This window comes from Phyllobates terribilis, unplaced genomic scaffold (genome assembly GCF_046119375.1).
Source record: "Phyllobates terribilis strain yellow unplaced genomic scaffold, ASM4611937v1 Scaffold_13__5_contigs__length_258822181, whole genome shotgun sequence".
In the NCBI taxonomy this organism is placed as follows: Eukaryota; Metazoa; Chordata; class Amphibia; order Anura; family Dendrobatidae; genus Phyllobates; species Phyllobates terribilis.
Window position 1 is genome coordinate 92,781,059 of NW_027362773.1, and position 71,929 is coordinate 92,852,987.

Consider the following 71,929-nt stretch of genomic DNA (forward strand, 5'->3'; position numbering starts at 1 on the left):
GAACTTAAAGGCTGTGTCCAAGTTTGTAAATATTTTTTAAGTGATCTAATTTAAAAAAATTAAAAATTAAGTAACCTTCCAAATAGTCTTAAAAATTCTGTGGTTTTGTGTGTTCAGCCACTGTGTAGATCTATGGCCTTGATTCATCAGTGAGTTACGCCAGAATTCTGAAGTAAAAACACTTTTGAAAAGTGGCAAAAATTTTGCACAACGCAAAAATATTGCGACTTTTGGCCAGCTCTGCCAAAGTGGGCAGAGTTGGGGAGTAATTGGGAGGGAGGTGGCAATGCCCACCCAACAAATTCATTAAATTTGGCAGCGTACCTTAATCCAAAAATGTTACCCCAGTCTCCAATATTTCTAGCAAATTGCATGGAGACGCACTGCAAACCACTGATATGATGCAACGATTTCATTAAGTGTCGTGAACCTCTTAATGAATTCAGCACATGCTATTCCTGCATGTGTCTGCATGGTAAAAGACAACATTTGTTTAGTCTGCAGTCAAACTCATTTCTGCTCCTACTTTTTCAAAATTTTATTTGGTATATCAGAAAGAAAAAAATGACAAAAGTGACTATGACTGCAGGACCAGACTGCACGGGGTTTGTTTGTAGCCAGGTAGATTTTTTATGAAATCTTTCTCTATTTTTTCATTTTACATACATTTGAGCAAAATGTGATTAAGATAAAGAAAGATACTTATAAAGTTATTCATAACCTTACATATAACCGGTAGATTTAAGTGGCCGAGACACTAAGGAGGTCTGGTCTTGGGAAAATGGCACAATTGACAGTGAGTGTGCAGGAGGTGCACAACTAAGCTGTGAACCACGGTAATCAAGGAGTCTAATCAAAGATACTTTATGTGAGCTGCAGCAGCCACCTTTGGGCTTCTAGTACTGACCTTACTATATATAGCATGCAACTAAAATAGTATAGCAAAAAACATAACTCCACAGATTCATAGTGACTATATTACAGTACCTGGAAATTTTCTGTGCTATGAGACAGCATTACAATAGTGGTAATGCGCTGCTCCCAAATCATGTACCAGAAGTCATCGATGGTCCCGGGCAATGGGTGCTGAGCAGCAATAAATAATGTCTCAGATCTGTGCCCCTAAAGAAGGAACAAAGTAAAAAAGTGTTAAAGGGTTCTTCTCATAAAAGCAAGTGATCACCTTACTGATAGACTCCGGCAATCCCACAGACAAAGAAGGAAGGGGTGGTGTGATGGTGCAACCATCGCTCCATTCAGTTTGGGCACTGCAGAGCTGCCTTCAGAATCTCAGCGACAACTTGCTTTAGTTTTGAAAATGCCATCAAACATGGAGATTATATAAAATGTTATAATTTGCTCTTTGAAATGTTATTTTTGCTCTACACAGTTGCCTATGTATGTATCTATTGGAGGTACAGAGGAAACTGTTATATTGGAGCCCTGATGCCTTAGGGAATCAATGATCCCTCTGACACATCAAAGATACCAGTATTATACTTGACACATTATGCATTAGTGATCAAAAACCTTAAAGTCACTTTGTGACTGCAGGCTTGGGAATCCTCACATCACATACATTGCACGCTGTGAGGATTCTCCGGTGTCGGTGGCGAGACCATGCGGTCATGTGACCGCAAGTATGCAATATACATACTCCCAGCCACATTCCGACTAGACAAATTGAGCGTGACCACACACACACGTCTAGTCAAAATGTGGCTGGGAATATGCACATCGCATACTTGCGGTCACATGACTGCTCAGTCTCACCGCCGGCACCGGAGAATCCTCATAGCTCACAATGTGCACGGTGTAAGGATTCACAAGTCTGCAGTCACATAGAGTGACTGCAGACTTATGTGACAAGCCTGGACATCCCCTTTAAATGAACTTTGCGATCATTATTTGCCATCACAGCCTCCTGCATTACTCGCTATATAACATGTTAATATATAAAGAAAACTAGGCTATTATCTATTAAATTGCTAAATATTAAAAGCGTCTCTATCATCCATTCTCAGAAATGATATGGAAATTACTCACAGGAATATAACTGGCATTAATATAACCATCAGAGGAGTTTTCAACAGTCGAGAACTTTACTCGTGATTTATCATCTGCAATAAATATATTAAAAAATAAAAAGACTGAATAATATATAATATAATAAAGTACCAATATTAAAATATTTAATCAATATGAATACCATTAAAATAATAATAGCTATAACAAATTATAATATTAAAACACAAAAAGACACAGTAAAACAAACGTATAAAAACACTCTGTTGTAAAAAAGTAACAGTAAACAGCAAGTGCTAGTAAAAAGGTGATAAAAAACAGGGTATTTAGTTGACACAGAAAAATCTTTAAATGAGAAGGTGTGTCCAAACTTTTGGTCTGTACTTTATATGTATATATATATATATATATATATATATATATATATAATGTGTGTATATACTGTATATACATATATATATGTATATATATATATATATATACACACAGTATATATATATAGAAAATGTATTACTATTGTTGTTATTATTTATTGTATATACAGTACAGACCAAAAGTTTGGACACACCTTCTCATTTAAAGATTTTTCAGTATTTTCATGACTATGAAAATTGTACATTCACACTGAAGGCATCAAACTATGAATTAACACATGTGGAATTATATACTTAACAAAAAAGTGTGAAACAACTGAAAATATGTCTTATATTCTAGGTTCTTCAAAGTAGCCACCTTTTGCTTTGATGACTGCTTTGCACACTCTTGGCATTCTCTTGATGAGTTTCAAGAGGTAGTCACCGGAAATGGTTTTCACTTCACAGGTGTGTCCTGTCAGGTTTAGTAAGAGGGATTTCTTGCCTTATAAATGGGGTTGGGACCATCAGTTGTGTTGTGCAGAAGTCAGGTGGATACACAGCTGATAGTCCTATTGAATAGACTGCTAGAATTTGTATTGTGGCAAGAAAAAAGCAGCTAAGTAAAGAAAAATGAGTGGCCATCATTACTTTAAGAAATGAAGGTCAGTCAGTCCGAAAAATTGGGCAAACTTTGAAAGTGTCCCCAAGTGCAGTTGCAAAAACCATCAAGCGCTACAAAGAAACTGGCTCACATGAGGACCGCCCCAGGAAAGGAAGACCAAGAGTCACCTCTGCTTCTGAGGATAAGTTTATCCGATTCACCAGCCTCAGAAATCGCAGGTTAACAGCAGCTCAGATTAGAGACCAGGTCAATGCCACACAGAGTTCTAGCAGCAGACACATCTCTACAACGACTGTTAAGAGGAGACTTTGTGTAGCAGGCGTTCATGGTAAAATAGCTGCTAGGAAACCCCTGCTAAGGACATGCAACAAGCAGAAGAGACTTGTTTGGGCTAAAGAACACAAGGAATGGACATTAGACCAATGGAAATCTGTGCTTTGGTCTGATGAGTCCAAATTTGAGATCTTTGGTTCCAACCACCGTGTCTTTGTGCAATGCAGAAAAGGTGAATGGATGGACTCTACATGCTTGGTTCCCACCGTGAAGCATGGAGGAGGAGGTGTGATGGTGTGGGGGAGCTTAGCTGGTGACACTGTTGGGGATTTATTCAAAATTGAAGGCATACTGAACCAGCATGGCTACCACAGCATCTTGCAGCAGCATGCTATTCCATCCGGTTTGCGTTTAGTTGGACCATCATTATTTTTCAACAGGACAATGACCCCAAACACACCTCCAGGCTGTGTAAGGGCTATTTGACCAAGAAGGAGAGTGATGGGGTGCTACGCCAGATGACCTGGCCTCCACAGTCACCAGACCTGAACCCAATCGAGATGGTTTGGGGTGAGCTGGACCGCAGAGTGAAGGCAAAAGGGCCAACAAGTGCTAAGCATCTCTGGGAACTCCTTCAAGATTGTTGGAAGACCATTTCCAGTGACTACCTCTTGAAGCTCATCAAGAGAATGCCAAGAGTGTGCAAAGCAGTCATCAAAGCAAAAGGTGGCTACTTTGAAGAACCTAGAATATAAGACATATTTTCAGTAGTTTCACACTTTTTTGTTAAGTATATAATTCCACATGTGTTAATTCATAGTTTTGATGCCTTCAGTGTGAATGTACAATTTTCATAGTCAAGAAAATACAGAAAAATCTTTAAATGAGAAGGTGTGTCCAAACTTTTGGTCTGTACTGTATATATATATATATATATATATATATATATATATATATATATATATATATATATAAATAATTTATTTATTTATTTTTTTAGGCCTAAGGTTATCTGGATTATCTGGTCAGCACTTCTGATTGTCTTACAGCGCCAATTCATGTTATCATAGTTCCTATGGGTTTGAAAACTAATTCCAGAAGGGGAACCAGTAAGGCAATTTAACCATATATTTGTAAATATGATAATGGTGATAACTCACATGGGTAGGTTGCATCTTGACGGTTCTTCTCTGCATTACTGGGATGAAGAGCCACAGACCTTGGTTGTGAGAGACCCACAGACTGCAGTCTCTAAAGAATAAGAACATAGCAAGCCACAAATTGTATATTAAAAAAAAAATCTAAATTAGCAAAAATTTACAGCAGCAAAAGGATTAGTTCTAGCAAATGCCTGTCCAGTAGCCCATAAAGATACGTAGATGTCACAGAAGTAGGTTGCCAGTTTAGACATCACCTTTATGAGCCAGAATGTTGATTTTAAGATGTTTATGCATTACTGAGATGGATGTCGGCTGACAGACCCTCATAAGACAGGCGCAGGACTGCACAGGTTTTAGGTAATGAGGAGGATAAGGTTATCTGTGAGTGGTAATATTCACACCATCATATAGACAGCTTGGGAGAGCAGTGTTGGGTTAGCAGTTGTTTACATATCTATGATAAAATATTGCAGAGTCAGAGTAGAAAAAACGTGTAACTGTAACCTCAGCTTAAAGGGAATCTGTCAACAGCTTTTTACTACTTCATCTGAGAGCAGTATAATGTAGGCAAAGAAAAGCTGAATCCAATGATGTATCACTTAATTTACTGGGTGCAGTAGTTCTGACACATTCAGAGCTTTTAGATTTAGAATGAAGCAGAGCTGAGAAAGCTGCCCCCGCCCACACCACATCTAACCCCGCCCACACCAGGCTCCCTGTGTACAAAGTCCTTAGACAGTGAGGTGCTTAGTTGCTGGACTAGTCCAGCAATGTTAATCTCTTAGTTATAAATCCTTCACAGTTAGTAAATAACAGCACACACTTTGACAAGTGACACATCCCTTAATTCTGTGTTTCAGCCTCTATCCTGCTAACAGATTCCCTTTAATATATATGTAGAGAGCCTTCTTTAATTACGTACATCAAACTCCACAATGAAGCCTTTGTTGTTATTTGCTTGCAGTTTTTCAAACAAAGATTCATAGCTTTCATTCTTAGTAGAATGTTTTCTAAAAAAAAAAAACAATAAAGAATATAAATTATTTCTCAAATAAGTCAGTTTTTCAATTACAAACAACTTAAAGGGGTTGTAAAGTGAAAACAAGGATATGTGATAATTTACTGATCATAAGGTCCGCTCTGCCCTACGCCGAACGGCAGAATGGAGGAATTTCATCCCCTTTCCCAAATGGAGGGGTAGGTTGGATGCCCGACTGTAGCTCCATTTATTCTCTCTGTGACTGCCAGAATAAGCTGAGCACAGTGCTTGGCGGCCCCATAGGGAAAGAATGAAGCAGCAGTCGAGCGTACACCGTATTATACATCTCCATTCTAACAAGGATAAAAATTCCCCATTCTGCTGATCGGTGCAGGTCCCAGCGGTTGAGCTCCTACCGATCAATAAGTTATTGCCTATTCCATAAATAACTTGTTTTCACCGGACAATGCCTTTAATGTTCTCATATTGTATATAGTAGGTTATGTACATACTTTATCGATACACAACCTGCTGTTCGCATGTTTTTTCTACGTCTTGCTACTTCTCTGCTGTCAGGAACCAGATATTTTGCTCTTATGGTTCTGAAAACAGCTGCATCTTTCTAATGGCTAGAATGGAGTGTGGTGATAATAGGGCAAAACTGTTCTTCCGGCAATGATCATAGATATTGGTGTAGGTTTTGAAAGGTTTGTGTGTGCTCCCTCTGGTGACTGCCCACATATATCTTTCATGTCATAGAGAAGCCATGTGCATGGTTTTAAACAGTCACAAATTTGCCAGAGATGTCCTGAATTTTTAGAATTAAGTTTTGCAACTCTGGGCATGTTCAGGCCAGAAAAGTTTTGAGGTTTATATAAACCCTGACCAAAATCTTGTGTTCCTACCTGGTTTTGATAATTACAAAGCAGCATTGGGGCGAACTTTTAATATCCCTATTTACCAACAGAGATGTTAGAAAATATACGGTGTGCAGCACAGAAGCAAGGACAGTTATGTGCTAATATTGCGCTATAATCACTAATAAGGACACTTTGGGGCAGTTATTAATTCAGTCACTAGCTGGCAATAATGGGAGGCATTGTTTGGCTGAAACTGCTTTGGGGGCAGCTGAGGGGCTGAATCTATTTTTTGTAATCTAAAGAAGCAATTTAGGAAAAGCTGCCACTGTGCTATTGTGGCACCCCAGGGGTCTGGTTACCACAGTAATAGCAATATTACGTCTGAGAGCAGGTGGGAGGTCTCCTGGTCAGGAACCCTAAGCATGCAACACTTCCTGCCCAGTCCTGGGAGGGGAAGAACTTCCCCTATATAAACTGGGGCTGAGGCGGGGTTAGAGGAGAAGAAGAGGAGTCCCAGACAGAGACACAGTCTGGTCTGGAGTGGAGCAGATACAGGGAGAGCAAGATCAGGAGCTCTGTGGGAGCAGTGATAAAAGGGGTCAGAGACTGGAAGCTGTAGAGCTCGTCCTGACTGAAGAGATCTCACCGGACACGGAGTCCGAGGCAGTGGGGACTGATCCATACCCAGCAGCAGAAACCGACCGGCAGGGGATTTCAGGTCCTCTGGCCAAGAAACCCGAAGGCACGTTCACACGCAAGGGACCAGCACCGCCGTTGTGGAGCGGAGGCTACCAGAAGGCCCCGAGTCACCGGCCATACGGGTGAGCACCACACGGTACACTCAGGGACGTGGGCTACTTTTACCCGCTTCTAGCAAGGTAGCCAGGGAGAGTACAATAAGTTGGGGAGGCCTACAACTCCGCCTGGCCGGGGGAGATCCTATCTGCTCACAGACTGACCAGGCCCCGATCGCTAGCCAGTACTCCCGGGAGGGTCTACCTTTGCCACCAGTAAAGACCCTGAACTACACCGCACCGTCTCTGAGTGGTTCCTAGTGCCTGCGTGCAATTCTGCTATCCCCATCATCCACGTCTGCTGCCCTGAGGCCATACCCCTCCCGTTGGGGGTTATACTATCCACGCTGCACACCCGTACCACCGGCCTCAGCGGTCTGCCCTGCAGCGGCGGCTTCATAGCCGCAATCAACGGGTGGCGTAGTCGAACAATATAACATCTTATTCTAAGTTCTGCCACTTGGTTTGACACCCTGGGCACGGACCGGGTCACCGCCACGAGGACTACTACCCCTATCAGATCCGGCTCCGGGTATTCCCCCTGCACAGCAGCAGCAGCACAGGCCCAGGGGGCGCGTCAACTTTGGCGTAGTCGGCAGGATTCCGTGCCCGCAACCACCGGGTACTGCGTGCCTGAAAAAAAAAAAAAAAAAAAAAGAGACTGTTAAACTTACCTGTGGTGAGGATTCCCGCCATCCGACGCCATCTTCTGCCTTCTTCCCGCCATCCGTGGAGTTTTCCCGCCATCCGACGCCATCTTCTGCCTTCTTCCCGCCATCCGTGGAGTTTTCCCGCCATTGGACGCCATCTTGAGGACGCCGTGCGGGAAGAAGAGGGGCGTGGACTCCGAAAGCGCGCGAGAACTGAAGCTCCGCCTCACGTCCGGACGTTGCGTAAGGTCCTGGAAGGAGCCCAGCAGACGCCGACGTCACAGGAGCGCGACGGAAGGTCCTCAACCCTGACGATCCACTGCGGAGCCGCGGCCTACGAAAGAGGATCATCGCAAGGTAGGCCACGGTCCACTAGGGGGGAGGAGGATGTCGGATACAGAGGAGAGCTTCACTGCCACAGCCACCGCCAGCGCCATCGCTGCTGCGGTCATGCCTTTCACTATGCCCTATATCCCGGGGGCAGCCTGGCTACCCCAGTACTCAGGGGAGTCACATACCCTAAATGACTTCAGAGAAAGGCTGGATAGCCTCTTCCAGGTGTACCCCCTCACAGAGGAGCAAAAAGTGAGCATCCTGGTGGCTCAATTAACAGGGGCAGCCAAAAGGGAGGTAAAGTCCTGGCCACTCGGGAGGAGGAGGACTGTCGCAGAGATACTAGCCCGGCTGAAGGACACCTTTGATACCCGTACCTCAGCCGAGATCAAGCTTAGATTCTACGGGTGCAAGCAGCGAGCACATGAGAATATAAGGGACTATGCACTAAACCTACAGGAGGCCCTGAGAGCCATTAAGCAGGCCGACCCTGACGGCGTGGGAAACGAAGACAAGCTGTTGACTGAACAATTTATAGAGCGTCTACATTGCAATGCCCACCGAACCCAGTTGCGGGCAATGGCCTTACAGGACCCTCATCTGGACTTTGCACAGTTCAAGGACAGAGCCATCCGGGTGCTCCGAGAACCGGCACCAGGTGGCGCTGTGACCCACAGACGCCCTACTACCACTTACCACCAGGAGACGGCGCCCTTGTCGGCAGGGCCTGTGGGAGCTGATGCGCAGGCTTTAAACAATGACCCGGCTACAGACCTGCACCATCAGGTCCAAGAGCTAACTAAAAGCGTTGCTGCGCTAACCCGAACTGTGCAGTCTTTACAGGTTTCTACTCCAGGGAAGATCCAGCTGGCATCCGGACCGGAGGACATCCCGTGGCGCCGACCAAGGAGGACCCCACCGGCCAGAGGAAAACCCAGCGACCGATACAACGAGGACGGACAACCCATCTGCCGCCGCTGCAATCAACCCGGACATATGGCAAGGTACTGTCCTTTAAACTGGCACAACCTGGGGGAGAGGGCCAACCCCTAGGAATAAGATCACCAGGCCCATCGAACTGGCGTGACAAATACGTGGGAGGACGTCCAGTCTTGCCTGTGGTACTGGATGGCATTCCTATGAGTGCCCTACTGGACACCGGGTCACAGGTCACCACCATCCCGTACGTGCTCTTCAAGCAGTACTGGAATGACTCGGATATAACCCGCTACCCTGACGACGACTTGAGTATCATCGCCAGCAATGGTCAGCCCGTGCCACAGATCGGATTTAAAGAGGTGACCATTAAAATCGGTAAAGTCGAACTGGCAGCACAGGGACTGATCATTGTGGACATTGACAAGCGCGAGAGTCACCCAAAGATAACTCTAGGAACTAATGTAATTGAAAATTGTCTTGCAGAGGTGATTCTCATTTTACAGCAGGTTGCCAAGAACGCCAGTTCCGGCCAGCAGCGAGTGCTGCAAAAAGAGATCCGGGCACTGATGCGACGGCAACAGGTGGAACTCTCCGGTGGTGAGATTGGTAGCGTGAGAATGTGTGACCCTTTCCCTATTGCCATGCCCCCGAAAAGTGAAATGATGATTTGGTGCCGGGCAGCTATTGGTCTGAGAGGTAGAGATTACCAGGCAATGGTGGAACCAGTCTACTCAGACAGTAGGCCCACCATTTTGACAGCACGGGGGGTGGTCGATGTACGCCATGGGAGGGTGCCCGTTCGCATCATAAATATCGGGGAGAGAGAAGTACACCTGCCCCGGTATGCCACGCTAGCCAAATTGTTCACCATAAACCAGAATTCTGTACAGGCCGTGGAACCCTTGCCTCCATCTCAACCAGAGGAAGGTAACGGCTCTAAGCAACAAATGGAGGACTGGTGTCAGCAACTACATTTGGGTACTGATTCCACTCCCTCACACCAGAAACAGGGAGTCTATCGGGTGGTTCAAGAGTACGAGAGAGTGTTTAGTAAACACCCGTTAGACTTCGGGCGAGTAAAGGGGGTAGAACACCACATCCCCACGGGAGACCATCCTCCCATAAAGGAGAGATACCGACCCGTACCCCCTGCACACTACCAACACGCCAAGGGGATGCTTAGAGACATGAAGGAGGCTGGGGTAATCAGGGATAGCTGTAGCCCCTGGGCAGCTCCACTAGTCTTGGTTAAAAAAAAAGACAACACCATGAGAATGTGTGTAGACTACCGGAAAATCAACCGTATCACACACAAAGATGCGTACCCCTTACCAAGGATAGAGGAGTCTTTGGCTGCTTTAAAATCTGCTAACTTCTTCTCCACTTTGGATCTCACTAGCGGGTACTAGCAGGTTCCTGTAGCAGAGGCGGACCGGGAGAAGACCGCATTCACCACCCCGATGGGACTTAGCGAGTTTACCTGCATGCCGTTCGGACTCTGCAACGCACCAGGAACCTTCCAACGATTGATGGAATGCTGTCTGGGACACCGGAACTTTGAGACGGTCCTGCTGTACCTGGACGATGTTATAGTTTATTCCAAAACCTACGAGGACCACCTGAAACACCTGGCGGAAGTGTTTGAAGCCCTGGCAAACTACGGTCTGAAGGTGAAACCGTCGAAGTGTCACCTGCTAAAACCAAAAGTGCAGTACCTGGGACACGTGGTGAGTGCTGACGGAGTGGCTCCCGACCCTGATAAGATCACCGCGATTAAGGAATGGCCAAGACCCTCTAGCGTAAGGGAAGTACGGCAGTTCCTCGGGTTGGTAGGCTACTACCGAAGATTCATTCCCGGTTTCACCAAAAAGGCAGCTCCTATGCAGGACCTCCTGATAGGCCAGTCCAGGAAGGCCAAGAACCAGAAGCCGCCCTTCAGATGGGAGAAGCTGGAAGAAGAGTCCTTCCGCCAGCTGAAGATGGCCCTCACGGGGGATGAAATCCTGGCATACCCTGATTACAGCCAGCCCTTTATCCTCTACACCAACGCAAGTAACATCGGGCTAGGAGCCGTACTGTCCCAGATCCAGCAGGGGAGAGAACGGGTAATTGCTTACGCCAGCCGAAAACTGCGACCCACCGAAAGAAACCCTGAGAATTACAGCTCATTCAAGCTAGAGTTCCTGGCAGTGGTGTGGGCAGTCACCGAACGCTTTAAGCACTACCTCGCCTCTTCCCGGTTCACCGTGTACACGGATAACAACCCGTTGACACACCTGGACACTGCAAGACTCGGTGCCCTGGAGCAGAGATGGATGGCCCGCCTGTCCAACTATGAATTCACGATCAAATACCGGGCAGGACGCTCCAATACCAACGCGGATGCCTTGTCCAGAATGCCAAACCTACCGGACGTAGGGGAAGATCCAGAGGAACTGGAAGAAGTTGAACTCCCCGCGTTCCACCGTCATGGGACTATCCAGTATTCCCACCGTGAAAGGGGTAAGCAATCCGCTACGTTCAACCCCTTACCTCATTACAACTGGGCGGAAACACAAGACAGTGACCCCGCCGTCCGACTGGTGAAGGAGATGCTGACTCAGCCAGATGCTCGCCTTGACCCAGACGCTCCGGAGGAAACCAAGCAACTGTGGGCTGAGAAGAGTCGACTGTTCCTTTACAAGGGGAAGTTGTGCCGTAGAATGGTTAACTCCCGGACGCATGAACTGATCTGGCAAGTAGTGGTGCCAAGAAGAGACGCGGCTATGGTACTGGAGGCATACCACGACGGAGCTGGGCACTTCGGATGGAAGAAGCTGGAGTTCCTGCTGCGCGGGCGGTTCCACTGGGTAGGCATGAGAGGAACCATCGAGAGGTGGTGCAGAGACTGTGGCCCATGCAACCTAAGAAGGAAGGACCGTGCCAGTCAGAAGACTCCCCTGCAGTCCATCGTCACCAGGCAGCCGTTGGAACTGGTAGCCTTGGATCATGTAAAACTGACCCCCAGCAGAAGTGGCTACGTCTATGCGTTAACCATCGTGGATCACTACTCCCGGTTCTTGGTTGTAGTCCCCGTCAAGGACTTAACGGCTCAAACAGCAGCTAGAGCCTTTCAGCAGCACTTCTGCCGTCCACACGGATACCCAGAGCAGGTGCTGACGGACCAGGGACCTGCCTTTGAAGCGGAAGTCTTCCAGGAGTTCTGCACTCTGTATGGCTGCCGGAAGATAAGAACAACACCCTATCATCCGCAAACCAATGGACTCTGCGAGAAGATGAACCAGGTGGTGATAGACCTTCTGAAAACGTTGACCCTGGAAGAACGCAGTCTGTGGCCTGAGAAACTGCCTGATCTGGTGGACCTATACAACCACATCCCTGTAGGTTCTACCAACTGTACCCCGGCTTACCTAATGAGAGCAAGACCTGGTAAGCTGCCTGTTGATCTGGATATGGGAGTCCTGACACCCGAGGACACTTCACCAGAAGCAGACTGGGACACAGAGAGGCAGCAGCAGTACCGGAAAGTACAGGAGAGCGTTGAGCGAAGTCTCTGTCAAGCAAGAGAAAGACAGGAGAAGACTTACAACCAGTATGCTCCCGCTGTTCCCCTGGTACCTGGAGAGCAGGTCTTGAAAAGGAAGAGACGGCTCCACAAGTTGGACGACCAGTGGGAGAAGGACCCGTACACCGTACTGCCATCAAGCCATGAAAACCCAAAAATCTGCACAATCAGTAAGGATGGAGGAGAAACCACAGCCATTGTCTCCCGAGATCACCTGAAGAAGTGTCCCGAGCAGCTACGAAACCCTGAAGAAGATCAAGAAAACCCTCGACCCGCAGAGGAAAGGGAAGAAATGGTCAGTACTGTACTCGGAGACTTCCCTCGGTCTTGGACACAAGTAAATGGCGCTGTTGTGGTACCCGTCCTCACCTTCCTCCAGCCAGCATCCCAAGTGCCTACGGAAAAACAGGTAGAGCTGGAAGAGCAGCCGGTCCAGGAGGCAGAAGACCCCACACAAGCAGACCAGGAGAATCGACCCTCTGCTTATAGTGAGCCTGCCGTGCCCCTAGTGAGCCAAAGAACCCGTAGACAGCTGCCCAGCTTACCTTTGACAGCTCCTACACCCTGTAGCTTAGGACCGGTCAGTAAGCTCCGTAGGTCTACTAGGGCCACTAGAGGCCAGTTGCCAGAACGTTGGAGGATCTAAAGTGTTCAGACTGTTTTATTGGTATTTACCTGTTTACTGTTGCTTGTAAATAATTATGTTTTTCCCAGTTATTTTATAGGTGTCTTTTGTGGATTAACCGGAATTCTTTGTATATATGTTTGGAGCGTAACCCAGGAATGGACTAAGACTGCTAAAGACTCGGGGTAGGACAGACCCCGACCTGGTTACGGCTCCCTGTTCTTTGGTGAAATGGACACCCTTATTGCTTCAAAAACTGCACCCGGTTGCGGACACGCTGTGACCGCCCTAACGTGTTTTCCCTTATTGTATTGTTCCTGTTTATACCCTGTTATGTTTTCAAAAATATGTTTAGTCCCGGAGTACTAAATTTTACTAGGGGGGAATGTGGCACCCCAGGGGTCTGGTTACCACAGTAATAGCAATATTACGTCTGAGAGCAGGTGGGAGGTCTCCTGGTCAGGAACCCTAAGCATGCAACACTTCCTGCCCAGTCCTGGGAGGGGAAGAACTTCCCCTATATAAACTGGGGCTGAGGCGGGGTTAGAGGAGAAGAAGAGGAGTCCCAGACAGAGACACAGTCTGGTCTGGAGTGGAGCAGATACAGGGAGAGCAAGATCAGGAGCTCTGTGGGAGCAGTGATAAAAGGGGTCAGAGACTGGAAGCTGTAGAGCTCGTCCTGACTGAAGAGATCTCACCGGACACGGAGTCCGAGGCAGTGGGGACTGATCCATACCCAGCAGCAGAAACCGACCGGCAGGGGATTTCAGGTCCTCTGGCCAAGAAACCCGAAAGCACGGTCACACGCAAGGGACCAGCACCGCCGTTGTGGAGCGGAGGCTACCAGAAGGCCCCGAGTCACCGGCCATACGGGTGAGCACCACACGGTACACTCAGGGACGTGGGCTACTTTTACCCGCTTCTAGCAAGGTAGCCAGGGAGAGTACAATAAGTTGGGGAGGCCTACAACTCCGCCTGGCCGGGGGAGATCCTATCTGCTCACAGACTGACCAGGCCCCGATCGCTAGCCAGTACTCCCGGGAGGGTCTACCTTTGCCACCAGTAAAGACCCTGAACTACACCGCACCGTCTCTGAGTGGTTCCTAGTGCCTGCGTGCAATTCTGCTATCCCCATCATCCACGTCTGCTGCCCTGAGGCCATACCCCTCCCGTTGGGGGTTATACTATCCACGCTGCACACCCGTACCACCGGCCTCAGCGGTCTGCCCTGCAGCGGCGGCTTCATAGCCGCAATCAACGGGTGGCGTAGTCGAACAATATAACATCTTATTCTAAGTTCTGCCACTTGGTTTGACACCCTGGGCACGGACCGGGTCACCGCCACGAGGACTACTACCCCTATCAGATCCGGCTCCGGGTATTCCCCCTGCACAGCAGCAGCAGCACAGGCCCAGGGGGCGCGTCACTATACCTAGTGAAGCCCATGACTTATGCTCCTTAACGTATTGTGTCAGTTTTACCAAGAGCTCTCCTTTAATGTTTCATTGTGACCCTTTGGCATGGTAAAATCAAATAGTTAGCACCCCTGCTAAACATCTATATATCATTTGTATACATATCTTTAACATTGCAAAATGGCAGCCTTTAACAGAATTGGCAGTCAGACAATTAACTGTTTGACTTGGGACTTACAGCAACCATTATCTGCATCATCAACAGGATGGGATTATAGGGAAAAATACAGTCATATCAGAGAGGTCATGCGGTACAGTCTAGAGAGGACCTACACGCACATTAACAAACTGTAATAGTGAACCCAGAGCCACCTATTGTCTTCTTAAAATAGTCCCTCCAAAGCATAAGCCTGCAGTTGTTGTACACTCCATTACCCCTTCTACACCTAAGATTTAGACCATTAGACTCAGCCTCTTTATCAGTCTAAAAAGTCTCTTTCTGTAATTGATGAATATTCTCTTGAACATAATTTGAGAAACTCCAGCTTTTCTAGAGTATTTTCATCTACGCAATTTTTCAGTATGTAAACAAATTGCATCATTTATCTTGAACCGTTCCTATGCATAATACTCCAGAGCTGCATTCATAATTCTGCTCTTTTGTATTGGAAACATTCAGGAAGCTTGTTATCACCTAGGGAAGCAATTAGCATTTCCTACAGGGATTATTGTACACTACCTGGACCATGGAAAAGTTGTACATTATAAAAAAACTGATTCTGGTTTTACCTTTTTTTCCAAAACCAAAATCCGATACCAGTGAGTGCAGAGAGGCCAACAAGACTTCCTATTATGGCTCCTGCTATAGCGCCTGAAATAAAAAATGTATGAGAAAAAGCTAAAATGAACATGTATTTATACATACTGGCTGTATGGAAATAAGTCATTTAGTAAGGGTAGATTCATGATGTTTCTGTCAAAATTCCTTGTCCTGCTCTGAGATTATGAAAATATTACATTTATATAAAGCTCTGTTTGCACTCATAATTTCTGCTCATGTGGATTACACTCCCCAATAAATCACAAAATGGGTAACAACAGTGCCATATTGGGTGTGTTTAGGATATGGACCTCGTGACTATCAATCCGAGCAGCTCCACCCTGTGACTACTAGTGAGTAACTTGCATATACAGTGAAGGAAATAAGTATTTGATCCCTTGCTGTTTTTGTAAGTTTTCCCACTGTCAAAAGACATGAACAGTCTACAATTTTAAGGGTAGGTTAATTTCAACATTGAAAGATAGAATATCCCCCAAAAATCACATTGTATAAAATTAGATAAATTTATTTGCATTTTGCAGTTAGAAATAAGTATTTGATCTCCTATAAACCATTATGAGTTCTGGCTCCTACAGACCAGTTAGACGCTCCTAATCAACTCGTTACCTGCATTACAGACAGCTGTCTTACATAGTCACCTGTATAAAAGACTCCTGTCCACAGACTTAATTAATCAGTCAGACTCTAACCTCTACAACATGGGCAAGACCAAAGAGCTTTCTAAGGATGTCAGGGACAAGATCATAGACCTGCACAAAGCTGGAATGGGCTACAAAACCATAAATAAGATGCTGGGTGAGAAGGAGACAACTGTTGGTGCAATAGTAAGAAAATGGAAGAAATACAAAATGACTGTCAATCGACATCGATCTGAGCACCATGCAAAATCTCACCTCGTGGGGTATCCTTGATCATGAGGAAGGTGAGAGATCAGGCTAAAACTACACGGGGGGAACTTGTTAATGATCTTAAGGCAGCTGGGACTACAGTCACCAAGAAAACCATTGGTAAGACATTACGCCTTAAAGGTTTAAAATCCTGCAGTGCTCGCAAGGTCCCCCTGCTCAAGAAGGCACATGTGCAGGCCCGTCTGAAGTTTGCCAATGAACACCTGGATGATTCTGTGAGTTATTGGGAGAAGGTGCTCTGGTCAAATGAGACAAAAATTGAGCTCTTTGTCATTAACTCAACTTGCCGTGTTTGGAGGAAGAGAAATGCTGCCTATGACCCAAAGAACACCATCCCCACTGTCAAGCATGGAGGTGGAAACATTATTTCTTGGGGGTGTTTCTCAATCAATGGGAGAATGGATGGAGCCATGTACCGTAAAATCATGAGTGACAACCTCCTTCCCTCTGCCAGGACATTAAAAATGGGTCGTGGCTGGGTCTTCCAGCAAGACAATGACCGAAAACACACAGCCAAGGAAACAAAGGAGTGGCTTAAAAATAAGCACATTAAGGTCATGGAGTGGCCTAGCCAGTCTCCAGACCTTAATCCCATAGAAAACTTATGGAGGGAGTTGAAACTTCGATTTGCCAAGCGACAGCCTCAAAATCAGAATGATTTAAAGATGATCTGCAAAGAGGAGTGGACCAAAATTCCTCCTGACATGTGCGCAACCTTCATCATCAACTACAAAAAATGTCTGACTGCTGTGCTTGCCAACAAGGGTTTTGCCACCAAGTATTAAGTGTTGTTTGCCAGAGGAATCAAATACTTATTTCTCACTGCAAAATGCAAATAAATGTATCTAATTTATACAATGTGATTTCTTGATTTTTTTTGGATGTTCTATCTCTCAATGTGAAAATTAACATACCCTTAAAATTATAAAATGTTCATGTCTTTATCAGTGGGCAAACTTACAAAAACAGCAAGGGATCAAATACTTATTTCCTTCACTGTAGTTCCTGCTCTTATTTTACGTAATAAAGCTAATAAACCAGAAATGGATACATTTAGCATTTTTTTTCTGCAGCAAAACCTGATCTCTTGCCAGGAGGTTTGTTCAGTATTTTGCTGCATTTTTTACTTGGTCATTGCTTGTTTTTTTGCTGCGTTTTTTTCACTGTCCTTTTGTCTCTTTATGCATGTACATAAAGTTCAGTGAAAAAAAAAATCTAAATCTGGTTTTGACACAAAAAACGCTGCAAAACCTGACACCTGAGTTTTTGGTGTGTTTTTTCAGCGTATTTTCAACTACCCATTGCTTTGAATGGATGAAAAATGCTGAAAAAACACTGAAAGAAGTGACATGCTCTATTCTGAAAAAATACACGCAAAGCACAAAATACTGATCAAAAAAAACCCAAGATGTGTGCATGAGATTTCTGGAATCTCATAGACTTTGCTGGTACCGTAAAACGCAGCTCAAAATTTGCCAATAAAAATTCATCAAAAAAGCGCCATGTGTAAACATAGCCTAAATGTCTATTTAATGTCATAATTTATTTTCTGATATACTTTAATTAAAAAGTCCCTATTGTTCCCTCACTACGCTAACTGCATTATATTTTTTTACCGACTTCCTGTTTGATGACGCTTCATTTGAGCGCCCTTAGTGCATGCTGGGATACTCAAGTCGACAAGAGAGCACACTGTCAGTGCTCATTGTAAGGAAAAAACCTGATTAACATAGACCAGCCCCAATGCCGGGCTTTCTCCTTAGGCTATGTGCCCATGATGCAGAAATGAAGCAGAGCATTTCTGCAGCGTTTCTGCATCTCCCTTGCCAGAAAAAACGCACGCGGATTGTGCATGCGTTTTTCCTGCAGAATACATGCGGATCCACATGTGGATTCACATGCGTTAACGCATGCGTTTCCGCATGCGGACTGACAAGCACTTTCCAGGCGATAGCATCACTTGGAAAGTGCTTGACAACTAGGTCACACTATATAAATCCATGCAAACGGCATGGATTTATATAGTGTGACCGTAAGAATAAAAAAATAAAGCTATACTTACCCCCGATCCCCCGCCGCGTGTGCTGTCGCGCTCGTCCTGGCTTCTTCCTGGTTGCCGGGCTATCGCAAGACAGGCTGCGGTCACATGACCGCAACGTCATCTCAGGTCCTGGAAGGAGAAGCGCTGCAGGGGCCGCCGGACAGGTGAAACTTTATTTATTATTTTATTCTTTTTTTTTACAGGTACAATGGTACCCAGGTCTGGATGAGAGTCTCCTCTCCTCCAGAACTGGGTACCATACGCACATTGAAACGCATATAATCCGTGTGTACAAGTGTACTGACACGGATTATATGCGTCTCAATGCAAGTCAATGGCGGCGATTCTGCTGCGCTTCCGCAAAATTAATGAACATGCTGCGGATTATTGAGCGCTGCAGAAACGCTGCTGAAAAATCCGCAGCATGTGCATTGACATTGCGGAATGCCATTGGGGACCATGGGGTGCAGATTACCAAGCGTTTTTGATGCGTTTCCGCTGCGGAAATTCCGCAGCGGAAACGCATGAAAAACGCATCGTGGGCACGCAGCCTTACAATGCGCACAGACAGTGCGCTCTCTTGCTGCCTTGTCACTTCTAAGTAGAGCCGGCCAGGGAGAGCACTGTCACTGTGTACTGTGAAGACTATTGCACCGTTAGAAGGGAGCTTGCACTGAGCATACGTTGGAATTTACAACTGATGTATACTCAGTAGAGTGGGGACTAGCTCAGCCCCTGAAATGAATGTCACTGATGACACTTTGTTTCAGGGTGGGAATAGAGGTTTCAGTAGTGACCGTAACCTCTGCCCCTGTTGACGACTCATCTGAGTATCACAGCATGAACTGGGGGTTCACAAAAAGTCAAACAGAACGTAAGTAAAAAAAAAAATAATAAAGCAGTTAGTGTAGTAAATGATAGGGACTTTTTTAAAAGTATATTAGATTATGACATTAAATAGATAGACATTTAGAATTAAAATAAATGTTGGTTCCGGACCATCTCTTTAATAAATGTATAAAAGGAATAAATATGCGAGGAGGTACCCCCAAAAAATGAGAATTACTTATATAATTTTTTTTATTCAGTATAACATCTTGAAAACATTAATCCCCTTCAAAATGCTGTACAGTAGATGATATGCACTTGTTCCAACAGTTTTTCCACTGTTCAAAACATTTTTTATATTCTTCTGAATTAATGCTAAGTGTCTCCAGCTATTTTTTCTTAACCTCTTCTACATCCTGAAAATGCTTTCCCTTTAGGTTTTTCTTCATTCTTGGGAATAAGAAAAAGTCGCAGGGGGTTTGGTTGGGCAAATAAAATATAGAAAAAATAGAGCAGAAGAATATAAAAAATGTTTTGAACAGTGGAAAAACTGTTGGGACAAGTGCATATTAACTAATGGGCAGTGTTTTGAAGGGGATTAATGTTTTCAAGATGTTATCTTGAATAAAAAAATGTAAAATAAGTAATTTTGGCGGGGTAATATGCATACATTAGTAGATAAGTATATCTGTTATTTACCTGCATTAGACCGTTCCACGGAGCCAAATATTAAGGTTGTATTATTAGAAGTTGTAGTTGTTGTAGTCATTGTGATTGTTAAGGAGATAGAATCAGTGTAACTTGTGAAAGAAACCAGAGATTGTTCTTCTTTGATGGTGTCTGTGTTTGGGTCGTACCTGATCTCAGTAAAGCCAGCGATGCTAACCCTGAAAATCAGGAGATGATTATAGTAATTAGTGTAGTTTGTTAAAGGGGTGACAAAGCAAATAGGCTCACATTCTCGGGAGTAACATGAAGCCTCAATATAACTTTCGCAGTGGGGTCAACCCCAAACATAACGTGTCATATGTTTTTATTCTTTGGGACCCTTTCGGTCACCAGGATGTGGATGAAACTGAAACTTTTGTCCCATACAACTATTTCACTGTCAATATTTAGTTATTTTCTTTAAGAATAATAGATCAGTACTTTATTATAGCCAGGAAACAGAAGATTTAGAATAAAAAGCTCTTAGATGTCGTCCTGAATGCAGGCCCGCATCTGCCGTAAGGAGAGTTGAGCATTTCATGTCAGGTGGTAGCTTACAGCATCTTAGAGAAGCGGCAGGACTCCTGAAAGCTGCTGCCTGAAGATACCTCCCATTAGCTACAGTACCAGTTGTGCTGCTACTGGAGTGCAGAGGGAGATTTGATTTGCATTGAATCTGCCGAGTTGGCGGTTTCAAAAAATAATAAACTTGTATATTCAGCTCCCTTCAGCCCTCCCCCAACTTCTGCCCCAAGTTCCCTTCTGTAAAAGGATCTGGCCCCACTAGGAGTTGCTAACTTGCTGCCTCCGTACTGTATATGTCTTTTCTTTTACACACACACTGCAGGTCTGACTGAGAGTGTCCTTTTTCTCCATCTAAAACTCCACTAACTAAAACCAGAAATTACTCCCTTAGATTTCTTGCAAATCATCCCACCATCTAGGCTGGCCAGGTGTTAACCCCTTAATCTCTAGCTGCCTACTTTTACAGCCCAGATCTGGAAAAATGAACACAAATGCATTGAACATGTAACTAGTGTTGAGCCACCCCCGTAGTGTTCGCGTTCGGTTCGGTTCGTTGAACACCGGCATGTTCGTCGAACGGTTCGTCGAACACCGTTAAAACCAATGGCAGGCAAACAAAAACACATAGAAACACATAGAAAACACCTTCAAAGGTGTCCAAAAGCTGACAAGCTGCTCAGAATAGAATAGAATAGAATAGAATAGAATAGAGCATTAGTGTTTTCATGCACCCGTCTCTTTAAAAAAGCCGGCCGGCAAGTCATCAGCAGCATACATCGGTACCCGACAATTTAGAATAGAAAGAATGGAGCATCACACATAGATTAGATAGATAGAAACATGTCAGTCACATATATAATAAGTACAGTGACAGTGTTGGTTACTGTACTTGTCATTTAGCGTTAAAATAAAGGATTTATTAAAAAAAAAATTGGCAACTGCCCCAATAGCAATACCTGATTATTTTTTTAATCGTTTACAATCTGCTATCAATAGTTTTGTTTGGGGCGCTCGTAGACCCCAAATTAGGCTCTCGGTTTTGACTAGATCCAAGACACAGGGGGGCACAGGTCTCCCTAATTTCAAACGATACTATCAAGCTATTCTCTTGTCTAGATTGGTTGACTGGAGATATAATGACCTGCACAAACAGTGGGTGACTGTAGAAAAACTTCTCTCCCCTGGCTCTCTACATTGGGCACCATGGTGTGGTGCCAATTCTAAGCCCCCGATCTCAGACTTTCCACCACTTACACAGATAGTGCTGAGATTTTGGGATAGAAATCGGGGGAAACTGAAATTTAGTAATACACCGTGCAGATTAAGCCCCCTCTTCGACAACATTGATTTCCCCCCAGCGAGGGATAGGACTACGTTTTTATGTTGGAGGTCTGATGACCAGGTGAGATTGGGACAGGTGGCGGACAGACTCTCTGGGCTCTCCGATGTGGGGGAGTTAGGGGACATATGCCATGGCAGGCCACGATCTTGGTTTGAATTCACCCAGTTGAAGGACTTCCTCTCAGGTATTTCTTTTAACAGACCGACCCGATTTGAGTCCTTGATGCTGTCTACAGAGGGCCCTACCCACACAGTCTCCTTGCTTTATAATTTGATCCTGGAAACGGTATCTATTGACACCCCTAGCTTTATTACAGCATGGGAGGGAAACTTGCAGACTACCCTCTCTGAAGCTGACTGCCTGAAGATCTTTACCCTTACTCACAAGATCTCTGTCTCTTGCAGATCACAAGAGAAAAATTATAAAATTTTAACACGCTGGTATAGATGTCCTCTGCTTCTCCATAAATCCAATCCTGCAATCCCGAATACATGCTGGAGATGTGACAATGAGGAGGGGTCTATGCTTCTTATATGGTGGTCTTGTAGGCTTCTGCGTCCATTTTGGGGTGCGGTTTTTAATGCCTTTCGCTTGATGACGGGTGTCCACTGTGAACCATCCCCTCAAATTGCCCTCCTTTCATTGATTCCTGGGTCTATAACAACCATTAAGAAGGGAATTCTGAGGTTCTGCTTAGTGGTGGCCAGAACAATTATCCCTCAATACTGGAGAGCGGTGAGGGTTCCATCTGCGGTTGAGTGGGTGTCCGAAATGGATAGATTGGGCTGCATGGAGTCGATGATGACTCAAGATAGCGACTCTGTGACCGTTCAGGGCCAAACATGGTTCCTTTGGGAGACATTCAAGGTGAGCTTAGAGTTTCGGGACAGGTTAAGTGAGTCCTCATAACCTCCATATAAGGTAATCGAGACCGAGGCTGGTTTTGCCCCTCCCCCCCCTTTTCCCCACTTCCAATCTTTTGTCTCTATTTCTTTTCCTTTCTCTTTTCCTGACTTTGTTTCTTCTTCACTGTCCTTTTCCTACACAATTTAAGAATGTTTAGTTTAAAATTTACTAAGTGGTGTTTGGACAAGATGAGTCCAACCCGAGATATCTAGTGTGATGTAGCAGACATCCCTTTAATGGTTCAGTGTGTTTTGAATGACCATGTACCTTCCCCTTTAACAGACTGGTCACATGACCGTGACATCACACAGGTCCTTATGCACACAGTTAAGATCCTATCTGTGTGTGTATGTGTGCTGCAGTATATATAAACCCTGTGTGTTCCTGTGTGGGTGTGTTCCGGTGTGTAGGAGTTCCTGTGTGTTGGGGAGCTCCTGTGTGGGCACCGTGTGAGAGGCACGAGGCTGTTCCCTGTGTGTGGTGGGAACACCGCTCGTGTGAGGCCTGGAGTGGCCTGGTGGACTCCAGTGGAGGTGAAGTCTGGATCCCTGTGTGAGAGTGTGGGGGATGCCAGTAAGCCTCAGAGTGCCACACAAGAGGCCTGGTGGACTCCGGTGGAGGTGAAGCCTGGATCCCTGTGTGAGAGTGTGGGTATGATATGTGTAATATGCCAGTAAGCCTTAAAGGGAGTGACGGCTGGAGACCACGTGTGGTAAGCCGTAGAGCCACAGTGGTGGCGTATGGAAAGGACTATAACAGCTGAAGTCGGCAAAGGTAATACTCGTGTGTTATGGACATTTAAATGGACATTTTTTAGTATTTCCTTGCGGAAGGCTGTAATTAGAGCCAAGTGGGCCGGTCTGCCACTTGGGCTCGTGGACTTTATCAGTGTGTCGGCGGGCCACGGAGTTGGACCCGGACATAAGCTGTTTATGAAGTGTAATAAACTGCTGAGCATTGTTTAAAATGGAAAGCTTATCATATGCGAGTTGATTGACGCAGCGAAGCGAGTATCCCCCAGGATAATGACAAGTGCTGCCTTACATGTGGTTTGAGAATGCGGGCAGCTGCAGTCTGGTTGCTCGGGGCAACTGCAGACTGGTTGCTAGGGGCAACTGCAGTCTGGTTGCTAGGGGCAGCTGCAGTCTCGTTGCTGGGAGCAACTGCAGTCTGGTTGCTAGGGGCAACTGCAGTCTGGTTGCTGGGAGCAACTGCAGTCTGGTTGCTGGGAGCAACTGCACAGGTTGACGAGTGTGGTGGAGCATCTGGCTGCAACTCGGCGGGGTTGTGAAGGTCGTTGTCGCACTCAAACCTGGTTTGCTGTGGCTCGGCGGGGCTCACGAAAGTCAAAGCATCTTGCTGCAACTCGGCGGGGTTGTGAAGGTTGTCGTCGAACTCAAACCTGGTTTGCTGTGGCTCGGCGGGGCTCACGAAGTTCAAAGCATCTTGCTGCAACTCGGCGGGGTTGTGAAGATTGACATCGAACTCAAATCCTGTTTTGCGGTGGCTCGGCGGGGCCACGAAAATTTTTTCGGGGAGAGCGGTGAAGTTCAAGTGTGAACAGTGTACCGTGATGGCTGTGAGCAAAGCAAGAGAGGTGTCTGGAGCTAATGAGCGTTTGAAGGGCCGGTTGGGACCGGAGCAGGTATTTGAGAAACTCTTACTGGACATGATGCGGGAACCGCAGGAGCTGTGGGCACCGTATAGAATGGCGGCCGTGGACCATTCTATGGACTCTCCGGGGGCGCCCGTGTTGTCTCAGAGTGCCCGGGGAGGTGGTAAGAGATCTTGTGAACTGAGTCCTAACACTGTCGCTGATTTTGTTTGTAAAAATTCCCTTAGAGGTGTGGTTGTTAAAAAGGGGGCGGAGTCTAAAAAGGGGGCGGATTTTCACAAGAGTGTGGAGTGTAAAAAACTGGAAATTGTTGATGATTGTGGGTTGGCACCTCCTAAAAATGACCAGGTGACCGTTGATAACGGGGTAGCTCCAGTGGAAGGGGGTGAAGTCAAAGTGGGAGGTGACCTGGTAGTCCACAACATCATGGGGAGTGACACAGACCCCATAGCTGACGGTGACACTACGGAAGTAGAGGGAGAGGTCAGTCAGGAGGGGCTAGACGAGGGGAGAGAGTCCACCTCTCATCGTAGACGGCGCAGGGGCCACAAAAAGGTTGCTCCTGTACTCTTTGCTGAAAGTGAAAGTAAAGAAAATGTAATGGTGTGTACCATTGTTTCAAGTGTGGATCCTCCTTCAGTGGCAGAAGAGGAGGTGACGGACCTGGAGAACGTGTCCTCAGACCAGCAGAGCCTGGAGTCTGAACGGCAGAGGGTATACCAGGTTGTGAAGAACTTACAGCGAGATCTAAAGGGAAGCAACGAGGAAGTTGTCCAGTGGAAGGAGATGTTCCACGCAATTAAGGAGGACCGCCGCAAAATCAAGGAAGAGGTTTTGCAATTGAAGCTTGAGAAGGAGGCGCGGCAGGATGGAGGTTCTGGAAGAGATCCAGGCCTGGTACGACTGCGCGAACAGTTCAACCGGGAACTGTCTGACTCCAAGAAGGAGTGTGGTGAACGCAGTAGGGAACTGCAACAGAGTAAGAGAGATTATGAGGATCTCCTCAAGGTGAAGGAAAAACTAGAGGAGGATAAGGCGGATGCAGATCAAGTGCGCCAAGTGGTTGAGACCACTCTGCAAGATATCCGTGACGAGAATGATGATCTCCGGGGAAAGACCCTAGATCTGGAAGCTCAGGTGAAGGAGCTACAGATGTCCTGTGATACTCTCCAGAAGGCGGAGACGTACCTTAAGGAAACAGTCAGCAAGATGGAAGCTGAGCGAGAGAAGATGGAGGAGTCCATCGGAAAAGCCACAGACCAGGGCCAGGAGTTGACCGCTGGTGATGGGAGGTATGAAGCAAAGACCTCCTCGAGTGATGTGGGCTCGGAGGATTCGGTGGATGTCGGAGCCGAGATCAAGAAGCTCAAGGAGTTGCTACAAACCCAGTGGACGCAAGAGAAGCGTGAGAGACTGGCTATTGAGAGCCGAGTGGGCGCATTGGAGACGGAGAGGTCTGAGAGAGCTCTGCTGCTGGAAGAGCAGTTGAAGCAGGAAGAGCTTCAGAGATGGACTGCTGAGAGGCGTGTAACTGAGCTGGAAGCAGAAGTTTTAGAGCTCAAAGGTCGCCTAGCAAAGTGTCACGTGGTGAACGAGGTCTCCTTGGAGAAGGCAAAAGGCAAACAAGTTGCACTTACTCCCTTAGACCATGAGAAGGTGGACCTGAGGAGAGCTAAGAGTATGGTGTTGGAAGATAAAGGTGAAGTGGAGGTGGTCAAGATGAAAAGTTGTGAAGTTGTAGCTGTGAGTCAGCTCAGGGGAAGCATACAGGGTGAAGATGCTGGAAAGCAGTGGTCCCTGAAACCTGAGCTGGTTGATCGTCTGGGAACCACTGGTGAGACCGAAACGTCTCGGTACAAGTGCCTCGTAGATGTACCCGAGGACTTGAGGGAAGAATGCACCCGTGAGTTCGTGCATGAGGAGTTTAAGAAGGCTGTGGGAGCCTGTAAGGTGTACTTGACCTCAGAGGCTAGACAGCTGGTGGTCCTGTCCACGACTGAAGTCACAGTGAAGAGGGTGGCGTTCCTGAGTGACATACATTGGCGATGTATTCGCACGAAGCGGTTTCTCCGGTTGAAGACGGAGCAAGCCGCTAGACAACTGGAGCTAATGAGAAAGGCTCACAGTCTGCGAGAAGAGGTCATCCGGGTGCCTCGTGTTCTGGTGAGAGAGCTCATTGGGAGAAATGGCCGAGCCATGCAGATGATGGTGAAGAAGTCTGGTGTGGTAAAAGTAAGCAGTCCACGTGATCGTCGGGACTGGATGCCGGATGAAGACGGCATGGTGTCGTTCTACGCTGTAGGAACGGAAGAAAGTCTTGCAGATATGAGCATGCTGGTGGAGTACCGAGTAACGTACCTGCGAGAGGTGGAAAAGTTGAATCTCGCTAGACTGCGAGTGGATAGACAGCATCATCTGAGCAGCAGAAGATGGCAGCCGTCTAGAAAGTGTGAGACCAGACAGAGAAAGGGCTCCCTAAATATCAGAGCAGCTGAGGTTAGGGACCTTTCAAGATGTCCTGGGAGTGGGTTTGGAGGTAGTGAGACCTCCAGTGACTCAGGGTTGAGTGGCCCATACAATCGACGCAATAGAGGACGGAACTATGTGGAGTCACACTGTTGTATTGACCGCTGGGAGCAGGGGAGACCTGACAAGGTTACGACTGACCGCTGGGAGCGGGGGAGCCGCTGGGAGCGAGGGAAGTCTGACAAGTTTACGACCCGGAAATGTGACTTGACGGAGTCGATGACATTGACAGATGGTAGGTCCCTAAGGAGTGGGCTAATGTCAATGACTAATGTTCCAGGGGCTGGACAACGCAAGGGTCAAGTGCATGGTCTCAGTGTGAACTGTGGGATATAGACTGTTTGTGTATATTATGTGTTCAACCCCACAAGTTTGAACAGAGGGGGGAGATATGTGATGTAGCAGACATCCCTTTAATGGTTCAGTGTGTTTTGAATGACCATGTACCTTCCCCTTTAACAGACTGGTCACATGACCGTGACATCACACAGGTCCTTATGCACACAGTTAAGGTCCTATCTGTGTGTGTATGTGTGCTGCAGTATATATAAACCCTGTGTGTTCCTGTGTGGGTGTGTTCCGGTGTGTAGGAGTTCCTGTGAGTTGGGGAGCTCCTGTGTGGGCACCGTGTGAGAGGCACGAGGCTGTTCCCTGTATGTGGTGGGAACACCGCTCGTGTGAGGCCTGGAGTGGCCTGGTGGACTCCGGTGGAGGTGAAGCCTGGATCCCTGTGTGAGAGTGTGGGGGATGCCAGTAAGCCTCGGAGTGCCACACAAGCGTCCTGAAGGGTGAAACCTGGGTATGATATGCGTAATATGCCAGTAAGCCTTAAAGGGAGTGACGGCTGGAGACCACGTGTGGTAAGCCGTAGAGCCACAGTGGTGGCGTATGGAAAGGACTATAACAGCTGAAGTCGGCAAAGGTAATACTCGTGTGTTATGGACATTTAAATGGACATTGTTTTAGTATTTCCTTGCGGAAGGTTGTAATTAGAGCCAAGTGGGCCGGTCTGCCACTTGGGCTCGTGGACTTTATCAGTGTGTCGGCGGGCCACGGAGTTGGACCCGGACATAAGCTGTTTATGAAGTGTAATAAACTGCTGAGCATTGTTTAAAATGGAAAGCTTATCATATGTGAGTTGATTGACGCAGCGAAGCGAGTATCCCGCAGGATAATGACAAGTGCTGCCTTACACTAGGATTACAAGTTTGATTTGTTTCTTCATAAAGTTGCATTATACCTGAATGTGAATTCACATGTATTCATATGTATACTATTTTTCTTCATTGTTGTATCTTATCTTTGACAAAATTTTAATAAATATATTTACGGAAAAAAAAAAAATTGCCGTGGGGTTCCCCGTAATTTTAGTCTCTAGCGGAGGTTAAGCAGACGGCTGAGGCAGATGTTTGAAGCCAGGGAAGGGGGTAATACCCAAGGAGCTTCCCAGGCTACTAATATCAGCCCCCAGCTGAATACCTAGCCTTTACTAGCTATTAAAATGGGGGACCCAAAAAAAAAATGACGTGGGGTCCCCCCTATTTTAATAGCTAACAAAGACTAGGCAGACAGCTGGGGGCTGATATTAATAGCCCAGGAAGGGTGCCATGAATATTGGCCCCCTCCCAGGCTAGAAACACCAGCCATCAGCCGCCCCAGAAATGGCGCATCCAAAGGATGTGCCAATTCTGGCACTTAGCCTCGCTCTTCCCACTGCCCTGTAGCGGTGGCAGTGGGGTAATAGGGTTGGGGTTGATGTCAGCTTATAATGCAAGCTGACATCAAGCCCAGGTTAGTAATGGAGAGGCGTATATGAGACGCCCCCATTACTAACCCCATAGTGAAAGTTAAAAAAAAACACAAACACCAAGAATAAAATCCTTTAATTGAAATAAAGAGACACAATTCTTTAATGTTCTACATTAAACTCTACTTACTGTCACGCCCATTCCAGCTGAAGCCAATGTCTTCTGCAATAAAAGTAAAATAATAAACCAACCTCATCCTTACCTTTCCATGGTTCCCAGGATGGCTTCAGCTCTGCTACATTGACATGACAGGCTGGATCGCAGCTCACCTCATGCACGTCACTGACAGCGTGGGAGAATTCTCCTGCGCATGCGGTGCCGGCAAATGACGTCACCGCTTGAGCAGGAGAATTTTCCCACGCTTGGATGGCATTGAGATGGCAGGCTGGACGGTAGCAGAACGCTGCCATCCAGCTTGCCATCCTTCAGAGACACTGCAGAGCGCAGGCATGCTTGCGCTCTGCAGTGTCTCTGAAGCGCTACCTGCAGAGTCTCTGAAGCGCTGGATCGCAGCAGAGCGCTACCATCCAGCTTGTCATCCTTCAGAGACACTGCAGAGCGCAAGCATGCCTGCGCTCTGCAGTGTCTCTGAAGGATGGCATGCTAGATGGCAGCGTTCTGCTACCATCCAGTCTGCCATCCCAATGCCGTCCCAGCGTGGGAAAATTCTCCTGCTCAAGCGGTGACGTCATTTGCCGGCACTGCATGCGCAGGAGAATTCTCCCACGCTGTCAGTGACGTGCATGAGGTGAGCTGAGTTCATTGGACATGAACTCGGCTCATCTGGATGCCGTCACAGTGAGACACTGAGGAGCGCAAGCATGCCTGCGCTTCTCAGTGTCTGCGGCATGGCAAGCTAGATGGCTTCTTTCTGCTGCGATCCAGCCTGTCATGTGAATGTAGCAGAGCTGAAGCCGTTCTGGGAACCATGGAAAGGTAAGGATGAGGTTGGTTTATTATTTTACTTTTATTGCAGAAGACATTGGCTTCAGCTGGAATGGACGTGACGGTAAGTATGGTTTAATGTAGAACATTAAAGAATTGTGTCTTTATTTCAATTAAAGGACTTTATTCTGGGTGTTTGTGTTTTTTTTTAACTTTCACTATGGGGTTAGTAATGGGGGCGTCTCATATACGCCTCTCCATTACTAACCTGGGCTTGATGTCAGCTGGCATTATAAGCTGACATCAACCCCAGCCCTATTACCCCACAGCCACCGCTACAGGGCAGTGGGAAGAGCGAGGCTAAGTGCCAGAATTGGCACATCCTATGGATGCGCCATTTCTGGGGCGGCTGACGGATGGTGTTTCTAGCCTGGGAGGGGGCCAATATTCATGGCACCCTTCCTGGGCTATTAATATCAGCCCCCAGCTGTCTGCCTAGCCTTTGCTAGCTATTAAAATAGGGGGGACCCCACGTCATTTTTTCTTTGGGTCCCCCATTTTAATAGCTAGTAAAGGCTAGGTATTCAGCTGGGGGCTGATATTAGTAGCCTGGGAAGCTCCGTGGGTATTATCCCCTTCCCAGGCTTCAAACATCGGCCCCAGCCATCTGCTTAACCTCCGCTAGAGACTAAAATTACGGGGAACCCCACGCCAATTTTTTTTTAATAAATCCTTTATTTTAACACTAAATGAAAAGTACAGTAACCAACACTATCACTGTACTTCTTATATATGTGACTGACATGTTTCTATGTATCTAATCTATGTGTGATGCTCTATTCTTTCAGTTCTAAATTGTCGGGTACTGATGTATGCCGCTGATCAATAGCCAGCTTTTCATGTTTCACTGTGAGCACTGTTCCCATCGATTTGGGCAATCACTGTAATGCCACAACCACCATGGCTGTGACATTACAGTGAGTGGCAGACAATCCCTGCATGATTGGTGCTCTAAATAGCGCCAAACATGCAGGACGGGGACCCGAGCTCTCGCCCGAGCATCGCTCGAGTACTGAGATGCTCGGGTGAGTACCGAGCAGTGGCGAGCATGCTCGCTCATCACTAATTAACAGTATTACTGTGAAAAAATCCAGTTACGCTTTTGATGCATGAACAGTTATCGAACATAACCTCGAACAGCCGAATTTTTTGCAAATCGTTCGAGTTCGTCGAACGACAAGAACACCGCCCAAAACAGTTCGAATTTGAGATTGGCAAACAGTTCGAGTTGAACACCGCTCATCTCTACATGTAACACAAATACATTGAACATGTAACAATTACTGCAAAAGTCTTCAGAGGGAGTGTTGCATGACTTCTCCACCTTTACACAAGAACTGCCTACACACACACACACACACACACACAAATTCTCCTCAAAAACACCAGGCATTGTCTTGAACCAAGAGGAACCCAGGTCTCACTGCACCAGTGAAAGGTTTGATAATGGCTCTGAGGATTCCATGCCGCTACCTAACAGCAGTCAGATAGAGATACGCAAAGTGATTCGGTATGAATCAAGTGCGGTTTGAATTTTTCGCAATTCATCGAGTTTACAAACCTAAATAATTTGTGATTTGATTTGGATAAATTGTCTAAAATTCCTCCAGCGGGTCACAGATATGAATAATTACATCACATGACCGCCAGTATGATTTTTTTTCTGGGGGGGGGGGAGGAGGAGGGGTAACAATTTTTGCATTAGCCAAAAGAAAAGCTAGAATTGGTTCTGCTCTGATGTCTTTGATAACAAAAAAAGTAGTTAAGATACCTGTATGGTAACTTGGAGTCAAGTGGACCATTGACATAGGAATGAATCTTTGTTCCATCACCCACTTGAACATCCAGCTCATTTGACCGCACAGATCTCCGTGTTACATTTTGCACCAAGATATATGTTACATAAGTGTCAGTTAGATTGTTCTTAAAATCGTTGTAAGTCTTAGATAAAATCCCCCATGGTGGACGATTGCCTAAAAAGATAAATCAGTATTGCCTATTCCTGCCATCATTTACATTTTCTAGTACAGACTCTACAGATGCTGGGCATTTATCCATATTCTGGTTCTTACCATTCATCTTTGTTGTTATTATGACACCATGTGCTACAATGACTCCATTTGAACTGTCAAAAGGCGAGAACGTAATGTGCATTGAGCCACTGGATGTAGACAGACCGGTCTGAATATTGGTAGTTTGATCTGGCAAAGCTGTGGAAAGATCACCAATAAAATTGCACAAATTAGATTGAGTCTCTGTATAATAGACAATACTGTATTACTGTTTTTATACTATTTATAACATATTTCTTCACCAATTGCAGGGGTATGGAGAGTGTTCAGGAGCAGAGGCCGCTCCATATACTGCGGGTGCCAGCTCTGCTATACAGCCGACACCTGCCCCTAACAGCTAGCACGACCAGCGGCATTTAGTGAAGCAATCATTAGTGGAGCAATGCTTCTGGGGCCCCACCTGTTCTGGGTTATCATGGCAGACACCCAGAACCACTGAAGGTAGACATCACTGACATCTTTGTACTCCCTTGAAGCCTAGCCTGTGACCTATGTCTTTTAAAAATATATATATAAATGTTTTTTCTCTGTTCAAATCTATGAAAATAGAAATATATATCATTAACTGAATAATATATTTAATTGGTTATTTTATTGCCACTCACATTCTGGTAACTCTTGTGTAATGGAAAAATCACCTACTTGTATAGACAGATGTAGTTACAGGAGAACTCTGATACGCCCGGACCCCGACTGTGACCACAGTTATGGAGTAATTACTCCCAGATATCAGGCTCTGGAGGGTGACATTTGTTGTGAGACTTGTCACAGATATATTAGTTGATGGAGATATCCCATAGCTTATATTATATGACTTATTCACACCGGCCATATTTATTGGCTCCAGCCAGGATAATGTCATGTTATTTGCTGTAATTGTGATAAAGGATAACGTTCCAGGTGGTGTTGGATCTGCAGAAAAATAGAAAAATAAAAAGAGATGAGGACGTATCCAGCATCTGTATAATAAGTAGTGATGAGCGAGCATGCTCGCTACTGTTCGGTGCTCGCCCGAGCATCTCACGACTCGAGATGCTCAGCACTCGCCGAGTATTTCCGGGGTTGCTCATCGGGAGCTCGGGTCCCCTCCCTGCATGTTTGGTGCTCTTTAGAGAGCCAGTGAACATGCAGGGATTGCCTGCCACTCACTGTAATGCCGCAGCCATGTTGGTTGTGGCAATACAGTGATTGGCTGGCCGCACAGCGTCATCAGGTCTATATCAGACCTGGCGCCCCCATGCTCGTCAGTCTACTCTGGAATCAGGCAAGTGTTTTTTGGATCTTAATCCTGATTTTTTGCTTAAAAAGCAATCCAGAGAACACCATTTTCTGCTCAATTTGCTTGTTGGCACTGCAGAATACAGCCAGGTCCTTTCCATATTACAGCGCTAGAAATCCATCTATTTAAAACTGTGGTTTGTCCGTCACACGGATCACATATAATTGCGCTGAAAATTCTGCCATTTCTGGCCTCTATTGAAATTTTGTTGCAGTGTGTCAGCGAAGTTATTGACACGAGGTCGCTGTTAAAAATAGTTACCTACAGGCCAGCTATTTAAAACTGTGGTTTTCCGTCACACGTATCACATATCACTGCAGTTCAATTCCAGCCATTTGTACTGTTCACTTTTCCGTTTATAGATTCGGGCCTCTCGCCCGGTCCACTTGAAGTGGGGCAAGAGGAGATCGCTTGCAGCGATGCCAAAATATTTGAGCAGCCACGGTCACACGGAGGCGACGGTGGAAAACTGTCACAAGAGGTGGACGATGATGAGACACAATTGCCAGAAAGTCAGGAGGAGGAGCAGGGTGCGGAAGTGGAAGACGACGTGGTGGATGATATAGTAACTGACCCAACCTGGCAGGGGGACATACAGAGCGAGGACAGCAGAACCCAGGGGGAGGGAGGCGTAGCACCACAACAGGCAGGAAGAAGCAGTGTGGTGGCCGCAGACAGAAGGCGGGCAACCGTTCCTCGTAATATCAACACGACGGAAGTTGCCAGTACAACTGTTTGGTCTTCCCGAGTCTGGTTGTTTTTTAAAGACTCTGCCGATAACCCCAAAAAGGCCATTTGCATCACCTGCCAGGCCAGCATCAGCAGGGGTAGCAAAACTACCAGCCTGACCACCACCAGCATGATCAGGCACATGGCAGCAAAGCACCCGACTAAGTGGGCCGAATCCCAGTGTCCAGGAACAGTGTCTGCAGGTGGCACCACTGCTTCTTCCGCTGTTGTGCGTGCAAGCCAGTCCTCTGTCCATGGTGCATGCGAGATGCCTCCTGCCCTGCACCTGTCGTTGCACACTCTCAAGTAGCACCATCAGCAAGCACGTCCGCGTCCTTGTCCCAGCGCCGCTTTCAGTTGTCCCTACCCCAGTCCTTGGAATGCAAGCGCAAATACGCAGCCAACGCCCTACAGGCCTCACTACTAAATTCACACATGTTGCGACTGCTTGCGCTCGAAATGTTGCCTTTTAGGCTCGTGGAGATGGAAACTTTCCGCAACCTGATGGCGGTGGCCGTCCCTCGGTACTCAGTCCCCAGCTGCCACTATTTCTCCTGGTGTGCCGTCCCCGCATTACACAAGCATGTGTCCCACAATATTAGCCGTGCCCTCAACAATGCAGTTACTGGGAAAGTCCACCTAACCACGAACACATGGACAAGTGCTTGTGGGCAGGGACGGTACATCTCTCTGACGGCACACTGGGTTAACATAGTGGAAGCCGGGACCCAGTCGCACCTTGGGATGGAACACGTCCTCCCAACGCTTAGGATTGCGGGCACTGGGTCAATCAGGGTTGCCCCCACATTCTACAGCTCCTGCACCTCCTTCTCCTCCTCCTCTTCAGCATCCATCTCCAAAATGACCACATCAGTCGCAAGCTGGAAGCACTGCAGCACTGCCTCGGCCAAGCGGCAACAGGCTGTGCTGAAGCTAATATGCTTAGGTGACAAACCACACAATGCTGAAGAGTTGTGGACAGCTCTGGAAGAGCAGGCAGATCTGAGGCTGACACCTCTGAACCTACAGCTAGGCATGGTCGTGTGTGACAATGTTCGGAACCTGGTGGCAGCTCTGAGTCGAGACGAGCTCACACATGTATCATGCCTGGCCCATGTGCTTAACCTCGTGGTTCAGTGGTTTCTCAAAACCTACCCGGAGCTGCCAGATCTGCTGGATCTGCTTGTCAAAGTACGCCGCCTGTGTGCCCATTTTAGAAAGTCACCTACAGCTTCCGCCGCCCTTGCCATGTTTCAGCAGTGTTTGCAGCTTCTGGCTCACCGACTGGTGTGTGATGTCCCCACGTGTTGGATTTGTGAGCAGAAGAGGGCAGTTGTTGAGTACCAGCATCAACAAGGCCGTCGGTATTCAGTTAAGAATCCACACATAAGACCTCAGGAGTGGACATGGATGTCAGGCATATGTACCATCCTCCAAAACTTTGAGAACTCCACCAAGATGGTGAGCAGCGATGATGCCATAATTAGCGTCACCATCCCGCTTCTCTGTCTTCTGAAACGCTCTCTGCTCACGATCAAAGAGGATGCATTGCAGGCGGAGCACGATGAGATGGAGAAAGGAACAATACAGGGTGATTACACACAGCCCAGCTTCATCTCATCCCAACGTGGATTGGGTGACAATGAGGAAGAGGAGGAGGAGGAGCTAGGTTCATGCGCTATAGACGGTACTACCTACACAACTGTCATACCGTCTGTTCAGCATGGAAGGCATGAGGACAGGGAGGAGGAGGAGGAGAGCATGATCAGTCATCCTCTTGGTGAGGACATGGAAGTCTTGCCTGTTAGCAGTCTGGCACGCATGGCTGAGTTTATGTTACACTGTCTTTCCCGTGACCCTCGAGTTCTCCAAATTTTGGGTGACAGTCATTACTGGTTGGTGACACTTCTAGACCCACACTACAAGGAGAACTTTCTATCTCTTATTCCCGAGGTGGACATGTCTACTAAAATGGGGTAGTACCAGAAGGCCCTAGTTGCAGAATTATTAAAAAAAATCCCATCTGAAAACGCTGGTGGCAGAGGTCACAGTTCGTTGGACAACCAAGGAGTACAGGCGAGAGAGACACAACTCCAATCCAGCAGAGGCAGGGGAACACTGTCAAAGTTCTGGGACAGTTTTCTCAGACCCTCCCATCACACAGGCCCTGAGGTACTCTCACAAGGAGTTCAAAGTTTGGGAAGATGGTGAGGGAGTACCTTGCCGACCGTACCAACATCCTCTGTGATTCCTCTGTGCCTTATAATTACTGGGTATCCAAGCTGGATACGTGGAATGAACTGGTTCTCTACACCTTGGAGGTCCTGGCCTGCACTGCCGCTAGCGTTTTATCAGAGCGGGTTTTTAGTGCCGCTGGTGGAATTATAACAGATAGGCGCATCCGCCTGTCAACTGAAAATGTTGACAGGCTGACTCTTATAAAAATGAACAAGGGCTGGATTGGGCCAGACTTCTCAACACCACCGAATGATGGCAGCGTAACCTAAACTCAAATGCAGTATCTTTTTTTGGGAGGTCTAATTCTATTCCCATGCACCTCTGTCTTCACACCCAGACATGGGTATGCGCTTCCTGATCTTATCTATTTGCTCTTGTCCTCCTCCATCACCATAGCATTCACCACCATATCTACCATATCACCTCTTCTACATGTCTTGCAAGGGGCATTGGGGTTCCTCCAAATTTTTGGCAGCTTTTGCATTCACTGCATAGGCAAACACTATGGGAGACCCACTTTTTAATAATGGGACATTATTTTCAGGAGGCTCTCCGACCTCTATGTCTCTTCCAAGGAGCATTGGAGTGCCTCCAAATTTTGGCAGCTTTTGTATTCACTGCATAGGCAAACACTATGGGAGACCCACTTTCTAATAATGGGAACATTGTCTTCAGGAGGCTCTCTGACCTCTACGTCTCTTGAAAGGGGCATTGGAGTGCCTCAGATTTTTGGCAGCCCTTGCAGTCACTGCATACACAATAACAGTATAGGAGACCCACTCGTTAATAATGGGAACAACAAAGCATAGCCGGCTGATGGCTCTCTAACAATAGCGAGGGTCGACTGCTGAGCCTTTAAGAATAGTAAAGGCCGCCTGATGGCCATATAAAAATAGGCTTTGTGACTTTCAGAGTCCCTCCTTCATATATGAAACAGGATGTGTCTGATGATGTGTCACACACCACATGGCCAGATAAGGTTGTATAATGTTAAAATGACATTTCCCAATGAATGCACGTGTCTTGGTTGTAAGCAATGCAAAAGTACAAAAACATTATGTGTGAACATAGCCCAAGGTGTGCAGGAGCATTTTGGCTTTTGTATATTTATTTTGTCTTGTATAGAAGTCATTGCCCTGGAAAGGATGTTCCTTAACATATTTCCCAGGAAAATCTATTTTGGGTTAGTTTTTGTATGTTTTATTGTGAGTCCGTAAAAGTGGCGTAATACCTCTAACAACGTTGTTGACAGCAGTGACCTGGGAGTCAGAAATGCTTCCAGTGGTCTTCCCCATGCTGTCCCCATGTCATTTTAGCACTGTTCCCATCGATTTTGGAAATTTTTAGGCCTTCTGCAGACCGCCGAGGGGAGCCGCCTGAAAAATGCTCGAGTTTCCTATAGACTTACATTGGGCTCGTTGCTCGGGTCGAGCACCAGAGCATCCCAATTTGCTCGACCCAAGCAACGAGTACCCAAGCATTTTAGTGCTCACTAACAATAAGGTAAAAGTGCCGGTAACGGAGGAGAATGGTGATATGAGGGTTATAAAGAGCCATCACTGAGCAGATCCTGATGATACTCACATGTGGCCTCTGTCCCTGGAGCAGATGTCTGGCTGCAGCTCCCACTGACTGTCTGTACAGTGACATTATATTCTCTGCCTGGTAGTAATCCTGTGAAATTCACTTGTGGACTCGTAGTTTGTGTTGTGTTAGTGATGGCTCCTGTTAGACTGACTGTAAAATTATCCACTTTTCCTGATGGTTTTGTCCATGAGGCTCCAAGAACATTGACTGATTGGTAACTATTTATGGTGATGGTGGAAACTTGTCCAGGAACTGAGAACAATATAAATCACAGTCAGGTCAGTTATACAGCAGATACTTCTGGTATAATATCAGTAATCGGCCTGTGGCAGCAGAACAATTACATGTTTTTAATACGACTAATATGTATATTAGAAAATTGTTATATTAGTATATAAAGGATAAGTAGCTATTTAAAAAATGTATCATTATTGGGTTATAAAGATCAATAATGAGATTGTGTTCTTCTTTACCTCATATAGTGGTTTATTAATAAACTATAATCCAGGAATAATCACAGATATTAATAAGGACACTAAGCAGTTTGTAATGGGGAGTTTATAATCGTTACATAATAATGACCCCCAGACTAAGCCTCCTGTTATGGGTAAGGTCTTTATTCTTTTAGCTGTAGTTTCCACCTATCGCTGTCGTATACAGTCTTCTATCGTCCTTTTTCACACATTGTGGTTTATAGTTTGAGTTTTCTTTTATATTTTTGTCACTGTTCCCATTAAAGGACCCTTCATTCAGCCTCTCCCCAGTCAGTAATGAAGTGACAGACCTGTTATACGTCTGACATTCGAGGACAAAGTCTCCAGTTCTTGAGAAGCAATTATGTTATCCAAGATTTATGTAATTAGAGCAGACGGGTGACTTCTACTACTAAAGATGTAATGTCTCAGATAAAAGAAGTACAACTTGTACCCTATGGGATCCGCATGGGATGAAATAAATGTTTCTATAGGTTCTCAGCACATGATATATGTGCCAAATGGGTGTTCATGGGGAGTAGGGATTTAACTTCTTGTATTGTGGATATTTAAAACAAAAAAAGCTTCATTTACCAATTAGGTTATAAAAAAAGACAACAAATGATTAAAGAAATACAAGTTTACTATAAAAAAAAAATACTTTTCTGGAATCGTAGAGTTTACGGTCTGGAGATGATCATATTTGGTGCTCAGTGCAGACAACTATTAACTCTTAGTCCTATTCCTTTGTGAGAGGATCATTACAGGAGTGCGGGGAGGGTTTATATAATGTCTGTATCACATCTTGTATCAGCAGCTTTACAGTCAGTGACTTGTAAATCACTTATTACTGATTGCCACTACACTCACCTGTGCAGGTCGTATTAGACACCGGGTCGGATTCAGTGCTGTTATCAGCAGCTCTTGTATAGACCAGGAATATATATGTTTCCCCCAGTGTCAGATTCATTATTGTCGCTGATTCACTTGTCACTATTGTATTATTTATCATTGTGGCTGATGAGGTGACATTGGTCTGGACTCTGTAGCTGTAAGACGTCTGATACTCATCAGGTTTACTCCAGGTCAGGGACACAGAATATGAGGTCACAGCGCCGATCTGCAGGGATTTCACTGATATCGGTTCTGAAATTAAAAAAAATGTACAGAGAATGAGTACGGACACAAAATGAAAGGCAGCATGTAGTATTATCTAATAGGTAACCATTACACAAAAAATCTGAGCTAGAAGAGCAGACTGTAGCCCCATCAGATATTAACATTGGCTGTCTGGAATAGAAATACCTGGCCCCATTCTTCTAAAACCAGCGCTACTCCTGTCCATGGGTTGTGTCTGGTAACGCATCCGAGTTCCTTTAACATGAATTGGGCAGAGCTATAATATCACATACAACTGACGTGTAAGGTGCTATATTTATAAGACTGCAGCCATGTGCAATCCTTTATGGCTATCGCTCTTAATGGTCTTTAATAAATGAACAATGACAGGTCTGAGGGGGACAGTACATCACACACGTCACATCTGGGTTCGGGAACTGTGAAAAATATTGGAGGTATACTTTCATGTCAATCATTTGTATCCTGTTTGACTTGGGATTATAAAACCTCTCTCTCTGTCCAGCACTGACAGGAAACTGAGCTCAGCAGGGGGCCCAGCCTAAAAAGCTGTGAGTGACAGATCTTAAACCTTGACCATCTCAGAGCAGGACAAAGGCTTGCTTGCAATATAGAGTCCTGCTGTAGTTGCAGAACATTCCAGAAACATAATTCCATAAGGAGTTATGAAGATACTATACGTCCTAGCCATACATCGTGTATAGTTCCGAGATTCCCAGACCGGACCAAGCGCCTTCCAGGGTCTCGATCCGTTCTAGCACCCAGGGCAAGGGAAATAGGTAGAACATCTTGTAGGAAGCAGGAAGCGAAGCTGTGTTTGATCTCAACTCGTAGCAGGGGCCCTGGTGAATCCGATGGCACCAGAACCACCTCCCTAGGACCGTTCATTAAGGAGTTATGACCCATCTAAAGTTTTGGAGTTATTAGCTGCCAGAGGCACAGGGATGGGACTTAGGTTCAGCCCAGAGGGCAGGAGGGGAGTTACCCAAAGGAGATAAAAGCTAGTGTAAGGTCATATGCTGTCTCTCTCTCTCTGATTCATGCGGTCCACTTCGAACGGGGGGTCACATCGAGTAGCGTGCTGTGAAGGACCTAGGAACCGTCTGGAAGCTCATGCCCCCTGAGGCCCAGCACACACATGGTCGGACATCACACCAGTAATTGATATGATCCATCTGCTTATATTTTTTGTCTTACCACTCTTGTATTTGCATATCTGACCATTATAGATGTATAACCATTGTGCATATAGTGTATTGTCTAGTGTGCCCTTAAGACCATTAAATATATAATTTAACCTTGCGCTGCTCTTTTATCTCGAACCGCGAATCCACACGTCCGTTTCTCAGTTTAACTTTCCATGTTACCGGGGCTGGTTTCTGGCTCGATATAATTCCCGTTAACAGACTGGGCTTATATCGAACGAGGAACTGGTGGCGGATCTACTGGTCTGATAAGGTTCTGTTTCACTGGGACTAGTGAAAGAGGCCTCTCAGCCTGGCAGGGGTGTGAGCGAGTGTGGTGCCCTGTCAGTGACTACGTAGGCCACATTCTCTCACTCCCAGTGCCTCGGTGGGCACGTGTGGATAGGGGGTGTCTGTGTAAAACTGTGCCAAGCCGACCTTACGTGTCCCAGAGGGTGCAGAACGTCACGTTGGTGCAAGTGGAGAGACAGTATCATGTGATCCTTCTGATGTAATAGTGGCGTCAGGTGGGGTGGTGAGGTGCCGATTCATCACAGGAACAATGTGAGATTTTATATTTGTCTGGAGCTTTGGTTGATGATATTCTAGTCAGGGGCGGAACTACTGCCCGTGCAGCCCGTTCATTGAACGGGGGACCCGAGGGAGAGGGGGCCCCTCCAGCCTCCAGCAGGGCCGCCATCAGGGCATGACTGCCCTGACTCCAGTATGGGGCCCGGACGGTAGGGGCCCCCTCGGAGCCCTGGTGGGGGGCCCCCCTCTTGTGCGTCTCTCTCCTCATCGGGCCCCCGGCCCCATGCTAAGCGCCGGGACATCTCAGCGCTGCGCTGCGCTGCTGCGGCAGCGCCTTCATGATTCCCCTGACCTCCGGTCATGTGACGGTGCCGTCACATGGCCAGAAGTCAGGAGAACCTGGTGTCAGCGATTTGGACGAGCGCCAGGATTCTGCAGGGATCGCATGGGGGTAAGTATAACAAGTTTTATTTTTTTTTAAATACAATTAACTAGGAGTGGGGGAATGGAAGATGAGAGATGCACATGTGGGGGAGGGGGATGAGAGAGGTGCACATGTGGGGGAGGGGGATGAGAGAGGTGCACATGTGGGGGAGGGGGGTGAGAGAGGTGCACATGTGGGGGAGGGGGATGAGAGAGGTGCACATGTGGGGGAGGGGGATGAGAGAGGTGCACATGTGGGAGAGGGGGATGAGAGAGGTGCACATGTGGGGGAGGGGGATGAGAGAGGTGCACATGTGGGGGAGGGGGATGAGAGAGGTGCACATGTGGGGGAGGGGGATGAGAGAGGTGCACATGTGGAAGAGGGGGATGAGAGAGGTGCACATGTGGGGGAGGGGGATGAGAGAGGTGCACATGTGGGGGAGGGGGATGAGAGAGGTGCACATGTGGGGGAGGGGGATGAGAGAGGTGCACATGTGGTGGAGGGGGATAAGAGAGGTGCACATGTGGGGGAGGGGGATGAGAGAGGTGCACATGTGGGGGAGGGGGATGAGAGAGGTGCACATGTGGGGGAGGGGGATGAGAGAGGTGCACATGTGGGGGAGGGGGATGAGAGAGGTGCACATGTGGGGGAGGGGGATGAGAGAGGTGCACATGTGGTGGAGGGGGATAAGAGAGGTGCACATGTGGGGGAGGGGGATGAGAGAGGTGCACATGTGGGGGAGGGGGATGAGAGAGGTGCACATGTGGGGGAGGGGGATGAGAGAGGTGCACATGTGGGGGAGGGGGATGAGAGAGGTGCACATGTGGGGGAGGGGGATGAGAGAGGTGCACATGTGGGGGAGGGGGATGAGAGATGCACATGTGGGGGAGGGGGATGAGAGCGGTGCACATGTGGGGGAGGGGGATGAGAGAGGTGCACATGTGGGGGAGGGGGATGAGAGAGGTGCACATGTGGGGGAGGGGGATGAGAGATGTGCACATGTGGGGGAGGGGGATGAGAGATGTGCACATGGGGGGAGATGAGAGCTGCACATGGGGGGAGATGAGAGCTGCACATGGGGGGGGTGAGAGCTGCACATGGGGGGGTTTGAGAGCTGCACATGGGGGGGTGAGAGCTGCATATGGGGGAATTGGGAGAAAATGAGCTGCACATGGGGGAATTGGGAGTAGGGGGATAATGAGCTGCACATAATGAATGTGGGGTGGGGGAGAGTAAATGATAAATGATGATGGGGTGGGGAGAGCATGGACATGATATAATGAATTGGGGCAGGGGGTGCATGTAAATAATGAATGCGGGGAGCAGGAAGTATAGAGTAGGGGGCGTTGCGGATGCAGGAGTGTAACTGGTAACAAATTGGCGGAAAGAGTAGAGGTTCTAATTAAATGATATATTAAGTGCCTATTTACAGTTAATGGGGGCACCATGGTGGATTACAATTTATATTTGGAATGGTAGGTTGCATAATAACTAACCATATATTGATGGTGGATGCACGTCTGTATTCAGCTGCGTAATGTAGAAGTTGGGGAATGTGCTCTAGATAACTGTGTTATTTTATGCAGAGACGAGTCCTGGCTGGAAGACGTGATGGCGGTCTGTGCTGGATGAAGGAGAAAAGCGTAGCTGAAGGACTTCACCTAGAGACGTCACCAGTGAGTCAGTGTATTACATGTACACTTACACTATATACTATGTACCGGGCTCCTGTGTATAATGTCACTGGTGATCACTGTATTACCTGTACACTATATACAGAGCTCCTGTGTATAATGTCACTGGTGATCACTGTATTACCTGTACACTGACACTATATGCAGAGCTCTTGTGTATAATGTCACTGGTGATCATTAGATTACCTGGACACTTACATTATACATACCATGTATAGAGCTCCCGTGTATAATGACACTTATGGTAATATTAGTAATGTGGTGGTAATATTAGTAATGTGGTGGTAATATGTGGTCTGGTCATGGTGTGGCAGTTTTTCTCCCTTCTGTGTGGTATTATTCGGTCACTATGTTGTGGTAATATGTGGTCTGGTCATGGTGTGGCGGTATTCCCTGTATGTGATATTATTGGTCATTTTAAAAAAAAATGTATATGACACATTCCCTTAAAGAAAACTAAATAAAAATATATCTAAAAAGAGTATTGGATATTTTAAGAAAATTTTAATAGGTTAGAGTAGGGCCCGGCCAGAAGAGTCTACCTTATCGTGGTGGCGGCTTTAAAAATCTTTTGGCCAAAACAAAAGCTGCTGGCTATGTATGTGGCGCCGTCACATAGCCGAACGTCAGGAGAACCTGGTGGCAGCGACGTGGACGAGCGCCAGGATTCTGCAGGGATCGCATGGGGGTAAGTATAACAAGTTTTATTTTTTTAAAATACAATTAATTAACTAGGAGTGGGAGGAATCAGAGATGCACGGGGGGGGATGAGAGATGCACGGGGGGATGAGAGATGCACATGGGGGGATGAGAGATGCACATGGGGGGATGAGAGATGCACATGGGGGGGATGAGAGATGCACATGGGGGGGATGAGAGATGCACATGGGGGGGATGAGTGATGCACATGGGGGGGATGAGAGCTGCACAGGGGGGGTGAGAGCTGCACAGGGGGATGAGAGATGCACATAGGGGGGATGAGAGATGCACATGGGGGGGATGAGAGATGCACATGGGGGGGATGAGAGATGCACTGGGGGGGATGAGAGATGCACATGGGGGGATGAGAGATGCACTAGTGGGGATGAGAGATGCACATGGGGGGATGAGAGTTGCACATGGGGGGGATGAGAGATGCACATGGGGGGGATGAGAGATGCACTGGTGGGGATGAGAGATGCACATGGGGGGATGAGAGTTGCACATGGGGGGGTGAGAGATGCACATGGGGGGGTGAGAGATGCACATGGGGGGGTTATGTTTACATAACTTTGTTGCCTTATGAAGGGCAGGGGGGGGGGCAAAATTTCTTGCACAGGGGCCCACTACAGTCTGTGTCCGCCCCTGATTCTAGTTGTCTAGAGCAACTGTTCTTCAGGTACATGAGAGTCAGTATATCCCACCCAGAATATAATGGTGCAAATTACACTGAGAAACCAATGAAAATACTTTTTGGGATGTTTGGTTTTAACATCAACTCTCAATTTCTTTTTCCATTAATTTCCAATCTTTAGCATTTATAACATTATATTACAATTCAATAAAGACGGCTGCACATTAGGGAGGCCACCGCTCCATTAAATTGTATAGAGAATGCAAAGTCAGCAGTCAACAAAAGGAGACAAAACCCTGTTGTCCATGTAGGTGAGGGTCCTAACTAGAATCTGTACTTATCAGGCATTTATGGCAGGTTCCAAGGTCGCCTTGTATGGCATTTCTTTAAAAAAAAAATTCCAGGCATTAAAAACACTAATGGAAAAACCTACTTGTATAGACAGATGTGGTGACCGGAGAACTCTGATACCCCCGGACCCCGACTGTGACCACAGTTATGGAGTAATTACTCCCAGATATCAGGCTCTGGAGGGTGACATTTGTTGTGAGACTTGTCACAGATAAATTAGTTGATGGAGATATTCCATAGCTTATATTATATGTCTTATTCACACCGGCCATATTTACTGGCTCCAACCAGGATAATGTCAGGTTCTTGGTTGTAATTGTGATAAAGGATAATGTTCCAGGTGGTGTTGGATCTGCAGAAAAAGACAGAAATATAGAGGGGTGAGAACATGTCCAGCATCTGTATAATAAGGTAAAAGTGCTGGTAACAGAGGAGAATGGTGATATGAGGGTTATAAAGAGCCATCACTGAGCAGATCCTGATGACACTCACATGTGGCCTCTGTCACTGGAGCAGATGTCTGGCTGCAGCTCCCACTGACTGTCTGTACAGTGACATTATATTCTCTGCCTGGTAGTAATCCTGTGAAATTCACTTGTGGACTCGTAGTTTGTGTTGTGTTAGTGATGGCTCCTGTTAGACTGACTGTATAATTATCCACTTTTCCTGATGGTTTTGTCCATGAGGCTCCAAGAACATTGACTGACTGGTAATTATTTATGGTGATGGTGGAGACTTGTCCAGGAACTGAGAACAATATAAATTACAGACGGATTAGTTATACAGCAGATACCTCTGATATAATATCAGTAATCGGCCTGTGGTAGTACGACACTTATGACGCGCCCCCTGGGTCGTGGGGTACCCGGTGGCGGGCCGGTGGATGCTGGGGAATGTCACAGTGACGGTGACCCGGTCCGGTCAATAAAAGGGATTATACATAAGGGATTTATAGAGTTTTTATAGAGTTCGTGACGCCACCTGTGGATTGCGGCTAAAGGGAGCCGCCGCTGTCTAGCCGTCCTCTGAAGCTGATGTTACTGCAGCAGGGATGGTGTGGCTCTCCACAGGAAGAGCTAGCTCCAGGGCAGTGTAGATATTGCAGGTTGTGCTGGGAGTTGTAGTGCAGGGGTTGATGGCGCAGCAAGAAACACAGAGACAAGGAAGTGCAGTCCCAGGGTCTTTACTGGTGCTGATTAAACAAGCCGGGACTAGAGTACTGGCTAGAAGTGGAAGTCCGGGCAGCCTGGAAGCAAGTAAAGAATCCTCCTTGCCAGGTGAAGTTGGAGGCCTTCCCTTTCCACTAAACTCTTTGGCCCTGCTGCTTGTAGCTGTGCAGTGGCCCTCGTCCCTGAGTGTGGCGTTTCTGTGCTCACCCGTATGGCAGGATGCTCGGGCCTTGCTGGCGCGTCACTCCCACGTGGCGGTGCTGGACCCTGCGGTGCTGCTGAGCCTCCGGGTGTCTGATGTGGCCAGGAGACCTGCTGTCTCCTGCCCTCCGGTTTCTACTGCTGGGCCTTCGGTGCCCCACAGCCTCGGACTCCGGTGTCCGGTTCTTCTGTGTTGGTTCTTCTGGGGTGAGCTGCCGCGCAGCTCCAGTCCCCATCTCCTCTCTCCTCAACGTCCTCGCTTCAACTCCTCACATTAAGACTAACTAACCCAGCCCCCAGATCCCAGTTGCCAAGGGGAGTGGCTCCCCTTGCTGGTCTGGAGCCAGGAAAGTGTTGCATGTTTAGTATCCCTGACTAGGGGATCCCTGCTTGCTTCCAGGCATGGCATCACCTCTGGTGAGGGAGGCAATGCCACTGTGGCAAACGGACCCCTGGAGTGCCACATTCACATGTTTCCTATGCAGTGAATTGAGCAATAAGTATAAAAAATGTATTATTAGTGATTTACATCAGTCAGTAATGAGAAATATTATTCTTCACTTCCACAATATATATATTTTTTCATTATTAGGCCGTACACCCTACATAATATCTGTCCAGCAGCTTTTCCTCCTGCTCCCCCATACACATGCACACTCAGCTATTTTACTACTTTTCTTTGCTAGTGTCATTGCCAGCATCACAAATTCACATTTGCTACTTTTTCATCAGTAGGAGAATATTGAGCAATTTCATCACAATGTACCGTCCGTCATTAAGTCTAAAATTGTTTAAAAAAATTCCTAGCTCATCCTCCCTGTCCTCACCTGTGCAGGTCGTATTAGACACCGCGTCAGACTCAGTGATGTTATCTGCAGCTCTTGTATAGACCAGGAATGTATATGTTTCCCCCGGTGTCAGATTCATTATTGTCGCTGATTCACTTGTCACTATTGTATTATTTATCATTGTGGCTGATGAGGTGACATTGGTCTGGACTCTGTAGCTGTAAGACGTCTGATACTCATCAGGTTTACTCCACGTCAGAGACACAGAATATGAGGTCACAGCGCCGATCTGCAGAGATTTCACTGACATTGGCTCTGTAATAAAAAAAAAATTATTACATTTGTCAAGTATTAGACATGACTAATATTTATATGTCTAACTGTGTCTCCCCAGTTGTACATCCAGAAATCATACTGTACACATCGAAAAATATTTCCTTTTGAAAATATTTTTAGCACAAATCATAGAAAACCACATGTTACACGCACGCCGCACGGTTTAGATAGGAGCGAGACAGGTTACATGAATTCTTTGGAATCATGGAGGAACCGTTACTCAGGGCGACCATAGACCATGTGCTGCAGCTTCTCTCAGGCACACAGGGGTACTGACCCTCAGGCACAGGTACGTCGGTTGTTTCACTTGCTGACCAGACACACTTGACAAGAGTCCTCATAAACGGTAGAACAGTAGCATTTAATAAGAAGCCGCACAGCCAGTGCAAGTTAAGTCTTATGAGCAACAGGCTCCAGTGACAAACAGTACAGTTTCATTAGCAGCACAGCAGTTCACAGTCTTCCCAGTAGTACAGGACAGCACAGTTCTAATGCAAAGGCACATTAATGAACATAGCATTCTTTACAGCACAGTGAGATGGAGGAGGGGGGAGGGTTTGCTGAGGGAGATGATCCCTGTGACACCATTTCTTCCAGTCCTTATCTTTCTGTCTGACAATACTCTGCACTGTTAGTTCAGGAACTATACCTAACCTGTGCTTAGCTTCACTCCTGACTTGAATCCTTTTCACTTGCAGGGGTGCTTCTGTGAGATACAGAACACACACACCACCTTTCTCTTTGGTTACAGACAGACAGTAAACAACTTCCCCACAATCCCCCTGGGGCTCTGCTAAAACACTCCCCTTCTCCTGTGACTGTGTTAACCCCTCTAGTTGCTGGATGCTTCTGGAGCACAACACTTCCTGTCTCCTGTGCTTGTGTTACTTCTAATAGTTGCTGAATGCTTTTAAAGCAACTACTTCTGCATGTCACACTCTGCAACAGCACTACTTCTGCATGTCACACACATATCCCTGACGTCAGCAACTTCTATCTCTATAATATTGTAGCATCGGCGTCTCTGCCCCCTGCTAGGCAGAGACGCCGTTCCTCTCACCTCCCCGCGCGGCGTCCTCCTGCGCTCCTCTTCCTGCTGCTGCCGGCGCGCGCAGCTTCCCAGGCACTGTGCTTAGGGCGCGTGCGCGCTCCCTCTCTCTTAAAGGGGCTGTGTGCGCCGTCCTAAGGAGTCCCCGGCCAATAGCCGAGGTTCCTCCCATATATAAGGCACCTCCTCCAAAATGGAGGTGCCCGAGCAAAAGTTGATGCACAGCATACTTACCTCTGCTTCAGCCCTCAGGTCCAGTTGCCGGCCTGACTACTGTTCCAGTCCGCCAGTCTGACTACTCTCCAGCCCGACAGTCTGCCTTCCGTTCTACCTGCCAGTCTGTCTATGGGCAAGCCCGCCTGCTTACCAGGAAGCACCTGCCAGTTACCTGCCTGCTACCTGCCGTGCCTGCTAGCCCGCTCACCTGGGAGCACTCGCCTGTTACCTGCCTGTTACCTGACAGCCTACCTGGAGGTTCCTGCTGTCACATGCCGTGACCACCTGTCTGTTACCTAGAGACTTCAACCTGCCCTGCCGTCACGTGCCGTGACCACCTGTCAACTATCCAGAGACTTCTGCCTGCCTGCTGTGTCCATCCGCTATACCGGTCAGTCCCAGTCTGCTGACCCGTGGGAGCCACCTGCTCTGTTACAAGGTCATCCCCAGAGTAGCACGTGGTCCCTCTGCTCGGTCCCTCCCTGGTCACGGAGTCGTTAGCCGCCGTATGACCAGGGTCGGTCTGAGTTGATACTTAGTTACGCCCCTCTGGGTCCCTCCTTGCACCGCGGCACAGAGGTTCCACCACCCGGATCCGTAACAGTTTGCTCGGGCCATGGAACCCGGTGGCACCCAAGCTCCCTCGCTCTCTGACCTATACTAGGAGGTGTCCCGTCAGAGATCCCAACTGGAAACCATCCTGAACTTCCTGCGGAGTGTCAACTCCCGCCTGGACACACTGCCTGTCCCTCCTGCGTCCACCTCGAGTCATACGACTTCAGCTCCGGCAGCGCCGCTGCCCACCAATACCATAGCATCCAGCCCCGATCCCCGGCTTTCTGCACCTCCTCGTTTTGGTGGCGACCCCGCCTTAGCTCGAGGTTTCATAAACCAGTGCACCCTGCACTTTGAACTATTGGCACATCAGTTAATCTCCGACCGGGCCATCATGTCCCATCTCACTGGGGAAGCACTGGCATGGCTAAATCCCCTGTGGGAGAGAGGGGATCCCCTGGTGTCCGACCTGTCGTCATTCCTCGCTTCTTTCCGGAAAGTCTTCGGTGAACCAGGGCGAAAAACCTCTTCAGCCTCCTCTCTGCTACGTCTCCGCCAAGGGAGTCTCACCGTGGGCCAATATGCCATACGGTTCCGTACTCTTGCTTCTGAGCTTGCCTGGGATAACGAGGCTCTGGTGTCCGTCTTCTGGGAGGGTCTTTCTGGTCGGATTAAGGATGAGCTAGCCGGCCGGGACATTCCTACAACCCTGGATGACCTGGTGTCACTCGCTACCCGGATTGACATCCGGTTCCAAGAACGCACCAAAGAGACCACTCGGGAGAGAAAGTTCCCCCGCCTCGCTCCTACTTTCCAGAGACCTGCCTCTCAACCAGTCACTCCCAGGGCGCACTCGCCCGAACCCATGCAGATCGACCAGACCAAGATGGTCAAATCTCACCAAGAGTCACGTCGAGCCGAGGCGAGTTGTTTCGATTGTGGCAATAAAGAGCACCTGATCCGTTCCTGCCCGGAGAGGCCGGGAAACTTCAGTGTCTAGGACCGCTCGGAGAGGTCGACCTAGGCAAAAGTAGGCCCTCTCCATCCCTGACTTTGTCTGTCTCTATCTCCTGGGGAGAGAACCGTCTCTTTGAAATCGCTCATCTGGATTCTGGAGCTGCTGGAAACCTCATTTCCCAGTCCCTGGTAGAGAGATACCGAATTCCCACCAAACCTCTGACTGAACCATTGTCCGTCGCCTCCGTGGATGGAAGACTCCTTCCGGTGACCATCCTGCTCGTCACTTATCCCCTAACCCTGCAGGTGGGAATGCTGCACTCGGAGAAAATCTCCTTCCATGTGCTGCCCGGACTCTCTCACTCCCTATTGCTAGGTCTACCCTGGCTCCAGACACATGAACCCGTGCTGAACTGGCAATCCGGTGAAGTACTCCGGTGGGGGCAGGACTGCCATAAGACCTGCCTGATTCCGGTTCGCCCGACTCGTCCACCACCTACCCCAGCTAATTTACCCGGTCTACCGGCTCCTTACTGGTCCTACGCGGATGTCTTCAGTAAAAAGGAAGCAGAGACACTGCCACCTCATAGGCCATATGATTGACCTGGTACCTGACGCCACTCCACCCCGTGGGCGTATTTACACATTGTCGGCGGCCGAAACCCGGACCATGTCTGAGTGCATTGAGGAGAATCTGGCTAGGGGATTCATCCGGAAATCTAGAAATCTACCTCCCCGGCTGGAGCCGGATTCTTCTTTGTCAAGAAGAAGGATGGTTCGCTACGCCCCTGTATTGATTATAGAGGATTCAATCAGATCACGGTAAAAAACAAATATCCCCTGCTGCTCATCTCCGAGTTGTTTGATCGCCATAAGGGCGCCAGGATCTTTTCCAAGCTGGATCTACGTGGAGCGTATAACCTGGTTCGAATCCGTCAAGGAGATGAGTGGAAGACGGCATTCAATACCCGGGACGGTCACTATGAATACCGTGTCATGCCCTTCGGTCTCTGCAATGCCCCCGCTGTCTTCCAAGAATTGGTCAACGACATCTTCCGTGATCTTCTTTACTCCTGCGTGGTGGTATACCTGGACGATATCTTGGTCTTCTCTCCGGATCTTCCCACACACCAGAGGGATGTTCGTCAGGTCCTGCTTAGGCTCAGGCAGAACCACCTCTATGCAAAATACGAGAAGTGCCTCTTTGAGCAGACCTCTCTTCCTATGTTATCTCCCATGCAGGCTTACGAATGGATCCCGAGAAACTCTCTGCTGTCCTAAAGTGGCCCCGTCCGGAGGGGTTGAAGGCGATACAGCGGTTCCTGGGCTTCGCCAACTACTATCGTCTCTTCATTCCGCACTTCTCTTCCCGGACTGCTCCCATATCTGCGCTCACCTGTAAGGGAGCAAATCCTAAGGTATGGTCGCCCGAAGCTGAGGAGACCTTCCTCTCCTTAAAGAAAGCCTTCTCCTCTGCCCCGGTACTACACCGTCTGGACTGCAACAAACAATTCTACCTGGAGGTTGATGCTTCCTCCTCCGGAGCCGGAGCGGTGCTCACCCAAAAGTCTTCATCCGGGAGAATGATAACCTGCGGCTTCTTCTCCAAACTCTTCTCCTCGTCTGAGCGCAACTACTCCATTGGAGACCGAGAGTTGTTAGCCGTTAAATTGGCGCTGGAGGAGTGGCGCTACCTGCTTGAGGGGGCTCTATACCCGGTGATCATCTATATGGATCACAAAAATCTGGCATATCTCCAAAATGCCCAAAGACTCAATCCGTGTCAGGCCCGGTGGTCTTTGTTCTTTGCCCGCTTCGACTTCGTCCTACATTTCCGCCCGGCGGACAAGAATGTCAAAGCCGACGCCTTGTCCCGATCCTTCCTGTCCTCTGATCAAGAGGAGGAGCCCATGCACATCATCGACCCCTCCAAGGTGATGAAGGTGGCCAACTTGGATCTGACTTGTCTTCCACCTGGTAAGACGTTTGTAGCAGTACCGGATCGTGAGAAAGTTCTTCGCTGGGGGTCATTCATCCAAACTAGCCGGCCATGCTGGCCAAAAGAAGACCTTCCTGCTCATCACCCGGCATTACTGGTGGCCTACCCTGCGCAAGGATGTGGTAGACTTCGTCTCAGCCTGTTCGTCCTGTGCCCGCAACAAAGTTCCCAGACATCTACCAGCCGGTCATCTCCTGCCTCTTCCCGTACCTGCGGCCCCGAGGCAGCACATTGCCATGGACTTTATTACAGATCTCCCTGTCTCTGCCGGTTGTACAGTCATTTGGGTGGTCGCCGACCGCTTTTCTAAAATGGCTCACTTCATCCCTCTGCCTGGTCTCCCGTCTGCATCAGTGCTAGCTAAGGACTTCTTCCTTCACATCTTCCGTCTCCATGGCCTACCCCTCCACATCGTGTCGGATCGAGGGGTTCAGTTCACTTCACGTTTCTGGTGAGCTACGTGTAAGCTGCTGGATGTCACCCTGGATTTCTCCTTCGCTTATCATCCACAGTCCAATGGTCAAGTGGAGCGGATCAACCAGATCCTTACCAGCTACCTCCGGCACTTTGTTAACTGCATTGTAATAATTAGTGTTGAGCGAGCACTAAAATGCTCGGGTGCTCGAAGCTCGGGCCGAGCTCGCTGTGATACTCGGGTGCTCGACCCGAGCAACGAGCCCAATGTTAGTATTTGGGAGACCCGAGCATTTTTGCGGCGGCACCCCCGACAGTCTTTGAAAAGCCTAGCAAGTGCCCAAAACGATAGTGACAGTGCTCAAATGACATGGGGACAGCATGGGGATCGCCCCAGGAAGCATTTCTGACCCCCAGGTCACTGCTGTCAACAACATGGTCAGAGGTATTAAGCCACTTTTAAGGGCTCACAATAAAACGTTCAAAAACTAAACTGAAACTGCTTTCCTGTGAAATATGTTAAGGAAGTTCCTTTCCAGGGTAAAGACTTGTGTATAAGGTAAAATAAATAACCCCCCAAAAAAATACTCCTCCACACCTTGGGCTATGTTCATAAGTAGCATTTTTTATGCGTTTTTGCACTTTTGTATTGCTTTCAACCGTGACAAATGCATTCACCGGGAAATGTCATTTTAACATTTTACAACCTTATCTGGCCATGTGCTGTGTGACACATGCATACAGTGCTGAAAAGACATGGGAACAGCATGGGAAAGACCGCTGGAAGCATCTCTGACACCCAGGTCACTGCCTAAAAGTGTGCCCTTCAGAAGTCATCCTTGCCGCATCAGAAGATGCAGACTTGCAACTATCCCCGTGCAAGTTCTTGTCCCAGGGCAGTGTTCAATTGTACCTCCCCCATTCCTTGCAGTGCAAGCGCAAATATGCAGCCAACCAACCACCCACCCACCCGCAGGCTGCAATACTATACTGCTTGCTTGCACTTGAAATTGGGCCTTTTAGGCATGTGGATGCGGAATCTGGCCACTACGTCATGGTTGCGTTGGCGGCCTGGAATCCATACTCAGTCTCCAGCCGCCCAGCGGCAGGGTGTCCACACTCGGTCCCCAGCCGCCAGGGGGTGGCCGGATGTCAATATTCGGTCCCCAGCCGCCCCGCGGCCGGGTGTCTACACACGGTCCCCAGCCGCCTGGGGGCAGCCGGGTGTCCATAAACTGTCCTCAGCCGCCCCTATTTCTCCTGTCAACTTCCCCCCACACACTTTTCTTAGCCCGGCCTGCTTTAGGGCAGCATTGGACGAGCCCACCAGAGAACCAGACTCCTCCGGTGGGCCCTGGCTTCTCCATCAGGGGAGTTGAGAGTGCCAAGGTGAGGAGGATGATGATGATGATAGAAGTTAGCATCTGCTTTGTTTTCTTGGAATGCAAGTGTAAGTGTGCAGCCTGCCACCCACCCACCCCCAGGCTGCAATACCATACTGCTTGCTCGCTTGCACTTGAAATTGGGCCTTTTAGGCATGTGGAGGCGGAATCTGGCCACCACGTCATGGCTGCGTAAACGGCCTGGTATCCATACTCAGTCCCCAGCCGCCCGGCGGCCGGGTGTTCACGCTCGGTCCCCAGCCGCCAGGGACCGGCCGGGTGTCTATACTCGGTCCCCAGCCGCCCCGCGGCCGGGTGTCCACACAAGGTCCCCAGCCGCCTGGGGGCAGCCGGGTATCCATAAACGGTGCCCAGCTGCCCCTGTTTCTCCTGTCAACTTCCCCCCACACACTTTTCTTATCCTGGCCTGCTTTAGGGCAGCATTGAACGAGCCCACCAGATAACCAGACTCCTCCGGTGTTCCCTGGCTTCTCCATCAGGGGAGTTGAGAGTGCCAAGGTGAGAAGCATGATGATGATGATAGAAGTTAGCATCTGCTTTGTTTTCTTTTAATGCAAGCGTAAGTGTGCAGCCTGCCACCCACCCACCCCCAGGCTGCAATGCCATACTGCTAGCTTGCACTTGAAATGGGGCATTTTAGTTTGGAGGAGGCCGAAGCTGGCCACTACCTCATGGCTGCTTTGGAAGCGAGGTATCCATACTCAGTCCCCAGCCGTCCCTATTTGTCCCGGTGTGCCTTATACATAAGATTAAGCGCGCATACCAAAACATTACGTGTGCCCTCCCCAGTGCATTTAGTGGGAAGGACAGCCTATTCCGCTGTAGTGTGTGCATGCCAAACCCCTGTTCATGGTACATGCGAAGATGCCTCCCACCCTGCACCTGTCGTTGCAGACTTGCAACTATCCCCGTTCAAGTCCTTGTCCCAGGGCAGTGTTCAATTGTACCTCTCCCATTCCTTGCAATGCAAGTGCAAGTATGCAGCCTGCCACTCACCCACCCCCAGGCTGCAATACCATACTGCTTGTTTGCACTTGAAATTGGGCCTTTTAGGCATGTGGAGGCGGAATCTGGCCACCACGTCTTGGCTGCGTTGACGGCCTGGTATCCATACTCAGTCCCCAGCCGCCCGGCGGCCGGGTGTCCACACACGGTCCCCAGCCGCCCCTATTTCTCCTGTCAACTTCCCCCCACACACTTTTCTTAGCCCGGCCTGCTTTAGGGCAGCATTGGACGAGCCCACCAGAGAACCAGACTCCTCCGGTGGGCCCTGGCTTCTCCATCAGGGGACTTGAGAGTGCCAAGGTGAGGAGCATGATGATGATGATAGAAGTTAGCATCTGCTTTGTTTTCTTGGAATGCAAGCGCATGTATGTAGTAGCGGCTAGGCCTGAGGTGGTCAGCGTTTTGGCGCATATCCTACCTCCTCCGAGGATTGCTGGATGTTTTCCTGCTACTATCCCAGTTCTATGACTCCCGTTAAAACAAAGCTTCAGGTGATAAATGATGGGTGAGGTAGTGGCAAAGGAGAAAGAGCAGGAGGAACAGGGACCATTCACATCAATATCAGGCCAGTCAACCACATATGTCTTGTAGGATATGTTTCTGTAACAAAAGGAGCGGTTCGGTTACACAGTTATAGGGCATACAGTGAGTGCAATGCCTACCAAAAATTTTCAGGCACTCCAATGCCCCTTGGAAATGACATGAAGGTCAGAGGGCCCTAACTAAACCGTTTTTTCCATTTATAGCAACTGGGTCTCCTGTACACTGTTGGCCTAAGCAGTGAATGGAAGGCTTTCCAAAAATTATGAGGAATTGCAATGCCCCTTGAAACAGACATGGCTTATAGCGTACTAAAAACCTTCTACCCATTATTGGGGAGTGGGTCTCCCTTAGTTTTCGCCTTTGCACTGAAAAGCAAAAGCTGACTAAAATTAGGAGGAAATGCAATGCCTGTTGGAAGAGTCGTGGAGGTTAGAGGTAATTAAAAACAACATTTCAATGCCCCTTGGAAGAGCTGTGGAGTTCAGAGTGGCTTAAGAAGACGGTTTTAATGCCCCTCGGAAAAGACGTGGAGGTCCCAGTAGCTTAACAAGACGGTTTGAATGCCCCTTGGAAGAGACGTGGAGGTCACAGTAGCTTAACAAGACGGTTTTAATGCCCCTCGGAAAAGTGGTGGAGGTCGCAGTAGCTTAACAAGACGTTTTTAAAGCCCCTTACAAGAGCCATACAGTACAGCATCTTAAAAACATTATTCCCATTATTGGGGAGTGTGTCTCCCATAGTCTTTGCTTATGCCTTCCAAGCAAAAGCTGCCAAAAATTAGGATGGAGGAACTTGCAATGCCCCTTACAAGAGCCATGCAGTACAGCATATTACAAACATTATTCCCATTACTGGGGAGTGTGTCTCCCATAGTATTTGCTTATGCCTTCCAAGCAAAAGCTGCCAAAAATTAGGACAGAGGAACTTGCAATGCCCCTTACAAGAGCCATGCAGTACAGCATATTACAAACATTATTCCCATTATTGGGGAGCGTGTCTCCCATAGTCTTTGCTTATGCCTTCCAAGCAAAAGCTGCCAAAAATTAGGAAGGAGGAACTTGCAATGCCCCTTACAAGAGCCATGCAGTACAGCATATTACAAACATTATTCCCATTATTGGGGAGTGTGTCTCCCATAGTCTTTGCTTATGCCTTCCAAGCAAAAGCTGCCAAAAATTAGGACGGAGGAACTTGCAATGCCCCTTACAAGAGCCATGCAGTACAGCATATTACAAACATTATTCCCATTATTGGGGAGTGGGTCCCCCATAGTAATTGCTTATGCCTTCCAAGCAAAAGCTGCCAAAAATTAGGAGGAAATGCAATGCCCGTTCGAAGAGTCGTGGAGGTTAGAGTTAATTAAAAACAACATTTCAATGCCCCTTGGAAGAGCTGTTGAGTTCAGAGTGGTTTAACAAGACGCTTTTAATGCCCCTCAGAAGAGACGTGCAGGTCCCAGTAGCTTAACAAGACGGTTTTAATGCCCCTCGGAAAAGTGGTGGAGGTCCCAGTAGCTTAACAAGACGGTTTTAATGCCCCTCGGAAAAGTGGTGGAGGTCACAGTAGCTTAACAAGACGCTTTTAATGCCCCTCAGAAGAGACGTGGAGGTCCCAGTAGCTTAACACGACGGTTTTAATGCCCGTCGGAAAAGTGGTGGAGGTCCCAGTAGCTTAACAAGACGCTTTTAATGCCCCTCGGAAAAGTGGTGAAGGTCACAGTAACTTAACAAGACGCTTTTAATGCCCCTCGGAAAAGTGGTGGAGGTCGCAGTAGCTTAACAAGACGCTTTTAATGCCCCTCGGAAAAGTGGTGGACGTCACAGTAGCTTAACAAGACGCTTTTAATGCCCCTCGGAAAAGTGGTGGAGGTCGCAGTAGCTTAACAAGATGCTTTTAATGCCCCTTACAAGAGCCATACAGCACAGCATCTTAAAAATATTATTCCCATTATTGGGGAGTGGGTCTCCCACAGTCTTTGTGTGGCGCCCAGCTGCGCTTGGTACCACAGATCCTAGAAGGGTGCATTAACGGATTCCTCCACAAGAGGCCCTCGCAGCATACACACACCTCCACCTTCCACCTCAGACCACCAGAGGGAGCCCGTTAGGGATATAAATAGGGAAGGTGGAGCTAGGCAGTTCAGTTCCTCTGAAGAGTTCCTACAGTAGAGAAGCCTGAGAGAGGTCAGTCTGCAGTGGAGCTCAGTCTAGTTTAGAAAACTCAGCTAATAGTTCAGCAGTGGGGCACGAGGCTCCAGCTAGCTAGATTCAGGGAGCTCAGTTAGAGCTTAAGGTGTGCCGATGCCATAAGAGCGGCAGAAGAAGCACGGCAAGCTGCCGCTAGTGGGTATAGCCTAGTGAGGGCCCTGAGTAGGCCGAAGGCTAGAGGAGTGAGTAGCATTGGGGGCAGAGGAGCTGTACAAGCTCACCCCAGAAAGCATATACCGGACACCGGGTCCGCGTCTACAGGGCCGTATATCCCCCTGTAGAGACAACCGGAGACCCCTGGAAGACTTCAGGTCCCAGGATCACCAAAGAGCTGATACGTACCAGAGCCAGGAGTCACAGAGGCCCCGCAAGCCGGGAGCGTGTACTCCAAGAGAAGGCCCTACCACAAAGTCAGCCGGGACAGGACAGAAACCAAGTTAGGCCTAGCTCCAGGCAGGTCAGAAACTTACTACACGAAGGCAAGAAACAGGAGGCCCTATACCCGCTCACTGGGGAGGATCCTGATATGCACCCTTCACCCTACCGTGCTCCGGGATGTGCCTGAACTTCCATCAGTAAAAGGTACTGAAGTGACTATCGTGTCTGTCCCTGTTCTTGCTCTGACCCAGCTGGGTCCCATCTGTTCTGCATCCTTACATCCCTGCTGCCCTGAGGCCTAGCTCCACCTGTGGGGAGCTATACCACGCAAGCTGCCTTAACACCGGCCTCAGTGGGCTGCCGCAGCGCTGGTGATCCTCACCAGACACCACAGGTGGCGTCATGAACTTGTATATAATTTTCCACCCTTTTAAAAGAGAGGCCCAGGGTACGGGTCCGGGAGCAGACTACCGCGACATCCCCCCAAAACTAACAACGAGGCCCGGGTGCCGAGTCCTGCCCATCCCCTGGGCTACACAGTTCTCTTTCCTGGCGTCACGAACAGGATTCTGTGCCCACTGCAACGACGGAGTGTTATGCCCGGTGCCACCGGGTACTGTGCGCCTTTAATCAAAAATCTGTGTATTTTAACTGTGGCGAAGATTGCAGCCATTGTTGGGCCGCCAAGTGAGAAGACGGGCGTAACCGTGGGAAACTGAGGGGCGTACCTGCAAAAGCGCGCAAAGCCCCGGACACGCCCCACACCTCGACGTCAAACCAGGAAGCGCCAGGTCCTGGAAGGAGCGTCACTGAACGCTCTGACGTAGGACGCAAGCGACGCAAGGTCCTGAAGAAGACCGTCACCTGCGGAGCTGCGGCCTACCGGAAGAAAAGAAAAGAAGGTAGGCCACGGTTCGCTAGGGGGGCGCCAGAATGTCCGAGGAGCAGCACAACGCCGGGATACCGGTTAATGGCCCTGATGTTCAACCCGCGCTCGGCGCCGAGCAGGCCAAAGCGGCCGCTCCACCAGCAGCGCCTGTAACCCCTGTCATACCCATGGCCCTACCGTACATCCCTGGAGCGAAGTGGCTCCCCCAGTACAGCGGCAAACCAGATACCCTGTCTGGATTTAAATGGAAAATATGCGGTATTCTGGACATGTACTCTATGACAGGCAAGCAAAGAACCGCTGTTGTATTAGGACAATTGACTGGTGCTGCAGAGCGAGAAGTAGAAACCTGGTCGGCCGCAGACCAGGAGTCAGTGTCCGCAATCTTTAAAAAGTTACAGACTGTGTTTGAGAATCGTACTGAGAGAGACCTCCGGATGAGGTTCTATAACTGCTCTCAGCAACCGGAGGACAGTGTTCGGGACTATGCCTGGCGTTTGCAAGGGGCCCTGCGGGCTCTGAAACAGGTTAGTCCAACCAGAATCAACGATGAAAATAAAATGCTGAAGGAACAGTTTATCCGGGGACTGAGATTCCAAGAGGACAGCAGGACTGTGCGTTGGTGGTCCCTGGATCATCCAGATGCCACCTTTGACACCCTTAAGGACATGGCTATAAAAGGACTGCAGCCCCTGGAAACAACTGCTATCCAATGTTACCAGGGTGGGGCCACCCCAGTGCCTGCAGCGTCCACCCTTTCCCCAGTGGCCGCTGAAGCCAAGGTGCAAGCAATGTCCCCTAGTGAGCTGGACAGCCTGCGCTCCGAGGTGCGTCAGTTGAGCAAAACACTGACCACTGCGCTGAGTGCCCTGCAGCTGAGGACGGAGCCCGAGGAAGAAGGAAGGATCCTGCTAGCCGACAGTCCTGAGGATGTCCCCTGGATGAGAAGGAGGAGGAGGACAACGCCACCCTCTGGGAGGACCAGCAACCAACGCCGTCCACCGAGGGACCCTGTCTGCTACCACTGCCACAAGTCCGGCCATACCATCCAGAGCTGTCCTTTAAATGAGAAAACCCTGGGGCCGAGGGCCGACACCCAGGAGTAAACTCCCCAGGCCCATCAGACTGGTACAGCAGGTTCGTGGGAGGAAGACCTTTCCTGTCCATTGTGCTGGACGGCATCCCGACACATGCTCTGCTAGACACAGGATCTCAGGTAACCATCATGCCTGACGTCCTCTACAGAAGCTTCTGGTCCATGGACGATCTACGCCCGCTTGCTCCAAATCTTTCCGTTTATGGCTCAAACGGCCTCCCCCTTAACCTACTTGGGGTTAAGGAGGTGGCAGTGAAGGTGGGGAGAGTGGAATTGAAGGACTAGGGACTAATTGTAGTAGAGACTAATCCTGATGATACCAATTTGTATATGGTACTTGGCACTAACATTGTTGGTAACTGTTTGGGAGAAGTTGTGTTCTTGTTCCAACAGATAGCTGACACCGCCAGACCAGGGCAGAGGAGGGTGCTGCAGAAGGAGATCCGAGCCCTGATGTACCAGCAGCAAGTAAAGCTATCCGGTGGTGAGATTGGTAATGTGCGGGTAACAGACCCCATACCCATTGTGATTCCCCCAATGAGTGAAATGCTTATCTGGTGTAGAGCAGCAATAGGTCTTAAAGGACAGAGCTACCAGGCGGTAGTAGAACCCCTTAGCTCAGAGCACAGACCTACACTCTTAACTGCCAGAGGGGTAGTGGATGTACGCAATGGGAGGGTGCCCGTTCGTCTTCTCAATTATGGGGAAGACGAGGTTAGATTACCACTAGTGTTGAGCCACCCCCGTAGTGTTCGAGTTCGGTTCGTCGAACACCCGTATGTTCGCCGAACTGTTCGTCGAACACCTTCGAACACCATTAAAACCAATGGCAGGCAAACAAAAACACATAGAAACACATAGAAAACACCTTCAAAGGTGTCCAAAACCTGACAAACTGCTCAGAAGACACAACTAACACATGGAAAAGTGACAAGTACATATAGTCATGAGAAAAGAAAAGAGGTGGAGGAGTAAAAGGAGGGGGAGACACAGATATAGGCATGTCATGCCCTTCTAAAACCGAAAAAGTGCAAAGCCGACACGGCCAGTCCGTTCCTGCCCGTGCGACCTCCGTGTCGCCGGGTTTGTGCCAGAGCTGCGGTGGACCCTGACGGCCAGCCCCCCTCTCCCAATACTGGTGCCTGTCCGCTGGTGGGTCGAGGGAGCCCCCCTGTGGTGGAGGCAGGTCTAAGCTTTTTAATTTAAATTGTCTCTCTAATTTGAATGAATACACTTTAAATCCTTTTACAAGGATCTATTGGAGGGCAAGTCTCATGCCAGCAGCCGCGTAATTCCAGCTCCAGTAGCGTCCACTAAAGCTGCTGCAGTTAAAAAGCTTTTATAAGGATCGAGCTCGGCGGTCCACCGCAAGGCGTCCTACCGCCAGTCCCAGCCCCTATGCCTTGGGGTGCCTCCTGATGCTCTTCACTGAGTATCCCGGGGTCCCGAAGCATTTTCTTTGAAAAAATGAAGTGTCCAAACTACAGGTGGTGTAGCTTGCTTAACAGCTGGGATAATCCGCTGACTAGCAGACACTGCTACTAGGCACAAAGTATTTCCTGGGCTAGATGCAGTTAAAAATTTGTAATTAGATACTCTCGTTGGATGCTGAGAAAGCATTCCATAGAGTCTCCTGGCACGCCATATATTATTCTCTTAAAAAGCTTGGGGTAGGGGTCTAGGGGACCCTTTTATAGCCAAAATCACGGCCCTGAATCGCAATACGTCACCTAGGCTGAAGATAAATGGAACTGTAGCACCCCGAGGGCTCGGTTGCTACAGAGGTATTGCACCTCACCCAGAGGTGTGATATCTCACTCTCAGGTAAGGATGGAGTGTGGATCAGGACCCCGACACCTGCATGCATTACACCACATTGCCGTGGGGCAGGGCGACCAATATGCCCCTGAGATGGGCACGACAGTCCCTGTCCCTGGCTGGAGTGGGGGGAGGGAACACCGAGGAAGGGGAACCCTGTAGTGCAGGAGCAGGGAGGAAGCAGTTCCTGGGTGCATTGAGAAGGGAGTATAAAAGGTGGGCACCATCTTAGTTCAGTGCAGAGAAGTCTGAGCAGAAGTGACAGAGAGCAGGGGCTCTGCATGAGCTCTGCTCCGGAGGCGGGCCTAGTAACAGAGGCCCAGGCCTGGAAGAGGGAGAAGGAAGGAAGAGGAGCGGAGAAGGCTCCAGGAACGAGGAACGAAGGGATCCCAGGGGTGCGGACGGGCGAGTCGCCACCGCACGCCCGAATCCACCTGCATGGAGGGGTCAGGCCAAAGGGGGAGACCGGTCCCCGAAACTAGTGGAGGTGGGAAACGACCCTCAGCTAGAAACCGGAGGCTGTGACATTTTATGTGGCGCAGCCCCTCGCTACACCCGCTAGGAAGGCACCACATAGGGTCAGGGAAACTGGCGCCAAGTTTACCAAGAGGAGGCCCGAGGCAGCCGGACAGAAGCATTGGTAAGAAAGGCCAGACAAAGGACACACAAAGGGGGTCCTGTGAAGCGCTCCAAAGTTATCTGGGAGTTGTCTGAGCCCCTCACCTGGTGAGCACAGTACGACGTGGGCAGCCGTTACCTGCAGAAGTGGTCTGGATAATAAGAACTGTGAGTAAAGGCCCTGGACTGCATCACTGACTCCGTGTCGTTACTGCTGCTGCCCTGCACCATCACCCCCATCCTCCGCATACACTGCCCTGAGGCTATACTCCTCCCGTGGGGAGTTATACTACGCTCTGCAGCACCCACAACACCAGCCTCAGCGGTCTGCCCTGCAGAGGCGGTTCACTCTGACCGCAATCCACGGATGGCGTAGTCGGACATTTAAACATCAAAACCACATAAATAGTTCCGCCACTGGTTTGACCGCCCTCAGCCACGGAACCGGGTCGCCGCCAAGGAGACTACAACCACCAGCATCCACCAAAAAGGGTCCGGCTCTGGGTGTCCCAAGGCCCAGGGGGCGCGTCAGAACATTTTCATCACCTTTCATAATCACCAGTGGGACAAGGCAGGGATGTCCTCTGTCCCCTCTCTTATACATCCTAGTGACTGAGCACCTGCTCTCATCAATTCACCATAACCCCAATATTAGGTGGATTGAGGTGGGAGGCACCGAGTACAAGTGCTCTGCATTTGCTGATGATGTCCTAGTATATATCACTCAATCACGTATATCCATCCCTGCTGTTATGGCTGAAATAGATAACTTTGTTACATGGTCAAATTTTAAAATCAATGCAGCGAAGTCTGAGGCCCTCGATGTCTCCATCCCCAAATCCATACAGGATTCCATCCAGTCCAACTTTCCCTTTGCCTGGCCCTCACAGGGTATCAAATACTTAGGAATTCCTATTCATAGAGACCTCTCCCGTCTTTGTTATCTTAATTTTGGGCCCTTTATTGAACAACTCCATACAGACCACGGTTGGAAAGTTAGAACTGTAAGATTCACTACGTGAACCACTGGTGTTTTGTGGAAAAGCACATGTACACTGTGTTCCAAATTATTATGCAAAACGTGTTTAGGAGTGATAAGGGAAGAATTTGTTTGTTTGTCAGTTAAACTCATTGATGCTGATGTGTGTCAGGGCTCTTTATATCACTGTAAGCAATTGCAGACACCTGTGCTAATTAGTTTGGCAGGTGTGTCCAATGAAAGGCAAGACTACTTAAGAAGGCTGTCCCATATTATTAAGCAGCCTACATTTTCTGCCAAAATGGGAAAGAAAAAGGATGTGTCGGCTGCTGAGAAGCAACAAGTTGTGGAGTGTTTAGGTCAAGGCATAACTACAATCAACATTGCCAAGACACTTCATCCTGATCATCGCACAATCAAGAAGTATGTAGCTGATTCACAGTACACACGTGTGCGTGCTGATAAGGGAAAATTGAGGACTCTTTCCTACAGGCAATTACATCAGGTTAAAAGAGCAGCGGCAAAAAAGCCTTGTCATAGCAGCAGACAAGTTTTTGAAGCTGCTGGTGCCTCCAACACCCCCCGAACAACAAGATGCAGAGTCCTTCAGAGGTTTGCAGCTGTGCGTAAGCCATCCTGTCGACCTCCACTATCCACTGTACACAAGCAGAAACGGCTCCAGTGGGCCAAACAATACATGAAGACTGACTTCAAAACTGTTTTGTTCACCGATGTGTGCAGATGGATGGAGTGGAGGATGGCTGGTTGATGGACACCCCACGCAAACACGGCTACAGCGCCAACAAGGAGGAGGTGGAGTAATGTTTTGGGCTGGAATCATGGGGAGAGAGATTGTTGGCCCCTTTAGGATCCCTGAAGGGGTAAAGATGAACTCCATAATGTATGTGGAGTTTCTCAAACAGCACTTCCTGCCATGGTTCAAGAAGAAGAACCGTGTATTCCACAGCAAGATCATTTTCATGCATGATAATGCACCGTCTCATGCTGCACATAACACATCTGCATCTCTGGCTGATATGGGCATAAAAGGGGACAAACTTATGGTGTGACCCCCATGCTCCCCTGACCTCAACCCCATTCAGAACCTCTGGAGCATCATCAAAAGGAGTGTCTATGATGGCGGGAGGCAGTTCACATCTAAGCAACAGCTCTGGGAGGGTATTCTGTCCTCATGCAAAACAATTGAAGCATAAACCATCCAAAACCTGACAAATTCAATGGACGAGACAGTTCAAAAGCTCCTTTCGAACAAGGGGTCCTATGTGCAAATGTAACATCACCTAGAATAAAGTTTTGAGTTGAAAACTGTTTGATTTCAGTTTCTAATAACCTGCTAATGCTTATAATTTCAAAAATGACCAATTTTTTGTTCTTTATTAAAATCAAAAGGTTGATCGAAGAGTGTGGGGGATCTAAGAGTGTGGCAACCCAGTAGTCAGGGTTACTTCGAATTCTGACAATCTGAGGGTCATGTTGCAGGTAGTGCAGCAAGAAGGCACTCATGTGTCTTGCGCATCTAGGAGACCCAAAATTATTTTCCGGGCTAGATGCAGCTAAAAATTATTATTAATTTGAAAGCTGGTGGAGCTTAGTATAGATGGCCTAATAGAATCAGTACTGCACACTGCTACAAAGCCCAAATTATTTTCCAGCCAAGATACAGATAAACATGATTAGTAATTTTAAATCTGGTGGAGCTTAGTATAGATGGCCTAATAGAATCAGTACTGCACACTGCTACGAAGCCCAAATTATTTTCCAGCCAAGATACAGATAAACATGATTAGTAATTTTAAATCTGGTGGAGCTTAGTATAGATGGCCTAATAGAATCAGTACTGCACACTGCTACAAAGCCCAAATTATTTTCCAGCCAAGATACAGATAAACATGATTAGTAATTTTAAATCTGGTGCAGCTTAGTATAGATGGCCTAATAGAATCAGTACTGCACACTGCTACAAAGCCCAAATTATTTTCCAGCCAAGATACAGATAAACATGATTAGTAATTTTAAATCTGGTGGAGCTTAGTATAGATGGCCTAATAGAATCAGTACTGCACACTGCTACAAAGCCCAAATTACTTTCCAGCCAAGATACAGATAAACATGATTAGTCATTTTAAAGCTTAAAACGGTTGGTGAGGTGATTTTAACAAATCATCAAGCTTTTACTCTCCCCAGGATGACACAGGGGTAGAAAAGTCGTTTCGGATCCATGATTTGTTCATCTTTATGAACGTGAGTCTGTCTACATTATCAGTGGAGAGCCACGTGCGCTTATCTGTCAGCACACCACCAGCAGCGCTGAACACACGTTCAGACAGAACGCTGGCTGCAGGGCATGACAAGATCTCCAAGGCGTAAGTGGCGAGCTCCGGCCATTTATCCAGATTGGAAGCCCAAAAAGAGCAAGGGTCTAGTGACACAGTCATGGCTTCAGTGTTTACTTGGAGATACTCCTGTACCATCGTCTCTAGGCATTGACTATGTGTAAGACTTCTTGTCTCCTGTGGCCTTGCAAAGGATGGGCTAAAAAAGTGGTGAAATGATTCCGCAAAATTGATGTTACCAGCAGATACTGTGTTTCTGTTACGGTTTGAGTGCTGAACACTCGACGGTCCCCCGGTTGGCAAGTTTGAACTGTGAGATTCACTACGTGCACCACTGGTGTTTTGTGGAAAAGCACATGTAAGATTCTGCAACAGTCTCTGCTGATACTCATGCATGCGTGCATCCCTTTCTATGGCAGGAATAATTTCTGCAAATTTACTTTTGTACCGGGGATCTAACAGTGTGGCAACCCAGTATTCAGGATTATTTCTAATTCTCACAATTCGAGGGTCATGTTGCTGGTAGTGCAGCAAGAATGCACTCATGTGTCTTGCGCATCCAGGAGCACCAAGTCCCTGTTGTGTTGGTGGCGAGGTAACAATCATGCTTCCTTCCTCTGTCCTCTCCCCCCAACCTCGCACAACAAAAATGTGATCAAGGTCTCCCTCATCTGATGAGTCTTCCATCAGTTCGTCCTCCACTTCTTCCTGGGCTCCTGCACCTTCATCACTAGTTTGGCTGCTACCATGCGCCCTGGTAAAACCATCTCCCCCACCCTCACATGCCTGCCGCCTTGGTGCTGCCGACCGTCTGGACCTTGCAGATGTTAGCCCTTCCGCATACAACTCCTCCTCCTCTACTTCCTCCACCTCCTCTTGTGCCACCACCTCACTCCGAATTCTGTTTAACATGTGCTCCAGCATGTAAATCACCGGAATAGTCATGCTGATAATGGCATCGTCAACATTAAACATCTTCGTCGCCATTTCAAAACTGTGCAGAAGGGTGCATAGGTCCCTGATCTGAGACCACTCCTCCAGCGTGATTTGCCCCACCTCTGGATCTCGTTGGCCCAGGCTATACGTCAGAACGTATTGCACCAGGGCTTGTCGGTGCTGCCACAGTCGCTGCAACATGTGCAGAGTTGAATTCCACCGGGTAGGCACATCGCATTTTAGCCGGTGAAGTGGCAGGCCCAACGACTTCTGTAGAGATGTAAGTCACTGAGCTGTGGGATGCGAACGGCGGAAGTGAGCACACAGCGACTGTGCCCTCTGCAGAAGGCCATCTAGTCCGGGATAGTGGGCTAAAAATTGCTGGACAACCAGGTTCAACACGTGAGCCATACAAGGCACGTGTGTGACATTGCCCCGGCGAAGGGCCGCACCCAGGTTTGCAGCATTGTCGCACACGGCCTTCCCTGGTTTCAGGTCCAGTGGAGACAACCATTCATGAAACTGATTCTCCAGAGCTGACCACAACTCCTCAGCTGTGTGACTCACATTTCCCAGACATTTCAAAGTAAAAACTGCCTGATGACGTTGAGCCCTGCTGCCAGCATAGTAAGGAGGTGTGCAGGATCCCTTCTGCGCAGTTAGAAAGCTTGTGGCATGACCAGACAGGCTTTGGGTGCAGGTGGAGGACCGAGAGGAGGTTGGGGAGGCAGAAGCAGTGGAGGAACTTTGAGATAAAGAGGTTTGACGCACAACTCGTGGGGACGGCAAGACTTGGACAGCAGCCCCTTGTCCTGCTATCACCATAGTTACCTAGTGTCCAGTCAGCGACATGTAACGCCCCTGTCCATGCCTACTCGTCCAAGTGTCTGTGGTGAAATGCACCCTGTCACACACAGAGTTTCTCAAAGAAGCGGTGATGTAGTGTGCGACATGCTGGTGGAGCGCAGGCACACCTTTCTTTGAGAAGTAGTGCCGACTGGGCATCTGGTACTGGGGCACTGCGACGGACATAAGGTCTCGAAAATCCTCTGTGTCCACCAGGCGGAAAGGAAGCATTTCTGTAGCCAAGAGCTTGCAGATGGTGAAATTCAACCTCTTAGCTTTCTCATGGCTAGGAGGAAATGGTCTTTTACTTGCCCACATCTGAGGGACCGAGGGCTGACTGTTGTGCTTAGACGGGGTTGAGAAGGGTGTCCCCGGCAAACTGCCGGTCTGTGAGGAAGATGCAGGCGGACATGTTAGGTTGCCTTGATCCAAAGGTGGTGCTATCGATGTCGGACAGCGCTCAACACCAGCTGGTGTTACCACCTCCAAAGAAAATAATGACCTGCCAATCACGCTGGCTGTTGCGAGTAAAGAGGTGGCAGGTCTGCGTCCCAAAACAGGTGTGACTGCTGTCCCCCCAGTCACAGAGGATGAAGAGGCCGCGTATGCACAAGATGTGGCAGACGGCGGTAGGCCCGGCCGGCTAGGCTGCATTGTAGCACAGTGAGCTTCCCACTGCAACTTATGCTTCATGTCCATGTGCCGGTTCATGCATGAAGTACTCAAACTATGTATTTTTTGGCCTCTACTTAGCTTTTGCTGACAAATGTTACAGATAACACGAATTGGGTCATCTTTATCGATCTGAAAAAATGCCAAGGCTATGCAAGGCTTAGCACCCATGCGACCTGAAGAGCCACCACGACTTGTGGTCAGAGGCAGAGTTGTGTTTGAGGATGCAGTTGTTGACGTGCTTCCAGTACTACGTCTCTGTCCAAGAAGGCGCAACCTGACCTCGTCGTCACTAGCATCCTCCTCCACCTCCTCTGCTGACCTCATCTCTTGGCTGACTGTGGGTTGACAGTAAGTGGGATCTCCAACCTCATCATCATCACCCTGTGTGTTATCACACCCGTCGTCCTCAGAGCCAACCTGTTCCTGCCCTGACAAAAAACTAAAGTTGTCGCTCCAATCAGGTATTTGAGTCTCATCATCGTCTTCCTCATTGTCTCCACTAACAGGAGTTACAGTTTGGGAACGAGGGTCTACATTATGGTCAGAACCTTCTGCGTCTGGTCCTAGATCCGACTCATAAAGATTCTGGGCATCAGTGCAGATCATTTCCTCGTCTGGATTCACAGAAGCTTTGGAGCCGACCTCTGATTCCCAGGCTATAGTATGAGTAAACAGATCTGCAGACTCAACCATCTGTTCTACCCCATACTCAGACGGGCAGCTGGAGACTTGGGAGCTGTGAGGAAGTAAGTGACACCTCTGAGGACTGGAGTATTTGTGATGTTGAAGTTGAGGTGGAGGAGAGCCCACTTAAAGGAGCACTTGATATCCGTTGAAGCACATGCTGTTTTTGTGCCTCATCTGGAATTTGTAGCGATTGGCGTGGCCGTAAGAAAGGGATCTTATCACATTGTCCGCTAAAAGAAGTAGACATTTTAGTTTGGCTGGAAGATGGTCTTTCTTCTGCAGATGTTACTGTTGCTTTAACACCTACCCCACGGACACAACCTTTTTTTCCCTTCCTAACACGCCTATTCCCCTTTCCACCAGCAGCAGGCCTTTTTCCACTCATTTTGGTGGTTAACTAATTCACAACTCTGGAGTTGTTTGCACAAAAAAACAATGGATGGGAACCGAGCAGAGCTGAGTGGCCAAACTGTGGCATTAGGCAAAAAGTATTGGCTGGGTTAGATGCAGATAAAAATTATATTGAATTTTCAACCTGATGGAGGTCAGTATAGATGGACTAATAGAACAAGTCCCACACACTGCTAGACGCTGAAATATTTTTTCAGAGCTAGATGCAGAAAAAAATTATATTGAATTTGCAACCTGATGGAGGTCAGTATAGATGGACTAATAGAACAAGTCCCACACACTGCTACAAGCTGAAATATTTTTTCAGAGCTAGATGCAGAAAAAAATTATATTGAATTTGCAACCTGATGGAGGTCAGTATAGATGGACTAATAGAACAAGTCCTACACACTGCTAGAAGCTGAAATATTTTTTCAGAGCTAGATGCAGAAAAATATTATATTGAATTTGCAACCTAGTGGAGGTTAGTATAGATGGACTAATAGAACAAGTCCCACACACTGCTACAAGCTGAAATATTTTTTCAGAGCTAGATGCAGAAAAAAAATTATATTGAATTTGCAATCTGATGGAGGTCAGTATAGATGGACTAATAGAACAAGTCCCACACACTGCTAGAAGGTGAAATATTTTTTCAGAGCTAGATGCAGAAAAAAATTATATTGAATTTGCAACCTGATTGAGGTTAGTATAGATGGACTAATAGAACAAGTCCCACACACTGCTAGAAGCCTAAATATTTTTTCAGAGCTCGATGCAGAAAAATATTATATTGAATTTGCAACCTGGTGGAGGTTAGTACAGATGGACTAATAGAATGATGCTATGCCCAAAAGGTTTTACTTCACTAGGTGCAGTAAAAAAATTTGTATTCTATACACAGGTGGTGTAGCTTGTAGTTTGGCTGGAAGATGGTCTTTCTTCTGCAGATGTTACTGTTGCTTTAACACCTACCCCACGGACACAACCTTTTTTTCCCTTCCCAACACGCCTATTCCCCTTTCCACCAGCAGCAGGCCTTTTTCCACTCATTTTGGTGGTTAACTAATTCACAACTCTGGAGTTGTTTGCACAAAAAAACAATGGATGGGAACCGAGCAGAGCTGAGTGGCCAAACTGTGGCATTAGGCAAAAAGTATTGGCTGGGTTAGATGCAGATAAAAATTATATTGAATTTTCAACCTGATGGAGGTCAGTATAGATGGACTAATAGAACAAGTCCCACACACTGCTAGAAGCTGAAATATTTTTTCAGAGCTAGATGCAGAAAAAAATTATATTGAATTTGCAACCTGATGGAGGTCAGTATAGATGGACTAATAGAACAAGTCCCACACACTGCTACAAGCTGAAATATTTTTTCAGAGCTAGATGCAGAAAAAAATTATATTGAATTTGCAACCTGATGGACGTCAGTATAGATGGACTAATAGAACAAGTCTCACACACTGCTAGAAACTAAAATATTTTTTCAGAGCTAGATGCAGAAAAAAATTATATTGAATTTGCAACCTGATGGAGGTCAGTATAGATGGACTAAAAGAACAAGTCCCACACACTGCTACAAGCTGAAATATTTTTTCAGAGCTAGATGTAGAAAAAAATTATATTGAATTTGCAACCTGATGGAGGTCAGTATAGATGGACTAATAGAACAAGTCCCACACACTGCTAGAAGCCTAAATATTTTTTCAGAGCTAGATGCAGAAAAAAATTATATTGAATTTGCAACCTGATGGAGGTCAGTATAGATGGACTAATAGAACAAGTCCTACACACTGCTAGAAGCTGAAATATTTTTTCAGAGCTAGATGCAGAAAAATATTATATTGAATTTGCAACCTAGTGGAGGTTAGTATAGATGGACTAATAGAACAAGTCCCACACACTGCTACAAGCTGAAATATTTTTTCAGAGCTAGATGCAGAAAATTTTTTTTATTGAATTTGCAATCTGATGGAGGTCAGTATAGATGGACTAATAGAACAAGTCCCACACACTGCTAGAAGGTGAAATATTTTTTCAGAGCTAGATGCAGAAAAAAATTATATTGAATTTGCAACCTGATGGAGGTTAGTATAGATGGACTAATAGAACAAGTCCCACACACTGCTAGAAGCCTAAATATTTTTTCAGAGCTCGATGCAGAAAAATATTATATTGAATTTGCAACCTGGTGGAGGTTAGTACAGATGGACTAATAGAATGATGCTATGCCCAAAAGGTTTTACTTCACTAGGTGCAGTAAAAAAATTTGTATTCTATACACAGGTGGTGTAGCTTGCAACACAGATAGGCTACTCCACTGACTAACACACTCTGCAATAGGCCAAAAAGGATTTGCTTTGCTAGATTTAGCCAAATGCTGTGAAAAAAACTTGCACAGCACTGGCACAGACCTGCCTGGCAAAAAGTGATAGGAACTGATGTAACCTAGCCCTGAAAAGGACTGCAATTACAATTAGTCTTTACTCCCAACCTATCTATTTAAGAGCACAGACCTGCCTGATAAAAGTGATAGGAACTGATGTAACCTAGCCCTGAAAAGGACTGCAATTACAATTAGTCTTTACTCCCAACCTATCTATTTAAGAGCACAGACCTGCCTGATAAAAGTCGTATGAAATTATGTAACCTAGTCCTTAAAAGGACTGCAATCACAACTCTTCCCTACTCCCAAGCTATCTGTAGATTTGTGCGAAAATTGGCTTGAAATTAACAAAGTATAGCGCACACAGCAACAGCGGTGCCATCTAACACGCAGCTGCAGCAGTGAGAAA

At 47.8% G+C, this 71,929-nt stretch overlaps 2 protein-coding genes and 1 long non-coding RNA gene across 3 annotated transcripts in view; all 3 read right to left on the bottom strand.

Annotated features, from left to right (window-relative positions):
• Positions 1-5,767, bottom strand: part of LOC141173602 (receptor-type tyrosine-protein phosphatase eta-like) — a 16,262-nt gene extending 10,495 nt beyond the window's left edge. The window contains exons 1-5 of the mRNA XM_073657901.1: positions 5,760-5,767; positions 5,359-5,446; positions 4,437-4,527; positions 2,047-2,120; positions 988-1,122 (exon numbers count right to left, since the gene is read on the bottom strand). Coding sequence (XP_073514002.1) covers positions 988-1,122; positions 2,047-2,120; positions 4,437-4,527; positions 5,359-5,446; positions 5,760-5,767 — 396 coding nt within the window. The remainder of the gene's footprint in view (positions 1-987; positions 1,123-2,046; positions 2,121-4,436; positions 4,528-5,358; positions 5,447-5,759) is intronic.
• A 9,630-nt stretch (positions 5,768-15,397) lies between these two features.
• LOC141173784 (uncharacterized) lies at positions 15,398-31,546 on the bottom strand. The gene is made up of 3 exons (XR_012252670.1): positions 31,361-31,546; positions 19,914-20,101; positions 15,398-15,467 (listed from the first exon to the last, which is right to left on the bottom strand). It is a non-coding gene; the product is annotated as an uncharacterized lncRNA (long non-coding RNA).
• A 29-nt stretch (positions 31,547-31,575) lies between these two features.
• On the bottom strand, positions 31,576-47,092 carry LOC141173603 (receptor-type tyrosine-protein phosphatase eta-like). The gene is made up of 7 exons (XM_073657902.1): positions 46,819-47,092; positions 45,114-45,368; positions 44,704-44,973; positions 38,838-39,113; positions 37,492-37,746; positions 32,304-32,573; positions 31,576-31,799 (listed from the first exon to the last, which is right to left on the bottom strand). Exons 1-7 carry the CDS (start codon positions 47,087-47,089, stop codon positions 31,576-31,578), a joined length of 1,821 nt encoding a protein of 606 aa, XP_073514003.1. The 5' UTR covers positions 47,090-47,092.
• Between the last annotated feature and the right edge of the window lie 24,837 nt (positions 47,093-71,929).

Excerpts from the sequence above, each read along its gene's own strand:
- LOC141173603 (XM_073657902.1), bottom strand. The coding sequence starts at position 47,089 with ATGTCAGTGAAATCTCTGCAGATCGGCGCTGTGACCTCATATTCTGTG. Across the intron at positions 39,114-44,703 it reads CACCACATCTGTCTATACAA|AACCGATATCAGTGAAATCC; the intron begins GTAGGTTTTTCC and ends TTTTAATTTCAG. Across the intron at positions 32,574-37,491 it reads TCCAGGGACAGAGGCCACAT|ATCCAACACCACCTGGAACG; the intron begins GTGAGTATCATC and ends ATTTTTCTGCAG.